General features: G+C 50.9%; 1 protein-coding gene across 1 annotated transcript; it reads left to right on the top strand.

Moving 5' to 3' along the window:
* The first annotated feature begins 10,861 nt into the window (after positions 1-10,861).
* Positions 10,862-64,706, top strand: LOC135330245 (heparan sulfate glucosamine 3-O-sulfotransferase 3A1-like). The gene is made up of 2 exons (XM_064522464.1): positions 10,862-11,465; positions 59,380-64,706. The coding sequence occupies exons 1-2, from the start codon at positions 10,879-10,881 to the stop codon at positions 59,996-59,998; spliced, it is 1,206 nt and encodes a 401-aa protein (XP_064378534.1). The 5' UTR covers positions 10,862-10,878; the 3' UTR covers positions 59,999-64,706.
* The last annotated feature ends 5,713 nt before the right edge of the window (positions 64,707-70,419 follow it).

Raw genomic sequence — 70,419 nt, 5'->3', positions numbered from 1 at the left:
TATAAATACAGGGAAGTGTAGAAGCTGTGTCATGTCCAGTGCAGAGCTATCAATCATCTCCTCCCCATCTTGAGTTTATAAAGTGGTTTCTGACAGTACTTAGACAGTTTACTCCGGCCGTGCGGACTGGCTGGAAAAGCTGACTGCATGCTCCAAGTATGTCGTGTTCGCTCTCGAGGAGCCCCGGTGATGAGGTGCCCTGGCAGGTTTTGTTGATACTAGCAGACGGAGAGAAAAAAAATCCACAGGCGCAAAGAAACAGGCAAGCCGAAAAAACAGCATACGCTCCACATGACCCCAGCCAGGCCGAAAGGAGCCCGGCGCGGCTGTCCCTTCACACCGTGTGCCCGCACGGCTTGTTCAGCTCACGGGATGTGTGAACAGGGCCAGTGAAAGATGAAATCTGGTAACGGCACAGACGCATGCAGATGCCTGCAGGTTCCTCTGCCACTTTTTTTCCTGGCTCCTGCAGTTACCAAGTGCTATTACTGTCTGTCAGCCTGGGACACCCATCCGGACGCAGACGCATGTTTGAAGATGCGTACAAGGCCATTTTTCTGTGAACATCCATGTGGAGGAGTCTATTATCCCCAAGCAATGCCCTGAATGAAAAATATGCCTGACACACGCATATGCATAGCGCTTGCACATCCCAAACACACAGATACCCCCCTACACACAACATATAAAGTCCAGCATGCACACCCATACCTGCTGTCTGCACTTGGGTGTATGAATGCAACGCAATGCTCATACGCAGACAGAAGTGTCCTTTGGTGCATCCACACGCACTGAATCCTGAGCTTGGCTTTTCCCCTCCTAGCCTATGTGGAGACCTCGGAGCTAGGACACAAGCTCACAAGAAGAAGGGGAGCCTCAAGGCTGAACTTCTCCCAGCTTTAGCAGTGAGTGAAGCTTCTCAATGTATTGCAGCGATGCCTCCCATGCTCTGCACCCTACTAGGAAAGATGAGCTGCAGGAAGCACTCACAGATGAGCACGGAGGCTGGGAAGGGATAATCAACATGTTCAAGCTAACCTGCCTTCATCTCAGCCCTTTGCCGCACATAGAGGAGGTGACCACATTTCCGTGGACTTGGCTGGCTGTGGTGGGTACAGCAGACCTAACCCCACCGCTTCTCTTAGCCTCGGCTCACACAGCTGTGTTGATGGAAAGGCATCTGCCTATTTTTTGTGAAACAATAAGGATCAGGTTTTGCAACAGTGGAACTGATGACTGCCTGCACAGCTCCGTGATTACACACTCTGGAGTCGTGGTGTACATGCAGATTAGACCTAAAATGACACTGGATGTTGTGCTCCCAAGTTGTTAAAATCTCAGCGCTGGGACTGCTTCCAAAACGCTCCAGCATCTGGGAGGCTCTTCCAGGCTGGGCGTTCCTGTGCGAGTCCCGTGAGTCACAGCCCGCTCCGCGTGTCTCCAAGCCTTGCTCTGGGGGGAAACGGGGTTGTCCATTAGCCAGCCAGGAGATGCTGGCCTACATCGCTGTCCGTAGCCACGTGCGCACACACAGGCAAGTGCGGGCACTCTGCTGCATGCACAGCAGGGCCGGTGTCCCCCGACTTCTCTGGCGGGTTTGCTGTGCTGCTCGCCTACAGCCCGCACTCTCCCGAAGCCCCGGAGAGTTCTCCAGGCATGACTTGACCCGCAGCTGAAGCGCAGCCCTCTCAGAGCTGGCAGTGCTTTTTAACAACGCCTAGCAGAAGCGCACGCTGCTTTAGGATGGGATGCTAAGAATACAGTATTCAGCCCAAACTCCCAGGGTGATGTAAGCAGGCCAAATTTCCCATACAAGGCTGGAATGTGCGTCTCTTGTTCCCCCTTCCAGTAGGAACTAATGCTATGTTGCTGCTCTGCTTCCTTTTAAAGTGCTCTCTTCAGCCCAGCAAAGCCAGTAAGTGGAGCTGTCACCAGCTCTCCTCAGGCAGAACCGCGCAGCAGCGCCGGCATAATATCTTCCAAGGAGAAAGGCAAAACCTCGTTGCACAGTGAACCTGTGCCCTTCCCCTTAGAACAAGTGAACCCAGCAGACCCGGGTGACTCTCCGGCTCCGACACTGATTTGCTGGGGGTGAATCATTTCCCCCTCTCAGCCTGGCTTTTCTGTTTAGGCCATAGGACGCCCTGTTTTCCGGGTACTGCAAGTGCCCCGGCAGCACCGTGGGGCCCCAGGCTCAGCTGGTGTCTCTGGATCAGCCATTTCCTGCTGTGGTTTTGCAGCTCCCGAGGCAAAGTGGGATATTTCTAAGGGATCTCATGGAGAGAGCAAGCCATGAGGTTCAAATCTGCATCACCCGTTTCAACTCCCATGTGTACCATCCTTGTACAAATGCCAAATTATTCCTTAAAACACTACTGTGAAGGGAGTTCATGGCCCAAGTATTCACCAGTGGGTCTCTAGCTCTTCTGTGCAGTGCAGCTGCCCTGTCCCAGCTCTTCAGGAGTCCCATTCAGCCCGTGGTGCTCTCCAAGACTGCCCTTAACTTCAGTGCCCGTTGGTTGGGCTGTTTGAGAGAACCAAGTATTTCTGTGTTCTTTGCACTTTTTTTGTGAAGCTTCACCAGTCCAGCAAGGGCGGTTGGGGGCCAGCTTGCCCGCTTGGAGACACTCTGCTGAACGAAGCCAACAAGGATGTGAGCATGGGCAGCTGCCACCTCCACTTTGGGTGAGCCCATGCTCTATTCCAGTTCTTGGGGCCATTTTCTCTGGCCAGCAAGTCTGTCCTGGACCAGGGAAACCTTACCCATTATATCTTCTTCAAAACCAATCATTTTCCACAAAATATTTCACTTTCACCAAAAGTACTTTTTTAACAGGAAAAAAAAGTTTTGACAATGGTTTGAAACCAGCCTTGCCTGCATGTTTAATATGGAACCATAAATGCAGATTTAGGGTTTAATTTTCCCTGTACTGTTTTCATTGTCTGGTTTGGCATTTTTTTTTAAGCAGAGAATAATATTAAAAAGTACAAGAGGCCTAGATGGTATTTATTGCTGTTTCAAACTGTAGCCAGTCACAACTGTATCAAACCCAGCACAATGAAGCATGCAGCGCACAAATAAAACCAGACGCAAACAAAGGTAATAAAAGAGACAAGTATCTGTTTCCAAAGCACTGGAAGAGCAGCAGGAGTGTAACTACTTCATGTTCCAGTTAATATAGCTGTCTGGAGTGATGCTCAGAAAGCTATACCAGGGAGCAGTTTATGGGTTTCCCTTGGAGAGCTCTTGTAAATATTTGCCTGCAATAGCGGAGGACTGTTGGTAATGTTAGTGATGTGTTGCTCATTTTGCTTTGCCAGCCAAGCTAAGAAGCCCACTGTTCAGGGGCTCCAGCGTAGCACGCCCTGCACCAGGGCTGTATGCACGGGGGGCTTTATGCGCTTATTCTCAAGACATATACAACGCTGACTTAGTTGCAGAATGACTTTCCTGTGAACTATAGCTGCTAAAATGCAAACGCTTAGGTGTAACAGTCAGCTTCAGAGGTGCAGAGTTTCACTGTGTCTGTAACTGCGTTCAGTGCTGCACATCCACGTCTCTGCCTCCTACCAGCATCTCCTGGTGGGAATGCTGCAGGTCCCGCAGCCCCCAGCTACCTCGGGGTGGGTCGTTATCTCAAACGTGCTTGAGCTGACCAAGAATAACATAGTGCCTTTCCTCATCTAACAGAAGCCAAGATTAGAGCTGGGCTCCAGACCACTAGATGCACTTGCTGGTCTTGCTAACAGCCCTGTGCAGATAAGCAGCACCCCCATGGTGCAGAAAAGGAGGGTCTTGCCTGCTCATTCAGCTATTAAAGGGGTGCAGCTGGGGGCCTGCAGCCATTAATAGGGTGCAGATGAGTACATGCCTGCTACAGCACCCCTTCACGTGGGGAGGATGGGAGTTTCCTGGTCCTTGCCTCTCTCACTGGGGTGCAGGTGGGGACCTGGTGAGTCTGCAGCCCGCAACAGGGCAGAGATGGGGGCAAGCCTGGCACCGAGCCCCTTAATGAGGTGCAGATGAGGGGCACCTGCACCCATCAGTGGGAGCCCTGCTGGGCTGCAGAGAGGATGAGGCTGGGGGAATCCTTGTGTTTTTCCTACAGCGGCCCATCTATGCATGGCTGTGACTGCATCCTGTGTGTGGGGTGCTGTGGGGAGAGGTCCTTGGCCTGAAGAGGAGTCTGCTGCTTCCTGCAGGAGCAAGTGCTCCCGTCTGAATGGCCGGTAGTGTACATGTAGTTGCATGCATGGGAGAGGGAGGGATTGCCTTGATAACTGTTTTGATTCATCAGCGTTCTGAGTTTGGAGGACCCTGCACTTGGGAGCATTGAGTCAGGAGAGAAGAGTAAATGGGAGAGGAGGACATGGCTGGGGGATATACTGGCATCCCTTCTTGTGCTGCAGAAGGTGCTGGGATGAACGTGTACTGAATCTGGCATCTCGGTGAAATGTCTGAGGTTGTCTATGTTTAATCTGCCTGGCTCTGCTCTCTCTCAGCCTGTTTCACTGCCACAGCAAAGGCTAGAGTCGAAGTGTCAGTAGGCCTAGTTAAGGTTTCTGTGATTAATCCCTAATGGCCCAGATTTGACTTGATGAGGAGGGAAGCTATAGTTCAATTCAGGCCATGTCCCTGAGCCAAAGAGCCTCTGCCCGTCCCACCCTCTGCCCCACGCCGCGTCTCGCAGCTGCAGTCCTGGCTGCGATCGGGAAGCAGCAGCAATGCTCCTGCTGAGCGGCACCAGTGCCGGGAACCCCCTCGCTCTGCGCCTTTCCCTTCGTTGGCAGCACGTCCTGTCCCACCCCACCGTGCGCCCTGCCAACAGCGAGAGAGGCTCCGGGAGCCGCTCCTGCAGCTGCGAGAGCCCAGAAGCCATCCGGGCTCGGGGGTGCTGTCCTTTCTCGTAGCAAAGACCAGCCTGAGCACGCGAGGCTGCTGCCAGCAAGGAGCACGGCTGAGGAAGGGGACACTTATCTGGGTCTCTGTGTAGTTCCAGCCAGGGCCAGGCGTTCAGAGCCTGTTTTAGTGGCATTGTGAAAATAATAAAGGAAGCTGCAGCTTCTTTAAACAAGGCAGAGACGTGGTCAGTCCTGCTGGCCCTGGGGGGGTCCGTTGCATGCTCAAGTCTTTGGAAAATACTGATGCAGCCACTTTCACAGGAGGCTGAGCCAATAATGAGCTGTGGAGACACGCTTCCTTCCCCCCGCCCCGATAAATCATCAGCCCACATATCTCAGGGAAGGACAAATGGGTCACTTAAATGTCAACCTTTTTGCCCCCTTGCTTATATTGGGCACAACAAAACGCCCCACTCGAGGCCACGCTCTTGCCTGTGGTGCTGCCACGTTGCGGAGGGCAGGCTCCTGCCACCGGTGGTGGAGAAATCGGGACGCTGCCTGGAACAAGCAGGTTAACCAGGGCTCAGAGCCTGGAGCTTCGTGTCGGGGAGCTGTGGAGAGGCTTTGAATCCCATTCAGTCTCCTCCTCTTACCAGTTCTAATTAATTCATGCTCCCGATCGGAGGCCTCCCAGATGTCCTCACATCTTGTGCCAGCTCTCTAATCAAGTTGGCCTGTTCTCCATCCCCGCTGGGGAAAAGGTATCAGGTACAAGGTGGACGGAGCTGCTTGCCAGCTCCAAGGCCAGGCAGCAGGTATAAAGATATGTTGCCTCCTGCCTCAGCCAAAGCAGGACCGGGTAAGATTTCATCTGTTTTCCGCTTGCTGATCCGTTTGCTTTTTTGGGTGCAGGCACTGCATATTTTGCAATAATCTGGGTTGTTTTATCATGCTAAGTGAGTGCAGGCTGAAAATAATCCCTCAAACTTTTCTCGGTATTAAAAAAAAAAAATCCTGTCCCTAGATTTTTAGTCTCTGTGCTGCATATTTTAGCATACGTTTTCAACAGAAACAGCCCAGCGCTGAAGATGCTGCTTAGATCTCCCAGCGTGGCTCCAGTGCCTGCCCCTGGGTGCTGCCCCTGGGGCTGCAGCTCCCTGTGCCTTCTCCGTTCCCCTCGAGGCTTAGCTGCTCCCCTGACTTTACACCTTCTCTACAGAGCAAGACCACAATTCCTCTTTTTGATATCATGGGAGTGTTTGGCTAGGACCTTGTTGTGCCAGGCTCTGCGCATTCACAGCTCCTCTGCCCCAAAAAGCTTGTTCTAACAACACCTCGTAGCAGGCATCGGCACACAGTGCAGCTGCACTGATCGGGCTTGTAGCTGTGCTCTCCCCCTTGCATGGTGCTCAGCCCCAGATCTCTGGAGAAATAATGTCTTTCTCCAGCGGTGACTAATCCTGGCCTGCCGCCTCGGTTTCTTCATTTCCCTCTGGCGAGGGAACTTCCAGTGGGAAGTTATGCTGGTAAAACAGTGGCTTGTCTTGGATCACAGCTTCCTCCCAAGGCAAAAGGTGAAGGAGGCTTGGGCATCCCCTTCAAGGCACGGAGGAGAGTCGGAGCAGGGATGCTCTCCTGGCCAACAGCACTGCGGAGCCGGGAGCCAGAGGGTGCCAGGCAGCCTGGGGACAGGCCAGCCAGCCACAGCTGGCCTGGGGCTGGGGACAGCCTCCAGCTCCCTGGCTGACAGCAGCCATTCATCCGTGGGCTCCACGGCCCCGGTCTGGGGTGCTTCCCACCACCATCCCCACACTACGCACTGACGGCAGCACGAACTCAAAGCCGACACCAGTATGAAGCAGCGGGATGGAAGAGCGAGCCATGCCCATGGGGCTTCAGCCCCCTCTCCCACCTGGGTTTAAACCTCCCTGGGGTTGGATCCGGCTGCCTGCACGTCCAATGGCCCCGGGGACTCTTGGGGACAATACACATGTCCCTACAATTGAAGGCAAAAAGTCCTTGAACTTTCTGTGTGATTTTGAGAGGGGAAAGCCCAGGAGATTACTGAGATCAATAGAGGATTTGGGTAAAACAGGACCTTCCATTGACTCCTCCCTCTCCTCCGGGCTCTCAAATCCTCAGGCTGCTGCTGGCCTGTCCCTATTAGCTATTGTCCCTATTCAGTTGAGATGAAGGGGCTTTTGTAGTAGGAGCCCATGTGGGTCACGTTGCCCCTTGGTTATCAATCTGTTTCTCTCTCCTCTGTCCCGTCCGCCAGCACCCCGGTACAATGGGATGTTTTCTTCTGGAGCAGCTTCCTGACAGGCAGCAGTTTCCTTTGGCTTCCAACCTTATAATCACTTGTTAAGCTATGCTAGCCTCGGGCTTCCCTGTCCCCTTTCCACCATACTCCCAGTTTAACCCCTGATCCCGTCTACGCTACGGGTCACCAGTAAAAGGGGAAAAATACAGCCGTTCCCGTGGGGCCTGGAGCAGGCTATGCCTTCACCAGGCATCCAAGCTTGAAACACTTTGCTCTTCGCTCCCCAGCTGCATGGAAGCATCTGGAAATATCATATGATAGAAGTCCTCAGCCCTTTTCTTTGCAGAAGTGACAGCATTTTGGCTGCTGAATTTAATCCTTTGCAGACTTACTTGCCCAAGTGCTCTCCCAGCAGCCAGGGCAGTGTCCCATGAGGGACTCCCAGAAGCAAATCATCTCAAACTGGCTGAGGTGGAAATGGAAACCTTGCTAGTGGCCTGGACCCTGCTGCCGTGGGAGGCGAGGGCAGGTTTTGCCTGGGCTGCGCTGGGGGAAGAGCCCCTCCCAGCAGCACCAGGAAAAATTTGTGCAGCAGCAAAGTCCTCGGTGGGGGAGACAAGGCGGGGGGCTTGAGCAATAAAAACATAAATAGATGAAAGGAGAAAGGAACAAGCGAGGGAAGTACCGAACGAGTGCAAACAGGACGGTGCAGCAGGGCCTGCCAGGACCTTCATGCCAGCATGCCGCGCAGCCGCGTGCGAGCCCGTAGCAGGGCCGGTGCCAGGGAAGGGTGAGTCACGGCGCTGTTGCAGCCCTGCCGCCAGCTGAGCAAGCTCGGACGGCCGCGCTCGCATCCCGCTGCTCCGGTCCCACCTGCGAGGGTGGTGATACAACACCCACGCGCCTCGGCAGAGCCCGCGGTGCTTTCCCTCGCCCCGAGGGGCTGCCTGGCATCCCGTGGCACCCTGCTATTGCCCGGGCAGGTTTTAGGGTAGTGGGGTCTAGGCGAGGACTTTAAAATAGATGGATGGAGTGATCACCGTGGAAGAGATTTAAGGGGAAGGGAAAGAGGCTTCAGTAAAAATCTTAAGTCGGTTGTGTAAGAGTGCTGTTCAGCCTGATGGAAAGCACCTTTTGCTCCAAGCCTCTAAATCCCAGGGAAAAAAACAGCCATTATCCTTGAGAACGGCTATTTTTGTATTAAGGCTAAAACAGAGAAGAGGCATAAATTCTCAGAAGTGGCTATAATGACGTCATCCACCCAATTTTGCTAACTTTAGAAGCACAGCATTCAGCAAACGGGCTTTGTACCTAGAGCTGTTGATCTAAACATAAGGACAAAACCAGTCTGCTGATAAACCTCTAATTAGTCTCTATACAGCTGTACTAGCCTACGTGATGTCTGGGATGAGCACGCAGCGGTGGGCAGAGTCCTCGGCGCTATGGGGTGTAGCCGGATGAGACCGTAGCACTTCTTGATTTCCGCATATTGCCCTTTTTAGCAGGTAAAACAGCCTCCTGCTCGGAGACTTGTTGCGGACTGCGAGAGCTCCCGGTATCTTCAGCCCAAGTGTTCAGAAATGATGAGTCAGGTTCTAAAGAAAAAAAAAATCACAAGATTGCCTTAAATATCATAGACAGTTTTAAATGCAAACATATTTGGCTTATTGCTTTCGAGACACTGCAATTTTTAAACAGACTCAGGTCATATTTTCACTAGATAACTAGCAACTTTTTAAAATGAAAACTGAGATTCTCGCCAGTAATTCCAGGAACGTTCAGGGCAAAAAAAAGCACCAAGCATCTCGAGCCTCGGGATACAATCGTAAGCTCGGGGCAGGCGCGCACTCACTCCGTGCTCTCTCGTACCGATTTCCCTTCTTTTCTTGTTCTCTCTGCTTGAAACGAATATTTATTCAAACAGAAAACGTGCCATTGTTCCAAGTGTCTCGGAGAAAAGTATCGTAATAACCGGCATAAAGAAGTCAAGCCACTTCCCATTGATCGCGCTGTGTCTGTGGGGCCTACTCCAAAGCCCATTGATGTCAGCAAAGGCTTTTCATTGCCTTCAATGCGCTTGGGATCACAGCGTAGATTCATAAAGGCGTTTAGGTTCCTAATGATGTAAGTAGCTGCCTAGAGGTGTTGGGGCCTAACCTGCTCCTACCCTTTTGTAAATCACACCAGGCATTCACTTGCATGTTCAAGCACTGAAATACCTGAAACAGTGAAGTATTTTGAAGTCACCAAACACACCGCGTCGAAACTATGTTCGCTAATCTTAGATAAAGTGATCTGGCTGCAGTGCAGCTGGGGTGGGTATAGATTTTGAAATCCATATATTAAAGATAAGTTGCTTCGCTTAGAGAGGAAAAATGTCATAAAGTTGGGAGGAGATCTAATAGAATAATTCATTGCAAATAACATTTGTTATTAATTTGAGCCTGTTTACTATTTGGAAACATATTTTTATTAGTCAGCCAGCTCTGCAGATGGCTGATTATTATTCATTGAATTTTTTTTCCTTTTCATTGAATAATTTGCAGATACACCAGCTTTATTTCCAAGTAGTTGAAGTTTAATTCCTTAGCTAGGTCCACACCAAACAGAAGGGAAAAAAAAGCTCTAAGTCAAGTGTTTCATGTGCAAGTTTGTTTAAAAATTCTGTAATCTATGACAAACATTTCAAATTAAAAGGGCATTCCCACAGGCAACAAAATAATGAAGCCCTTAGAATCAGGCAGCCGAGGCATGAAGCTGATAGCTATTTCCCTGTTTTATGTACTCTCAAAGGAGAAGAGCAGATTCTGAGAGCAACATCATGTTGTGTTTGTGTATTTTTCTTACCGACTGCGGGCCTGATTCTGCAGCTCGCCTGCGGGTGGTTTGTCCAAGTGAGCGGGGAAAAGCTCTGGCTTCGGGTCTTTATTCAGTGCGCTGCTTAGTGTGACTGTTGGCTGCAGTCCTGCACATATATTTCTTACTTTATACACGTCAGTGCTTTCACTGGTTTCGAGGGGGACCGTTGCTCTGCGTAAGGAGGTTCCTGGATGAGCCCCGATCTGGCCGTGCGCTAAACGCGGAGTTTGTGCTCCGGGACCGGCGTGACGGGGACGGTCCAGCACCCCCCGCGGGCGAGAGAGGCAGGGAGAGCGCGGAGGGGTGGGCGCCGCGCCCCCCGCCCCTGCGCACGCCCTGGGGAAAGCGCCGAGCTGGCAGCCGGGCCTTGCGGGGCAGCGCGGATGCCGCAGCGGGCGGCTCGCCGTCGGGCCGCGCGGAAAGCACCGCGGGGGCGCGGAGAGCCGGCGCTTGGCCGGGCAGCGGGTCGCTCCTCCGCGCCGCCCGGGGCAGCGCCCCGAGCGCCCCCGCGGCCCCGGGGCGTCGCGGCCGGGGGCGGCGGGGCCGGGGGCGGCGCGGGGGCCCCGCCCGCCCCCGCCGCGCCATTGGCCCGGCCCGGCCGCCGCCCCGCCCCGCGCCCGGCGATGGCTCCGCCGAAGTTTGCTCCGGCGGCGCCGCACGTGGGAGCGGCGCGGAGTCCGCGGCGCCGGCGGCGGGGAGCGGCGGGCTCCGGGGCGGCTCCGGCTCCCCCCGCCGGCGGGCGATGCCCCCCTGAAGCCGGGCCGGGGGGGCGGCGGGAGGCGGCGGCGGCGGCGGCGCGCAGCCCCCCGCGGGCCGGGCGCTGCGCTGCGCTGCGGTGCGGTGCGCGGAGGGGCCGCGCTGCGCGGGGGGATGCTGAGCATGGCCAGGGCGCCCGGCCGACGCCTCGGGGCAGCATGGCCGTGAGCGGGGCGGCCCCCCCCGCCGCCGAGCCCCTGCCCCGCAGCATCTTCAAGAAGTTCCTGGTGATGCTCTGCTCCCTCCTCATGTCCCTCTATGTCTTCTACTGCCTGGCCGACCGCTGCCAGACCCTGCCCGGGCCCATCATCGCCGCGGGCGCCGCCTCGGAGGAGGAGGAGGGCGGCGGCGGCGGGTACCTGGGCGGCTCGGCCGAGCTGCCCCCGTGGCAGGCGGCGGCCGCCCGGCGCAAGCGGCTGCTGCAGCGGCTGAAGCAGCGGCGGCGGCGGCAGGAGGCGGCGCCGGGCGAGGAGGCGCCGGCCGGGGGCGGCGGCGGGAGCCGGGCCGGCGGCTCGGGCGGCGGCGGCGGCGGCGGCGGGGGCAGCGCGGCGGGGGCTCCCGGCACCCTCCCGCCGCTGCTGGGCGACGGCACCAAGCGGCTGCCGCAGGCCATCATCATCGGCGTGAAGAAGGGGGGCACGCGGGCGCTGCTGGAGTTCCTGCGGGTGCACCCCGACGTGCGCGCCGTGGGCGCCGAGCCCCACTTCTTCGACCGCAACTACGAGCGGGGCCTCGCCTGGTACAGGTACGGGACAGGTACGGGAGGCGCCGGGACCGCGACGGGCACGGGCACGGGGACGGGGACGGGGACGCGGCCGTGCCCGAGCCGGCACTGCCCCCCGCCGGCCGCCCGAGCCCCCTCCGCCGCCCACCCGCGTCTCCCAGCGCCCCCGGCCCCGCTCCCCGCAGCCCCATCCCTCCCCGGAGCCCTATCTCTGCTCCCCAAACCCCATCGCTGCTCCCCAACCCCTCTCCCCCCCTCACATCCCATCCCCGCTCCCCCGGGAGGGCGCAGGTGCCGGGGGAGCCGTCGGGGGGGGGGGGGGCGCGGAGCCCGGCCGGGCTGCGGCTCGTCGGGGCGCTGCCTGCGGGGGCCCCGGGGTGGGAGCCGGGGGCGGCCGAGCTCCCCCGAGGAGGGTGGGGGGTCCCCGCCGTGCCGCTGCCGGGGGGGGCTCCTGCAAGCCCGGCTGCCTCCCCGTGCAAAGGGGTCTCGGCTGGCTCGGTGCAGCGCCGACCGCCTCGTCGCCCCTTGCAAATCCCAGCCCGCAGACGGAGCTGTTAAAAGCGGCTTTCCTATATTCGGTGTGGAGAAAACATATTTTGCATGCAAATGTTTGACTACCAAAAAACGTCAGCTCCAGGAGCACAGCCCATGCCCTCACCTTGCCTAAAAAAAAGAAGAAAGAAAAAGAAAAAAAGGTGGATGTGATTCTTCTTTCAATTAGCTGGTGTTCCCTTAAACCAAATGAAAGGGATCCCCTTTAAAACAAGAAAGCAAATGTTAAAGCCGAGGGGCAGAATTTTCATTTGTTTTGTTTAGATGTTTTTCTCCTATGTTTCAAAGTTAATAAAGGAGTGTTTTCTGGCGGATTCCTATGGAAAGGACTGGTTAGGGTGAGGTAGAAACTGCTCTTTTGCAAAGTGCCTCTGTGTCCGTGGTTTTCTTGAATGAAAGAGCAAAAAGGAAAGGATTTCGAGTACCCCCAGAGCTTGTTTTACGTTTATGTTAAGCCCAGCTATTAGCCAAGGGGAGGAGGATTTTAGCTCAGGCTGCAGTGACAGTGTTGAAATGTGGAGTAGGATAGTACTGACAGTCCAAGTGTTTATGTAAAGTCTTAACACGTGGAAGCGATGAGCTTCCTTGGGTATCACCTGGTGTTAGAAATATGCTGGGTTTTTGCAGGCTGCTGAGTGTGGGTTTGCTGAGAAGAAAGATTTCCTTTCGTGTGGGCTGAAGCTGTCTGCAGAGCGGTATTTTTAGCGTGCGCTTATCCAATTTCCACATGCCGACCCTGTATCGGAAAGGAAACGTTACAAACAAACCTGAAAACCTCCAGAACTTGAATCGAGCCTTGACCGTGAAAAATAAAGGGGGCTTTGGGAGGGCAGGTACCCAAGTTTGCGGGGTATATTCAGGAAAGCTGGTTTTTGCAGGGTGTCCTTGAATCCCCAGGGAGCAGATGGCATCGGGATGGCTCTGCTCTGGGAAACTGTGCCCGAGGAGGGAACGCAGCCCTTGACAGAGGAGGAGCCACAGGCACTTAGAGCCTGGCACAGCCCTTAGCGTAGGGGATTTAATTTTCCAGAGGTTTCATCTTGGTCTTGCTAAGGGGATTTAATTTTCCAGAGGTTTCATCTTGGTCTTGCAGCTCGTACCCGTTTGAGGTGCTGCCCTGCAGGCTGTTTGTGCAATAATTATGTGTTACCATTTGGTACGTGAGCGCTCCTATTAATTGGTGCCGTTTGTTTGTTCTGGTATTTGATGTACTGAATTTCACCTTTTTCTTTTTTTTTATTAGCCCTGTGGAGGCTGAAGTACAGTGAATTCTTTGTATGGGGTTATTCCTTTGAGACCTAATCTTGCAGGCCTTGCTTGTATGAGTAATCTTTACTAACACGCGCAGTCCCATAGTGATGTTAGAGCTGCGGTGTCAGCCCCCGGGTAACCAGTTACCAGCCTGTCGTAAATCATCTTTTAAAAAATATCTGTGTCTTGCCATGGGTTGGTTGTGATCGTTGATTGGGGTTCAGCACCAGGGAAATCGCCAGATGTTTGCCAGTGGTTCTGATTTCTTATCTTTGGAATCAGAGTCTTGGGTTTCACGTGCATTTCGTGTGTTTTTTCTTTTTCTTTTTTTTCCCCCTCTCCAAGTAGTCAGACTAAACAGCATCATTACAAGGTATAAACACTTCGGGCTGCTTTCAGTGCCTGCAGGAAATCAGCCCGGTTAGCAAGCGCCCTGTCTAGGGCAACAAAAAGCTCGTGGCTGTTTGCAGCGACACGGATTTGCAAATGGAGAAGAGCAAGCGCAGGCTCCTCGGTGGGTCGGGGCTGCTGTGAGCAAACAGCACAGCTGGGGAAGGGTCCCTGAGGGGGCTGTGGGTGCCTGGGCTGGGCAGCGGGGTCCCCAGGGAGCGTGGAGCCGGGCTGTCACAAGGATGCCACCCGCATCCGCGGGGGGCTTGAGCGAGATGGAACCGCGGTTCGTCCTGGAAACAAAAGAACAGTTTCGGCAGCAGCTGCTATTGCCTGAACCTTCAGAAATAGGAGGATAAACGGTGGGTATGGCAGCAGTGATGCTCCTGAAGCGGCCAGTTGGATGGTGGTACCTGTAGGGCCACAGCCCCTAAGGCCAGGCTGGGCATGGGAAAGTCATGTCATCTCCTGGGGTGCCCAGCGATGCACAAACCCACTGGAAGATGCTGTCTGCTAAATCAGATGGAATAACTGCCCTCATCTTAGCCCGCGCTGTGTTTGCGTAAAAGGCAGCTGTCCTACGGGGAGGCTTATTTTGAAAAAAACAATCCGAGTGATTTAATTTGGGAGGTGCGACACCTCTGTGCGTGCTCATGTGTGGGTTGAATATCGAGGGAAGTGGTGTGCCTGAAGCAGCTTTCTCCGTTTCAGTTTTTGCAAGTCCCCTATTTGTAGGGGGACAAAAGGAGGGAGGGGACGAACCCACAATGGTCTCATTGACTTTCCAGCACAGAAATCTCTGCTCGAGCCCTGAACAAGGCTATTGAGCTAGCAGAGTTCAATAGCAGGTGAGCATGTGTTTTAATAGAGTTGAACTGCCATCCCCCACCCAGAATACATCTGTATACGGCCTGGGGAAAACGTCAGGAGCGAGGGCTAATCCAGTCAAGTGAAAAATGCCTGGGATAAAATAAATAAATAAATAAAATCAGTATTTGCGGGTGATGTTGCGAGTCTTGCTGGCTTCCTCTGATCCTTTGTTAGTCTCGCGCTGATTGAGCTGCCTGTTGGAATGTCATTATACTGTCAGTCACCCCAGCAACATTTATTTCATATGTTTTAATCTCCCTGCCTCTGTAGCGCTGATGCCAATTCCGCTAGAGCAAAGCCAAGCTAATGTCATTAGATTACACCCTATACAGGGGAAGATGAAAGATGATTCAAAGTTACTCCGTCAGGTTGGGAGTTTAAGTACCGCTCTTCCCTGATGCTTCCAGATCTGGGGAGTTCTTCCTTCTAATTAGTGTCCTCCTGGGACTTTCCTCTAAGACTTTTTTTTTTTTTTTTTTAATCTAAGCAACCAGTGATGTTTCTGAGTCAAAGGGAACGGACAACGTTTCAGTGGCTGAAGAGGGCTGGGCTGGAGGAGGAGGTGGGGGGACATGCCCTAGCAGCTGGGCACAGCTGCCGCCCACCTTCTCATGCCGTTTCCCAGCGCCTGTGCCTCAAGTCGTAGCGAAATCTGAGCCCCGGGGATGGAGGAGTTGGGCCATTCCTGTCAAGGCGGATGGCCTGGAGGTCCATGAGGTCTTGTGGCCCCTGTAATTCAGCAGCACTGTCCGGGAGTGTTTTTTACTGTAGAAGCAAGCAGAGGAGCGGTGACATGGGGGACAGGAGTGTGCGGATGATGCCGGGGATGCTTTGGAGGAATGAGTGCACTTTGTGAAAGGTGGAGCAGGACTGGATGGCTGCAGCTATCAGGAGGAAAGGACGTGGGGCAGAGCCCTCTGGAAGAGGGAGACGCCATAGCAGGAGCCAGCAGTGCCCCTCTTGGATGGCTGTGTCCACAAGAGGATACCTTAACATTTCCTCAGGGTAAAGTGATGTTTTTCCCTGCCTTGCCTCACCCCAACCTTGCAGTCTCTGCAGCTTAGCTGACTAAGTCAGTGAGCATTCAGAACGTGCCCAGCCATCAACGTGACTTGGGCTACTGGAGAATTGCGTTAGAGCATTGAGTTTGAGCTGGTTTGGGGTTTTCCGCTTGCTGCTCTGTGCACGCCTGCTCGTAGGAAGCTCTGGTTAGCAAAGCCCGCTCCTACTTCTGGGAACTCCCACGCACATCTGCATTACTAATAGCATCAAGTACAGCCTGCAGCAGTTTCTGCAAATTGTGACTTTGGACAGCCAGAAGTTGAAGTGGATGATGGTCCTTGTTTGTTTATTAGCTGTGTAATCGGATACCTTCTTGTACCAAGCTCACTGTGCCAGGTGCTGTGTAAAAAAGGAGCAAAAGATGGTCTTGGCCCCAAAGCACAGATAATTCACTGTAAACAACAGGTGGAGATGGGCTGAGGCAAGTGCAAAGAAAGATGAGAGTGTGTCTGTTGGCAGGGCAGTGTCTGGAGACCAGCTTTTTCCTGGCTCTTTGGCGTGCTGCGGGTCTCCCGGCTGTGGAGCTCTTGGAAGTGGAGGATGAGGTGGGTTTATGTGTGGGTGAAGGGAGTTGTCCTCACTAGTGAAGGTCAGGAGGGAGAAGGAGCTCACTGGAAAAGCTAATGAAATCAGGCCTGGGGCCACTCAGTAAGTTATAAAAAGAGAGTAACCGGTTTCAGTGCTAACCTGCTTCACCACTGCCTTTGCATGACATTGGGCAGGTCCCTGAACTCGGATACTCTGAGGCATTGGGGTAAAAAATTGAAATTGTTGGAAGGTAGGCACTGTACTGCTTGTGGAGTTTGGGCTGAAGTCTTGGTGCGCCTCCGCTTCCCACCTGTAAAATGGGAGGAATGGTCCTGCCCTGCGTTGCAGGGGTTGGACCACAGGGGCAGGGAGCCCAGGGTACTTCCCTCTAGTGCAGAAGTAACGTGGTCTTTGGCCTGGGCCATCTTTGCAGCAGAGCGAAGTGCACACGAGGCGGCGGGAGCAGCAGGCAGGCAGCCGCGGAGGGGCCGTTCCCGCCACGAGTCGCCTCGCCCGCGCTGCGCTCACGGCTGGGTGGCAGCGGGAGCCTCGGGGCAGCCTCGGCTTGCGGTCCCCTCGCCGCGCGAGGCGGAGTGCCATCTAGGTACACGCCTGCGGCACCGCGCGACTGGACGCTCACCCCGGCAAGGTCTGGGCCAGCTGTGCGAAGGGCTCGGGTCAGGGTGTTCCCCCGTCAATTTTTCCATAAATAACCCCCAAAGGGTTATTATTTTTGGCTGTGCTTTTAAGCATTTTGTATATAGATGTATCACCTTTGTTTTCTGCTGGGTGGAGAAGTCTGTATCTGAGGTTTGTGTCTGTTCCTGCCGATGGGGTGAAGCCCCAGTTTGGAGTATAAGGGGGGGCTATCGAGGAAGAGAAGTTCAGACAACCCTGTTCCCATTGTAAAGCATCAAAAATAAGCAACTGAGGTTTTATCGGACTCTTGGCAGTTCCTGCAGTCTTGCGGGGGGGGGGGGGGGGGGGGATATATGAGGAATCCTAAGAAGTCAGCAGGTCTCATCTTCATCCTTAGCCCTGCGTTCTGCCCTGGTCCCTGAGGTGCAGGCGGATGGCAGGGATTGGTGCCACCGCTCTGCCTGGGCTCTGGGATACTTGGGTGCCTTTGGAAAGCTGGGTTTCCTCTGGCCCTGCCTGTTGGTGCTGAGCAATCTTGAAAATATGGCCTCGACTGTCCAAGATTTTGTCAGTTAAATTCATAGAGCCGGGTCTCATGGAAAGCAGTATGAAGCTCCAGCTGGCTGGGGCGAGAGCCCATTTATGGCAAAAATTGTGATGCTCTTTGGAGAAGAAGCAGATTTACTCCACTTAAATCGCTAGTCCTCCTTTAAGGCCTGATCTTACAAAATTCCTACCTAGATAAGTAGCCTTTTGTCCTGTGATCAGTTCTGCTGCCATTGTGGGGTCCCCTGTGGGTAATTATGTTGGGTCTGGGGTCTCGGGATGAAGTTCTGGCTGCACCAGCGCCAATGTATCACCTCCGCTGAGCTAGGATTTCACCCCAAACTTTTGAAGTCCACAAGAAAAGTAGTTAGGTCTTAGTGGGGGGAAGGGAGCTGGTTCCTTTCCAAAGAGTTCAGAGCAACGAACAAGTGATCAGAAAACCCAAGAATAACCCCCCGTGTACTCTCTCTCTCCCTTACGTATGCATTAAAACTTCTTAGCTGCTAATTACACTTTTCCCCCTGGAGAATATTGAGGTAACCCAAACTGCTTTTGCAGTGAAACAGAAGAGGCTGGCTAGGGGGAGAAAGGGCAATTGTTGTGGCCATAAATCTTTGCAAATTCTCATTACGTACAGGTATTATGGAAGGGAAATGGATTAGGTTGCAGTTAAAGTTATTCCTGACATTGGACACTGTGGCTCTTACCCTGTTAGATATAGCCTCACCGACCAGAACAGGTCTTCGTACAAGGTTTGAAGGACTGGGGTCTCCAGGGCTGGGACAGTGGCCGGTGTCTCTACCTGCGCCAGTTCAGTCTCCTACCTAACCCACCTCCTGGGACATCCATTTCTTCGTGGTTTGGAGTTAAGCACGTTAACATCCAAGCTGCACTCTCCTAAGCTCTCGTAGTCGGGAGCAGCCTGTTGGCTCCAGGAAGACTCTTCGTGTGAGCATGTTGGCGGGATAAGGCCCGCTGTGGGAATATAAATAGAGTTGCTTGAGGAAGTGAATTATTCTTGGTGTTTCTTTCATCAAGTGATGCGATTCTGTAGGAAGAAATTTTTTCAGCAAAAGAAATCGCTGGTTCCCTTCGTGCATGGCAAGATCATCCTTCTCGCTTCCTAGAAGCGACGAGATTCGTAATATGCTCTTTCTGTTGCAACACCATCTGCTACAAAGATATAAAGATCCCTGCTCGAACTCCCGCAAACTCAAGGCTGCTGCTGAACGCGGTTCTGGTAGGAGATCGGAGCCCAGCAAGCTGTGAAGAGAAAGTTCCCCTCTCCGTCCCAGGACTGCTTTGGAAACCAGAGGCTGTGTCGGCCTGGTGCCCGCTGTGGTGGCAGGGCTGGAGCTTGCAGCTGGCTCCCAGCTCCTGCTCCCTCCTTGCCTTGGCTGCATCTCCACCCGGCTTCAGCTGGATCCCATCCAGCCCTGGCCGTGGCTGGTGCCGGAGTGATGTCCCCTGCGCTGGCCTCGCCGGACTGGGTGGCTCTGCTTTTCCGAGCCCAGCCAGCGGCTGTCAACAGGGAGCTGATTGCCCAGATCAGGTCTGACAAAAAAACTCGTCTTTCCATGTGTTTCTCTGTTGAGAGACGGTCAAATTCAAGCACAGCTTTGCTATGTGAAGCCAGCAAATTATTATTTTTTTTCCTCTCCAACAGGGCATTTTTCTGCTGAAAATTTCAAAAAGTCAGAATGATTTGTTCTGACATTTCCCACTGGAAAAGGAACCCCTCCTGGAGTACATGCTTTCTGGTGAAGCCTTTTGTGGGAAAATATCAAAACCAGTTGTTTTGACTTTTTTGTTTATCTGATAGTCTACATATGTGTGCGTACATGTACACACGCATTTTTGGTCTCTAAAACATTGCATTTTATCCTTAACATTTCCTTTCCACTTCTGTGATATTCTATGGTAATATTTAGTACCATATATCAGAATGCTTCAATGTTATTTAAATGCTTTTGCACTAACTGAGCTGAAATGGTTAGGAAATCCTCTTTTTAGGAGAAATCTGCAAACACTGGCATGTTCCAGCCCAGAATAAAACAGGTGAGGAAATGTCCGAGTTTCCCATCTCACAGAAATGTCCTGACCCCCCTGGTGTGGAGAAGTGGGGTAAGGGGAGCCTGCCTGGCTCCTCTGAGACTGCCCGCAGCGAGGGGGGTCTTGTACACCTTTACTTTTAATGACCCAAGGTCTCGTTTGCAGAGGGAACAAACTTTTCAGCTGGGCCATGAGCCTGTGACCACTGGCAGAGGCAGTTTGGGGCTGAGCGCTGGGGACAGGGCAGCACTGCAGATCCACTCATTCCAGCGTGCTCAGAGCCCTATGTGACACACCGGCTGGAGGTGCCGTTTTCTCTGGTTTTGCGTCTCGACTTTGTTGGCGCTGGATTTTTTCCTTCTGCCTGGAAATTTTCACTTCAAATCCCTTCAATCTTGGAAGCTCAAGCATTGACTGACTCTGACGCCAGCTTGCAGCTTGCCAAGTTCTGCTTTAAGCCTCAGGAAAGAGGCATTTGGGAGGATGCCTGGGCCAAGGGCTGGTGGCTGAATGACCTGTCCTTCTCCTAAGTGTTAGCAGAGTGACCTGGGTCAGGGCAAGTACAATTCCCGGGCACGGCTGCCTCTGGTCTCACCAAGTTTGGGCTCTGAAGATCTCAGTGCCTGAAACAGTGAAGAGGAGGCTTGCTGGCCCCCCATGCCTACCAAGCAGGGCAGTGCCTTGAGCATCCTCCTGCAGCTTTTGGGGGATCTGCTTCAAAGTGCACTCTGGTGCTGTGTGTGCTCTCAAGAGAGCAGACTCTGTGCGGAGGCATGGGCATGTCGGGGAGCCACAATTATTCTCCTAAATCCCATTAATTCTGCACTGAGGAGGCGCCTCAGCTGCTCCTGGTTCTGCTCATGCTTGCTGCAGACTTCTCTGCCTCCTGCTTTGCAGGGCCAGGTGGTTTTTGGAGACTGTCTGCCCCTTGCTGGGGCTGAAGGGGCTTCAGACACTGCTCTTTCCCTGGCATTTCTAAGGCAACTTGTGCACCTGGAGATATCTTTTCCCCTCCTCTTGCTGGACCTGTCCCCAGTGGGATAGGGAATGCCCAGGCCTGTCCACAGGGTGGGGGGGAGCAGCAGGTTACCTGAGCATAATTAGTAACACATAGTGAATGGGCCTTGATTTCTGTAGACAAAACCAGTGATTGCAGTGAGAATGCTGCTGAGATTTGTTGGTGGAGCCTGCAGCAGGGTTGTCCATCTTGAGTCTTGCAGCTTCCAAACCATGGTCCATATAGCAGGGCTTGTCTGAAAGGCCTTGTCATAGGATGAGCTTCTCCAAACACCCCAGCTCTTCTAGGAGAAGTTTGGTAGAAAGGGCACACAAGGAGTCATGAGAAACTTTGGCTTTGACAGGATCTGGCCTGGGATCTGCTGTCACCATCCTGGACTGAGATTCCACCTCCTACCCTCTGAGCTGAGTAGAGGAGTCAATCTCCTGATACCCGACCAGCAGCTCAGAATCTCTCAGCTCTGCAAAACTGAACCAGGAAGCCCCCAGAGGTCAACCTGCCTTGGGAAGCTCCTTGTTGGAAACCACTCTGAGCAAATTGTTCTGCTCTGTTGCCAGTGTTTGCGGTAAGGTGGGAGTTGTAGGGGCCCCGGCTGGCTGTGAGTTCAGCTGGGATTTCCAAGGCTTGTGGCTGTCTTCCTCCAGGAGCTGACTGCATGGGTGCAACTGATGTACAACAGTAATAGTGTCTTTGTGAGGGAGAGCAGTTGCTTGCCTCTGCCCAGCTTGGCAGCCAGTTTAGTGGTCAGGTTGAACGCTGCCATAAGTACTTGGTGATGCAAGTCCACTGTTTAAGGAAACACCACGGACATCGTCAGCCTTGGTGGCATGGAGGAATCTCCACTCTACTAGTGGGGAAACTGAGGCAGAAAGCTTATTTGCTCAGAGGCATGCAGTGGCTCTTGCAGATCTAGGCTTAGCACATGGGACCTCTTGACATCTAGCTTCATGTTGCTGTTAATCTTCTGTAACTGTGGTAGGATGGGAGACTGTCTGATACAAGTATCTGCGATGGGGATTCAGCAGGTGTTGAACTCGTGCTTGCGTCAACCCCTTTTCCACCCCAGTGCTGCTCATGGATGGCCAGCCCTATGCTACACCTGAAACTGGTCCTCATGCTGAAGGTCATGGAAAGTTCTCCTGACTCCTTTTACAAGAGCTGGGGGTGTTAATCCCCTTGTCCGGGCTAAATTCCAGCTCAGGTAATTCTATTCTTGGTCCCTAAAAACTAACTCCACAGTTTCAATTGGCCTCAGGTGTCTTTGTTCCCCATTTACAGATGTCCTGGGCAGCATGCTCCTGGCAGAGACCCACTACTGGGCTCTTGCGCAGGAGCCGTTGTGACTTTCAGTGGCAGGGAAATGATCTTTCCTATCATCTGCAAAATGATTTGGGATTTTTCAGTGTGAAAGCTGTGTGTCAGGGCAAGGGATAAAGCTAATGTTATAGAATATTCCTGGCTTCTTGTACTGCAGAAGTATGCGTGAATATTAACATTTGCCTAGAAGTATTTGCCTGGTACTTACCAGTCTTTTATCTGTATGACAGTAGTTGTTAGCTCTTCCATCATATTTAAAGAAGGGCAAAAAACCAGAAGTCAAATCTCCTTGCATGCAGTGAGCAGAGCACAGGTATTGAGACGCAGCTGTGGGAGAGGAGCGCACTTTTGGGTCAATGGCTTGTTGAAAAATGGGGTAAAAATCATAGTTTTGATCAATCAAAATGTGTGAATTAAAGCTCACCCTAGCTGTACTTCCTTATACATGTCAACTGGAAAACAAAATCATTGTTTTGGAAGGAAAGGCTAGGTGTTTTCATTTAAAAGAATGTTGAGAGAAGTGGCTTGAACTTGGTACTTTTGGAAAAACTTTCAGGCCAGACTCAGCTAACCGTGGCTTGTGGAGTCAGGGATTTGTAAGGGAGTCATGCACGCCCTCTCACATGAACTAGACCCTGCCCAAACTGCTTTCAACAGCTGTCTGTCTAATATCTTCTCTTGGAAGCAAACTGCTTGCTTTGGCACCGGGCTACACCCAGGTGGCTGAGCCAGGTGTAGAGGCAGGACTGAACAGCCTCGGCAGAGGGAAACTGGGGGATTTGCTGGAGTGCCTGGTTCAGCCTCCTCCTCTGCAGGACCTGGCTTGTGCACATTGTTCCCACCAATGTGCAGCCTCAGACCACACCTCCACACAGGTTCGGTGCCCTGGGAAGGGAGCAGCTCTGTGCTGGGGGGGAAAGCCCAAGCACTCCTGGTTTGCAGCCTGGAAAATCTCTCCTGAGCTCCACGGTTGAGCTGGCATTAGGAAGCAGAGCGTTCCCGTGGCAGCTGGCCTGAAACCTTCCCTTGCTTCCTGTGAACCTTTTGGAAAGTGTCTCAGCCTCCCAACGCTGAAGGAAAGCGAAGCTGGCTGCTTGTGATGGGCACTTTCCAGGCGTTTTGTGGCTTGGCTCTGCCCACAGTCATCCCTCCAGTTTTGCTTCCTGTACCTCCTGCCCATGGCCTGCAGGGCGTCCAGGGCCTCCCAGCCCCATCTGGGTTTCTTCAGCTGGATGCAGCCCCAGCTTAGTGGCCGGGTCCCAACCTGCTTCTCCTGCAGGGCAGAGCCAAGAAGAGGAGAAGGAGGCTGCAGGGACGCTGAGCACGCACACGTGGTTGTACTGGCAGATCGAAGCAACCCGGCGCTCGCTCTCGTCCAGCAGCTTGCTTCCCTTATGGGTGAGACGACAGACTGCAATTTTCAGAGGTGCTTTTTGCAACGTGGAAAACAGTGCAAAGCACAGTTTCTAGGGGAATCAATGCTAGCCAAGGCACGGGGAGCACCAGAAGGCCAAGCACAACACGCAGGGCTCAATTGACTGCAGTTGCTCTCCTCCAGGGTAGGACTGGGAGCTGTATTGCCAGGTAGCCCAACAACAAATGGCTTTTGTTCATCTCCCCCAAAAAAGGCTCTGGGTGAGGGCCCATCCTAAAGGGCTGTGACTAGAGCCAGCCAGGAGAAAAATAAATCCATCTCACAGAGGATTTTGAAGGTTAGACCTTTGCAAGGCACAAGGTACAACTGTGGTCAGTGAATTTTTAACATAAAAGAGGGGATTTTCTTTAACCTGTGGTTTGCTGCATGACCTCACACTTTGTGTGGAAGCCCCAGAGCACAAGTCCTGCATAAAACACTTGCTGCGTGAAGCGATCAAGCCCTGAGGCTGCTCTAGCGGGTGCTGCCTGCCTCTTGCAGCCATAGAGCCCGCGCAGTCATTTACAGAACATGCAGTAGCGTGCACATACCTGTTTATGTGATACACTCCTCTGTGTCCGCAGCTGAAGGTCTGGTTGTAGCTTTTCCTCTGGCTGCAGCTGGCCAACCGTGGCTTGGGCCAGAGCTGTGGATCTACCACATCATGGGCTTTCCAGGCCGAGAAAGACCGCTTATTCAGAGTGGGCATTGATGGAAAAAGCGCTTTCCATCCCTTTTTTGATACCAAAGCCCAGTAACTAGTGAGATCATTAAAGGCATATTGCCGCAGTCCAGAGTTTAACTTATGCTGCTATAGGTATAAGTAATTTACCTTCCTCCTTTCAGCCAGTTTATTGGCACTGCTTTCATGGATGTTGTAGCACAGGAGAAGTCCTCAGCCTCTGTATGTCCCTGTGCTCACTGCTGGGTCCCTCTGCTCGAGGCCGTTCGAGCCCAGGGAGACGAGCACAGCGCTGCGGGCTCTCACCACAGGTGGACCTGGGAGCAGAGGGGGACAAAAGTGTGTCTCCTCGTTGCACCAGCTCAAAGGGTTTTTTTGTTTTTTGTTTTTTGGGTTTTTTTTAACTAGGATTCTCAGTTTGCCAAAGCATTTGGGGTGGTGGAGGTTTACCAGACCTGGCATGCTCCTCTCTACCTGATGCTGGGCTGGAGGGCATCATTCTCCCAGCTTGCCAGCTGTAGTGAGGTCGGCTGTGTCTATGCGGGTGCTTAGCTGGATCTTTATCTCCTGAGGTTGTTTACTGTGCATCTTTTCCTCCTTCCCCTGCACTTACGTGCTGTGTTGCTGAGTGTTGGCGAGCTGTGTGATCACTCCAGGAAGGGAGCTCTTGGGCTCCAGTAGACGTTGGCGCTGTGGCTGGTGGCCAGGAGCTGCTGAGAGAGATCTCACAGCCACCGCACAGAGGAAGCGCTGGCACAGTGTGCAGCAGCCTTGCGCAGGTTTTGCTTTCCTGCTGCACTGCAGAGAGGAAGGATCCCCCCAAAGTCCGAGTGCCCTGTCCATAGGGCGTTGGTGGGAGACAGGAGCGAGCGCTGGGGCAAAGCCGTGCTGCTGGTGGGATGCGGCAGGGCCTTTGGCCCTGCGCGATGGGGAGGCGATGGCCGTCCTATGCGGGTGTCCAGCTCCACACGGCTTCCTGGCACCGCTCAGCCAGGGCTCTTTGCCTGGGACCCAGAGCACCGAGGAGGGTGTGGGAACAGCACATGGCGAGGAGAGGGGACCCAGACAGCGCCCGGTTGTGCTGCCAGTCATTGAGGTTAGATGAACCTTTGCCATGACCCAGTCGGGCTATTCTTACAGTTTAGACAGAACCGTTTTCTGTGGAAAAATATGACCTCTGTTATCTAGTTAGAAATCTTTTTTCTGTGAGAGAATGAATTTTCCAGTTGGCACTCCAGTGATTGGTGATTGTTAGGAGAGAAGGGAGAGTTGCGCTTTGCACCCGCCATCTAGGTCATCTCAAAAGTAATGAACATCGAATCCCTGTAACATCTCTCTGCTCCTGCCTTGGGGCAGTGTCCTGCAGTTCCCAATAAGAAGTCTGGATAAACCCTGCTGGAATTGCGCTTCTTGTAACAAAGAGCCTGGATGTGTGTGTTGCTATGTTGGTTTAGTTGTTCAAGTCTGGATTGCAGTGGGCTGTATTGGTTTCCATCCACTTCACGCAAGTGCAGCACATTGGTATTAGAGGTTTGTTTTTGGGAGTAAATCCACTCAGCTACACCGAAGCATGCTTTCTGTGTTGGGAAAACAGCCGCTTCCTTGCTCTAGCTATGGAATAACAACGAGGTTTTAGGAGTCTGTGATCTGGCCAGGATTAGGAAGGCAGGTGAAGTAACACAGGTGATAAATGACTGCCTGGGAATTAGCCAGGCGGTTCATGTTATCCGACCAGCCCCACCAAGCTGAGCAAATAAATGGCCTGTAGCTCTCATCCGAGCTCGAATAGGTGAAAGATAGTAACAGATGCAAAAAGAAATATGTATATATATCCCTTATCACCTGTGGCAAGTGAGAGCTGCATAAACATGGCTGAACCTTCTGAAACAGCCGTTTAGATTTATGTAGTGTTAAGGCTCAGTTTCTCCTCCTGCCTCTCTGCTGGGAGTTTCTGCCTCTGCTTGGGCTGCCTGAGTGGCATGCGCCAGCCCTGCTCTTCCACCTCGTGTTGCTGGAGCCACCCATGATGTGGGCTTTGATTTCTGGGAATCGGTGAGCATCGGGATCCCTCCCTTTGGGATCTCCATCTCCAGATGGCATTTGCTTGAACTGCGGGGAGCTGCAGAGGAAGTGCCGAGGGTCGGATGAAGAATTGCGTTAGGTTTAAATAGCCACTCGAGCTGCCAAGCCAGAAGTGTCCCGATGGTATCACGTGCGCGTGTTAACCTGCTGCTCAGCCCGGCGCAGGAGTGGGGCTCCGCAGAAGTGAGACTTGGCCCTCGCGCTGCGCTCGAGCTGGCGGGAGCTGCGTTAGCACGCAGCAGCGATTGCCGCTTCATGCTCCTGCGGTGCCTGGCTCTGTGTCCCTGGCTTTCAGGAACAGTAAATCCACTGGAAGGCTTTCAGGAAGGAAGAATTTAGTAGGACACGCAAGCAGCTAGCCGAGGAGCCGCCGAAGGGGCTGACCAGGGGGGAGCACTCCACAGCCTGACCCAAATGCAGTGCCAAGCATTTAATTGAGTTTGATGGGCTCGAGCGCCGTGGGTTGGGGTCAGCCTTAGGTGCTGGAGCTGCTTTGCTCAGCACTTTGCATAGGCTCAGCTCTGCCCTGCCGGCGCCGAGGTCAGGGATGTTTGTCACAGCGTGGGGACCCTGGTGCCTCCGGGGCCAGCACGGCAGGCAGCAGCCACAGAGGCTTGTGGGGCTCTGAGTGAGCCCCAAGCATGCTCTGAAAAAAAAAAACCTACAGTTTTCTAGGGGGCTGTGCGTGCGAGTTTTATGGGATTCATCTGCTGGTTGTTTCCTAATGAGTAGTTTTGCTGTTTGGCCAAGTGACAGCTGACTTTCAGATCACAGCCAATGCCTGGATGGGTCCCTGTTCCTGGTTCTCCTGGCTGCGTCATCCTGCTATTCGAGGGTCCTTGGCTTCAGCAGTGCCAGTAAAACCCAAAGGCTCTTGCCCTCCCCTCCTGCCTGTCCCCAAAACAGAGGTGTGAAAAAGAAACCAGTGCTTCCCAAAAGCAAGTGTTCCTCAGTCGGGGAGGTGCAGTCCGTGGAGTGGGGCAGCAGTTTGAACGCCTGGGCCAGGCCGTGTGATCGCTAGAAGATGGTTTCCCGCTGCAGCGAAGAGGAAAAGCCATTTGCTTGATTAAGCAGTTGGGACCTACCAGCCTTCCCAAGCCAAACAGAAAACCACCAGTTTCCTAGTTTCCCTCTGGGTTCTTTGGTATGTGAGAATAATGTTCTTACAACACTGGGAGGATTTTGTTTTGGGGGGGGTGGGGGGGGATAGAACTGTCTCCCCAGCACGTGTGCCCGCGGCCATGCCCCAGCTCCCACCCACGCTGCTCTCCCAGGTCCGACCTCGGAGCGGCTCCTCCAGCCCAAATCTCATCTGGAAACCGCCAGGGCTCTGCACTACATCTTGTTATAGCCCTGGGAACACAAATGGGAAAGGAATGAGTGGTGGCAAGCTCGGAGGCAAGGAAGACATCTGAGGATGTTTACCATGAGGTAAATCTGGCTTAAAATTAGGAATGCCTCTGGAATTTAGTAAGGACCCTGAAAGCAGGACTTGGCTTGGTTGGCCAAACACAGAGGAAGTATGAAGACTGGCGTAAAACCACACCTAAGCAAAGAAGCTCCATTTTGTGCCATGATAGTCAGGGCTTTGGGTGAGGCTTGGCCCACTGGAAGTCGTAGACTCAGACTCTGGGCTGCAGAGGACCGGAGGGGATGGCAGAGGGCTGGAGAAGACAAAGCTGCCCGAGTGTCCCAAGGCCTCGCATTAGGGTTGTTTCCACGGATTTTGAATGTGTCTTTCACACAGGGCAGTTCTCGAGGGCCATTAAATCCTGGGATGCCAGGGAGATCTGAGGAGGCAGGAGGTGCCACGGCTCAGGTTTCTTTCACTCCTTTGCCTGGATTCACCTCAGCAGTCGTGCTAGTGACTGGATGTGCTGCGTCTAACCAAAGGCACTTAGCCGGCCCTCTGGACAAAGCTGCCGGAGCCTTGCTGAGCTTTTCAGCACAGATGAAGACACTGATGCTTTTCTTCCCCTCCGTCCCTCAGAACTTCTGCTGAATTTCCTTTGGTCAGGCCCAGACGGGTGTTGTGCGGGTCTGACATGCTCAGGGCTATCCAGAGCCAGCCCTTCTTGGAGTGTCCCCTTTTCCCTCAATGCCACCAGTGTAAATCCAGATTTATCACCTCTCTTCCAACTCCCACCAGATAGAGCAAGCAGCGAGTTTTGCCCTGGCAGCTGAGCCTGTGTTCTCACTGCAGTCGCTCTGTCTCTCTGCATATCTATCTGCTCCCATCATCTCCATGCCGCAGCGTCTAAGCTTTCCCTGGAACGAATCCTTGCACCTTTGAGTCCTGCGCCTGCCATGAGCCGTGGCATGAACTTCTGAAAGGGAAGACAGTGTTTTTCCTGCCATCTGATACGTAGCCCTTTCTGCGCTGCTCATCTCCCCTCCTTGTAATTGTGACTCTTATGAGTGGAATCGGATACAGATTTGTGTTTTTTTTCCTCCTGTTGCAGCTAGCTCTCATGAATGGGCCGCAGTCTCGGCTGTCCGTTGGCTGCTAGGATTACCTCCCTGCCCTGGATCCGCAGAAGGCTCTGCACAATGTGGGGAACGCATTTAGGAATTGTCAGAGCCCGTTGCCTTCCTCGGGTAAATGTTTCCCCAAAAGCTGTTAGCAAAAGGGTTGAGAGGAAGCTCTGCCCTATCTGATCTCCTAAGCCAGGGGTCGAATGCATGACGTACCCTATGAAAGGACTTGGAAGAAAAGGGCATAGTGCAATGCAAGCTAGCCATTCCCTGGTTTATTCTCCTGGGAGGGAGGCACTTCCCGTAGCCCCTACATTCAAGTGGAAAATCTCAGATAAAGATGATCCTGCTCCTGCCTTGACCAGCCATTTCCAGCCTGCTCCAAACCTGCAGAAAGCCCTGAGATCCCTAAAAATTATTTCCACCATCTGCTTGGGATGAAGGGATGGGAAAGGTCCAGACACTCACATCTCCTCTTCTGTCCGGAGACATCTCGGTCGCGGCCAGCTGGGGGGACTGGGCTCCCAGTCCAGCTCCGAGGGCACAGCCCTAGCAAAGAGCCACGTCTCTTTCCGGAGGACAAGAGCTACAGAAGTGAGGATTACAGCTGGGAAAGGAGGCAGCTTTAAGGAGCGATTAACAAGCTCAGCAGAGGCAGGGCTGGGGGTCAGAGAGGACCAATTATTTCCTGGGAACGTTCCCGCTGGAGTGGCGATAAGCAGACAAGGCTGATGGGGACTCGCACGAAGGGCTCTCTGTGAGTGCTGGGGAGCCCTCCTCGCACCGCGGCCCGTTCCCAGCACCCAGGAGGAGGCTTTTCAGGTGCCCAGGCTCCTGCAGGGCCGGGACAGTCGGTCACGCCGGTGTTGCTGGCTCAGTCAGGCTCCCACCCTCCACATTGGTTTCCAGGAATGCTGTGCTTAACCTCTCCCACTAGGCAAATCATAACCATCGTATGTTTAGGGGAAAAATTGGATTTGCCTTGTAATCTAATCAATGTTAAATAACAATAATTCTAACTCTGAGGCTCTATGTTTAAAGTGCAGCTAGTCTCTGGGGACCCTCGGAGTTATTTAATCTAATGAAATCACCATTACTGTCTAACGAGGGTGCACCACAGGGATGTCTTTGCAGCGAAAGAAAGCAATGGTTAAATAATTGGCAGCCAGGGCTGAATATTCAGCTGGGGTAAATGGGCAAAGCAGCAGCAAAGTTGAGGGTTTTACCCTCTAGGAACCGGGAGCTCTTTCGCTGCATCCCTCTGACGTCTTTTTAGTCAATAGTTACTGTCATTTGTCAACGCGTATTAGTGGCAAGCGTGTGCCCTCGGCAGGGCTGGTCCATCCCGGGGGAGCCCAGCAGGCTGGGGGCACACGGGCTGCAGCCCCACACGTGGGCTTCCCTCCATCTCAGAAAGGTTGTTAGGAGTCAACTGTTAATATTCGTAAAACCTCTGACCAGCGGTACGTGCTCCGTCTTGCTCCCCTTGGGCAGTCACCTCCCTGGGATTGCTCTTGGCGTGTTTGCGATCAAAGCCATGCCCGTCTCCTCCCCGGTCACCGCGGTCCTCTCCTTCTGCTCTCTGTGCTGCCCAGCACCATCCGCCTTGGCCTTGGTCTCCAGATCCCCGCATCCTTTTGTGCAAAGATGGAAATAATTACTCCAAGCAGGAGTTGCATTTTTTAACCCGTCTTAATATTTCATTCTGTGTCACAATTTGCTATGCTGATTCCAACAGGTTGCTCTCTGCACTGGTTTCCCTGCAGTGGTTTGGGCTGTTTTGTCTGCTGGGTTTTAAATGTTTTTCCTCCAAACCTGCTGTACTTTTTTTTCTTTTTTCTTTTTTTTTTTTCATTAAGCAGTTTTTCCTTATCTCCTTTTCAGGGAGAGATAGGACCTGTTTCAGTTTGGATTTCCCATGCTGGCTTCACAGCAATTTCTGAGCCACAAGTCAATTCACTCATTACAGAGCAAGCTGATCCATATTGAGCTGGCTACTTTCCTACACTCTGAACTTTTTGTATTTAAATATATTGGAGTTATATCAGCAGCAGGCAGGGATTCTGCTGCTGTCAAATGCCAGCGTGGCTATAGCTCATGTAATGGGGGGAGTGCTCCTTCCCTGTAGCGTGTGCTCTAATTTTCCATTATTATTTCTTTAATAAGACTGATACTTACTGTACATTGTTCATTTGCTGCTAAAATTGGAACCATTAGAGCAATAAGTGGCAATTACCTTCTGAGCAGTGTGGCGTGTGAACTCCGAGCATTGCCCCCCAGAAGGAGAGGGCTGAAACCTATCTTTTAAGAGTAAATGTGTGCAAGCTGCAGAGTAACTCTGGAGCAAGTTTTAGGGACAGCTACGCTACATTTCAGAGTCTATTCAGCATCTTCCAGAGAGAAACATGGACCGTACAGTGCATGTGCTGGGAGCTTTACTGGGCTTGAACCAGGCAGCTGATGCGGGGCAGAGACATGCATGGCCAGACCCGATGTGGACAGGCTGCAGCACTGCCCGTGTGGCTGAACTGTCTCGGGACGTATCCCCTGTCCAGGAAGCAGCTGGATACCTGCCATCCCAGTGGACTGGCCTCTCCCCAGGAAAACAGTTTCTAGGCTGGAAAAAAAGGACATATCTGATAATCTAATGATATTAAGTGCTCTTAAAAGCATGTCTGTGCCGCACAAGTTAGCGTGCCAGAGGTCTCTGTGGGAGCTGATGCAGCAGGATCCGATGATACCTCTTAGGCAGAGGTACTAGCTCAGGACCCTGCGTGAAACAACTGCTTTCGGGGAATCTCCACTGGAGCCTCTCTTTCTAGCTTTTCCCCCTCCCGGCCACGTGACCTGTTCGCTGCACCGTGCTCCTCGGGGCCCCCTGCACCCCAGCTAGTTATTGAGCAGCAAGGCTGGTGCTGCCGAGGTCGTCTCCTCCGGCTTTCCCACCATAAAATTTGCCGTAATGTTAAATCTCTTTGATAGAGAGCGGGAAAAGCAAAGCCAAGGGACCTGGCTCTGCTCGTCCATGCCCTCCCCTGCCTCGGCTGGCCAGGGCGCTGCGTGGGCAGTGGAGGCTCATCACCCAGCACATACCTCTCAAGGAGGAGGCAATCCTGATCTTCGTTGGAACTCAGCACCCTGGATAAGTTCTAATGAGGCTTAGTGAAGTGGACACCAGGATGACAAGTCAGCCTCTAATCTGAGAGCCCGGCATGCAAGCGGGGAGGCAAATTCCCGCTGAAGGCGCTGGGGAATGCTTTTTGCCTCCGGCCCTGCCGCAGGGAGGAGAAGGAACGTTTCTGACCCCAGCGGGAGGCCAGACCGAGTTGGACTGTGCCCTTTACATTAAGCCATTACTGGCTCATTTTTGCTGTGAATACAAAGCTTTAATCATTTTAAGGCTTTCAAATACAGATGTGTAGATGGCCGTGGGCACAAGGAATATCCCCCGCAAACAGGCACAGAGCAGCCAGGGCAGCATGACTCTGTCTGTGATGTTTACTACAGACGCTGATTTTGTTATATGTGATTCAGATTTGTGATTTCAAGCCCTCGCAAGTGTGGGTTTTTGTCTTCAGTGTGAGGCTGCAATGGTGCCTTCTGAGCAGCTGTAGCTGGTCCACAGAGGGACCACCAACCTTGGAAGGAAACTGCAGGGCTCGCTGTGTGGTCGGAGGTAATCTTTGTGCCACGAGGATTCAGTCCAGCTAGCTGAGACCAAGGATGGATTTAAGGAGGAAGGAGGACAGGACCCGACAGCGGGCACACGCGAGAGCCCTGTGCCCCAGGACTTGGGCTTGCCCACCAGGAGACCTGCGCTGGCCCCAGAGGTGGGAAGCCGCATGCTGGGAGCTGCCTTCGCTCAGTGCGGCTTGGATGAGCCCTTGGCCATGGGCCCCCTCGGTGGCAGGCGGATGCAGCCTGCGGCGTAGGAGTGCAGGGGGGGTGAAGGCAGGGCCTGGTGCGATAACGAGCCACTCTTCATGCTGCCATTCCCGAAGGGTGACTCCACAGTGCCAGCCCTGATGTCTGTGTTCATTATGCACGTCCTTTTCATAGGGCCTTCGTTACTCGCATGCTATCTGGTGTCATTAAGATATCAAGTTCATTGAGGTACATCCACATTGGCAGTTTAATTATGTCTGGGTACTGCTCTGTATTTTATTCATGGACTATCTCGGGGCGGTTGTCAGACGCGAGCCCAGGAGATAAAGGTTCGGTGGCTGTCGAATGCTAATGTCCTGCTGGTTCCCTTTTGACAAATACACATGCCAGTTATTACCAAACTGATTATTTCATTCATTAACACCACATACATCAGCGCCCTTCACCCAGTATTATTGTATACATTCATCTTTTCATAAACAATTACCTGACAAGGTTGGGAAAGGCAAGTACTGGGGAATTAATGCTCTAATGGGAATTTCCTGGCTTGGGTTTGTAACAAGGTGCTCTGTGTGTGTGGTATGCCCTGTTAGCATGAGCGCTTCATTAATCAAATTAGGGACAATAGCACGTCACATGTGTGCCATGTTTCTAAACAATACCAAACCAGTTTCCATTGTGCTGGGGGCTTAGCGGATGGGGCTCTGTTTCCAGTTTGTGGTGACCAGGGACATGAAATGAAAGCCAGGAGACCCCAGTGGGAAGGCTCAGAAAACATTCTCTTTAGAGACCTTGCGGCCGGACTGTGTCCTGCATTTCTCATCTGCCTTTCTCTTTTTATTATTATTGTCATGAAGAATATTTGCATGAGAACAGGTTCTTTGTTTATTGTTTGCGCCTTTTTTCTGGCTTCCTCCTATTGCTTTTCCAGATCTGTAACCCTCCATGACAGCATTAGCAGGGGTGGTGGGAATGATTAAGACAACATGAACATCCAACCATCTGGGGAACAAAAACCCACAGGTCTTCTTTTTTTTTCTTCTTTTTTTTCTGTAAAACCTGGGTCATGGAGAAAAAAAATACAGGGAAATACACCCAGTAAAAAATAACCGAACCCAGGAACTAAGTGTTTCCTGCATCTTTCTTAGAGGTTGTGGTGACACGCCACAGGGAGGACTAGTGATGTTGCTTGCCCAGCTGGAGATAACAGATCTTGCAGTCCAGATCTGCAGCACATACCATCCCATAGCACAACATTGGTCCCCCGTTACGTGCCAGTTAGGGCGTCTGCTCCATGCTGCTTCAGCTGGGAAAGGGCTTGGGCTGGAGGAGAGCACAGCAGTCCTGGACCCAGCACCTCTTGGGTGGGTCCTGCTCTTCACCAACTGCTTCCACGACATCTCTGAGCACCGTGGAAGGAGTCAGAACTGGAGCCACTCTCAGATGAATTTTCCTTGAATGCAGTATGTTGCTCCATTTTGTTCTTGATCCCGCATTTGTTTCTTTAAATTCATTGTACCCTCAAACATTTCCACCAGAAGGCTCATTCTCTTGGATACTTAGAAGGAGCAGCTGCAGGAGGCCACCAGCACAGCCAAAATCAATTCAGATTTTCACTCAAGCAGACCTGCTTGGCAAGTAATGCTTCAGGGGTCACACTTCTGTACTACTCCAGCGCAGGATTTGCAAACTAAATAAAGGGTCTGAGTGAGATTTAAGTGCCTAACTCCCTTAGGCCCCTTTGAAAAAGCCCCATTGGAATAACTAAGGAGCTTTTGCTGTGTTTTTGCCAGGAGCATTAATCCTGCTTGCTATCTTTAGGAGTCTCTTTGATCACACTTCAAAATCTTCATCTCTAGGGACTCTGACCAGGATTTCTGAAGTGTCTAAAGAGCAGAAGTCTTGCTGCTTTTCAGGGATACTTCGGATCCCAAGGCAGATTCTCATCTGAAAATCCCACGCATGCCTCTCCGTATTGGGACAAAGAGGTCTCACCCTGCTGAGGGTCCCATGGTCCTGCTGGCACCCACCGCGAGGTGGGACTCCACGTGCCAATCACTGAATGGTGCCTGCCTGTTGTGAGGCCTTGGTGACTGGTGTAGCTGTCAGCATGGCTTTGAAATCCCCACACTGTCAAATGTGTCAGCTTGGGCAGTTACTGTTAGCCCATTTTTCCTACATTTTCCCTTGGGAGCACCACGAAAGAACATAGCTCCTTCGGGAGCTGCTACCTGCCTCTGGCGTACGACAGCTGCCTCTGCATGTGCACCGCAGGCTGGGTTTTCTCCTCTTTTTGGATGCTGAGAAGTGAGGGGAGGTAGAGGGTTATCTTACTCAGCAGCAGCCACCTTGTAAAGCTCTTAGCAGGGCAGCCCTTTAAAATGAGAGACAACAGGTCACACTGCAGGAGCCCATCTGAATTCTCTAGCCCATTGCAGTACCGTGCTGGGCAAGGAAGATGAGAGTTTATTGGCCTGGATCCAAATGACTCACGTTGACTCATAAAACCAAGGTCATTACTTGGTTTTATTTTCATCCATTCATATTTCAGAGCTCATTTTCCTTTTTTTATATATATATGTATTAATGAGCTGGATTCACACTTAGACACTATCACCCAAGCAACAGCTTCTGAGTCTAGTCTGCCCGCCCCCGCCCCCCAAGCAATAATGTGAAGGTGGGTGTTATACAAGCTGGCTTTGAAGTGGACACTGGGCACTCCTCTTCCTCTGGTTGCTGTACCAGTTACTCTTGAAATTTAGATCTGCTATCAACTAAAAATTCCTGAAATATGTAAGATGACCCTATCAGATACAGGGTTAGACAGTGATGCATTTCCTGGAAGGAGGGTGCAATAGCTGAGCAAAGAAAAGAGCTCTTAATGCATGAACTTTTGAGCTGTGGCTAAAGTCCTTTAATAGACTACGGGGCTGGAGGAGGCCACGGCACAGCCGCTCTGCACAGTTTCTTCTGCACTAGGTCCTACCTTGGCCAGAATTTGCAAATTAGGCTATGAAGAATCTTTTTAAGCTTTCTATTTTATGGAGACTTTTGCCCTCTTTGCACTTGACTGCTTTGCTCCGGGAGTGGAAGTAGGCAGCCCTTTAGTAGCCATTAAAGTTTCATTTAGCAAAAGGACAAAGAATTGGCACTGGAAGTATGAAGAATGACTGCAAGGGTAAACTTATGTGACTCCATATATTTTAGATCATAGCCTGTGGTCAGTCTCTCTTTTTATAATACAGATAAAGGATTTTTTGGCCTTGCAGCAATAGAAAATATATAGTGATATATAAAGAAGTCACTTCTCAGCATAATTTAAGAAACAACTTCTATTCTCTGAAGGGGGATCCCTTGAGGTGTCTGGCTCTGTCATAAAGCTGTCCATTGATGAGTAAAGGCACACACGCGTGCACGCACACACACACGCACACACATGAAGCATCTCCAGCAGTAAAGGGCATGTCACAGTATTTTCTGAAGATTGCAAATTGGGATGGAGTTGTTTAGGGCACCGGAATAATATCTTGGCGGACAGATCCTTTTGTCTCAATGAGATCATGGCTCGTCAGAAGTTATATTGCTCTGTCAGTGAGCCAAGCGGACAAGAAAGTTGGCATTTTCCCCTACAAAGTCCCCCTGCAGAAGAGGGAGAAAGCCCTTTTCCCCAGCCCACAAGACACCCCAGTACTTGTGCCCGCTAACCAGGAGAGACCAGGAGCAGCCAAAACTCCTGAGAGCAGGCATATGGCCCTTGAGGGTCTCAGCCCGGTCCATCCTCTGCGCATCTCAGACGTCGTCTCCATACCTCAGGCTTCAGCTCATAGCTGTTCCTCCATGCTCATTTTTGGTCTCTGAGGTCTGGACGGATTTTTCCTCCTCCAGAGAAGGAGGAGGAGGAGGATGGAGGAACACCTTTCTCCCTGAATCACCTTCATTCAGTGGTCTTCTGTCTCCTTCCAGTCTGGAGACAATGTTTCTTTCCCCCTCAGGTTGCCTGCATCTTCTCAAACAAAGCTTCTTTCTCCCTTTCTGCTTCCTGACCTATTTCCTCTCCCATCCCCTCCTGAGCGACTCCCCCCCCCCCCCCCCCAGTAAGCAATAAGCTCTCACTTTTCTCCCTCAAACAGCAAAATCCCCCTTTTCAAGCCTGCAGTCAGGTGTTCACCATCAGCAGTGCCAGGGTAGCTGCATGAGGCTCTTAATTCACATTTTCATGAGTTAACTGTAACGTGCTGTGAAGTTTCCTGGGCTCTTTCCTGCATATGAAGAATGTGTGTGCTTATGCAAGTGTGCACGTTTGAGCGCGTGCGTGTGTGTGTGTGTTTGTGCCGAAGAAAAATGAGACAGACATGGAAAACAAGCAAATCACATTATACATTGCAGGCAATAATGTAGCTCCCAGGGGACAGAGCTAATATAGTGAAAGACAAAGGCACAGTAGACTTTGCTGGCCTGACTGTTGATTGTGGCTTTTCAGGAATTATTCTTGACTTCCACCAGTGCTAGCGGCAAATCAGGCCTCAAAGCTCATAAGAGATCAGGATGTGATCTGGGGGCTGTGACAGAGATGGGCATCATTTCGGTCTGGAGCAGTTATAACACTTATTGCTATTAGCAACGAGAGATTCCTGATCTGCCCGGGAGTCCAGCAGCATAAGGGATGCAGATTATTTTAAATCTGGCTGTGATTTTTGTGGTTTGGAAGAGCCCACTGCTGTCTGAAAGACTTTGTCCAGAGAACTAGATTAATTTGCATTTCCATTTAGGGGTCAGTGCTTCTGTACAGTGCTTCAGTACATGGGTCATAAGCGTTGTTATCATTGGCAGGGAAAGCAGAAGAGATTCCTTGACTTTTATATGCAGAAAGAGACATGAGGATTAAACAATTTGTGTTAGACATGCATGGTGTTTCCACACGCTGAGTAAGTGGGGTTTGGGATGCTTGCAGATGCATGACCTGGCTCTTAGTCCTGCGTGCTCAGGGTGGACCAGCTTGCCGGGGAGTTTTGCAGTAGGGCTGAGCAGGGGACCGCCGCCCAGGCGCAGTCGGAGGCTGCCCGGCTGCGTGAGCTGGACTGCACACACTGCAGGAGTGTGGCTTCTCCCCAGCCGGCATCGGCCGAGAGCCTTGGAAACCAAATCCCTGCTCGTTTTCTTAAAAATGTCAGCCTAGGTGCTCTCCCGGGAGCTCCCCAAAACTCCCTCCAAAGAGGCAGCTGATGCCTTGAGATCTGCTTCAGACTTTCCTGTCCTATCCTGTCCTGTCCTGTCCTGTCCCCTTGCCTTACCTCTTGCCTCCTTCCTTTCCTTCCTTTCTCTCTTCCTTCTTTCCCTCCTTTCTTTCTTTTTTCTTTCCTTTTCTTTTCTTTTCTTTTCTTTTTCTTTCCTTTTCTTTCCTTTCTTTTCTTTCCTTTTCTTTATTTTTCTTTCTCCTTCCTTCCTTTCTTCTTTTCCTCTCTTTTCTCTTTTCTTTTCTTTCTTTCTTTCTCTTTCTTTCTTTTTTCTTTCTTTCTTTCTTATTTCTTTCTTTCATTTTCTTTCTTTCCCTCTCTCACTGTCCCTCTTTCTCTCTCTCACTCTCATTCTTTCTCTTTCTTATTGCTTTGTGTTTCTGGTTTTGTTTTTGTTTTTCTTCTTTCTTTCTTCTTTCATTCTACAACTCTTCTTTTTTTCTCTTCCTTTCTTCTTTCTTTCTTTCTTTTTTCTTTCATTCTTTCTCTCTTCTTTCTTTCTCTCTTTCTTTCCTTCTCTCCCTCTTTTTCTTCCTTTCTGTGTGTCTTTCTGTCTTTCTTTCTGTCCTTCTTAGACCTCAGTAAATTCCAGGAAGGCATCAGTTGTCTTTAACACCCAAAGGGAAAATCGAAGGGAAGGGTTCAATTACTCGCATGAAAAATGAGTCTCCTAACCGAGGTCTATCCATTTGCTAGTTGTGCTTGTTTTAAAACTGAATTATAGAGACTGCACATTTTTCTGGAGACAAATGCATTAATTTTTCTCAAAACAGACAAGAGGGAAGCAGAGGGAAAATAAGATAATAAGAGTTCCCACAGTGATTTATATGCCTTTGTGAAAGTAATGGGGGCAGACGGTAGAGCACACTGGCAGCCCATGGGGGAAGGGGCAGGGGGGTGGTGGCAGGGATGATTGCACGGAAAACTGCCAGAAGTCCAAGTAAGATTGTTGTTTTTAGATGATATGAGATCCCTTTATGTCTCGAGTGGGTTTGAAAAATCTCTCTCTGTATATACATGTATACACACATAAAATACATGCCATATGATGCACTTAAAATCAGCCCCGACTATACTGTTTGTACAGGAAAGGATTGTGTTTCTAGCCAACTTCTCCCCAGTCCTCCTTCTTTTGACGAAGGATAAACTGGGACCTTCAGCAAACAAAGCGGTGGCTACAATTTTTAACAGATTTGCTCTTGCATATATTTATAGAGGGCAGGGGAGGCCCATCCCCAGGGCTGGCTGTGCGTGGGGCTGGGTGATCCGGCACATCTGGGCAGCTGCTGCGTGCTCGGCACCAAGGCAGCTGCAACATCCCTTGCCCAGTTTTCCAGTGGCCGAACTGGCCTGGCATCAGAGGTTGGGTTCGCTGAAACATTTCGTTCCCTAAGGGCATATTTTAGAGTTTTGCTGAGGTATTTCACTGGGGTAAAACCTGAGGTTGATTTTTTTTTTTTTTTTTTTTTTTTGCCTGTCCACTTTGTTTTGATTTATCTCCTAAAAGTGATATTTTTATTACAGGGAGTGTTACACTGGGATTCTTTGTTGCCCATGAGAACTATTTTACAAACTGGACTATTTACGCACTATACTGATTACAATGTATTTATTGTTTTCATGTCATACTGTAGGGAATAAAAAAACTAATGCTGATTTTTTATCATGAATTTATGAATCATATTTTTTTAAACCTACAACCTATTTTGAAATAAGATGAAATGAGTAACAACTTCTTGAAAATTCTTGGTGGCAATCAGCAAACTCCCACAACATCTTACAGTTTTGCAAAGTAGGTATTTTCAGTGAGAATGGAAAAACTCTGAAAGATTTTGAAACAGTCTTAGTCAGCATTTTCTGATGGGCATAAGCCCCATGAAACATGTTCGGGAGGCCAAGGGGTACCAGGGTGGTAGTACCTAAGCTGATGTTTCTCTCTTATTATTTATAGGAATAATTCAAAGAATTCCTAGTCCCCGTTGGTTTCTGAACAGAAAACACTGTTGTGTTCAGTCTGCTACAAGAACAGAGACTGAAGGTGATTCTTTAAAGTCAAGTCTCAGTCTCTTCCAGGGCAGATGGTTAATTGTATGGTTCGATTTATTTGCCTAATGCAAATCACATCCCATTTGCCCATAACTACAGGGGAACCAGATTCCTGTTTGTTTTGCTAAGAGCAGGGCTGAGATTTCCCTGCCTGCTGCGGCGCCCGCCCGACGTTTCCCCTGCAGCAAGGAGGCTTTGCAGCCCCAAGCGAAGCACCGCGGCGCTTTGGGCCAGCAGAGAAAAGCAACATCTGTCACCCCGAGCCGACAACGTCATCGCTCTCTGCTTGTGGAAGTAGGATGCCAAAATCCTTAGCACGCGCTCTGTCTCAAGGAGGTCTCGAAAGCTGACACAGGGTGGTGTGAGCAGGGAGCCGGCAGAGCTGCCCTCTCTCCCTCCCTCTGGCCGTGTCCCGCATGGGGCCAGAGCCCTGTGGCAACGGCAGCCGCTTGCCCAGGGTCCCCCAGCCCAAGGGAAAACCCTTTTTTTTGTTTGTTTTTGGGGGGGTCGTTTCATTAAGGCGGCGTTATAATTACGGCAGCATGGTGAGCTGCTGCGCGGGTGCAGTGCGACGAGGCCGGGAGCCCCGTTCCCGCGAGCTGGAGTGTGCTGGGCACCGCTGGCATAGCGGGGCGGGAGAGCAGGGTGAATGAACGGCACGGATAAAGCAAGAGCCATCGCCTCAGCTGTTACGCTGGCTCAGGGGAGCTCTTTGACCTGCTCAAAGATGCATCCGATCAGGCAGGATTGAAAACAATTCACAAGTTGGATGGTCTTTGTGGAGTTTTTAAATGTAGGGAAAAGCTGTTGCATCTACCTGGAGGTTTTGACCCATTTCAATCGTGTCTTCATGGGTCCAGGGGACCCATGTTTGGGGGTTGATTTCCTCTGGGTCCGATTTTGGGATCTGGTCGCCTCCGACCTCTCCCGGCCCCCAGTGCTGCTGGGGCCAAGCCCCGCCGGTAGCGCCTGGCGTCAGCCCTGGGTGTCCACTTGTGCTTCCCGGCTTCCTGAGTGGGCCTAATTGAAGCCGAAAGAGATTTTTTCCACAGATTCATGGGTTTTCAAAGGAGAAATTTGCATATTAATAAGAAGCTGTTCAGACTGATTGGCTTAATGTGTTTGGGGTAAGTATAATTAAATGTCAAGGGAAATATATCATAAAGTAATGAAGCTGAGGCTAATTTATCAAAAAATGAGGCCTAGAGAGTGCGAGAGAGACATTTCAAATAATAAACTGTTCTTTAACCTTCCTCTTTAAGGTGATTTGCTTAGTCAGGGCTGAAATGTACGGTCTTTACCGATCCTTCAATCAGAGAGAAGTGGGTTTGGGGATGGGGGGGTTTCTTTTTTCATTCTTTCTCCTGTACAAACCCTTCTGCCACAGTATGCAGCCAGGATGATCTCATCGATAAGTTGGGCAGAGAGAGGGGAAGGTGCAGGTGCTGGTCCCCATAAACTGATTTGGGCTCAGCCAGTAGCACTTGGAGGACATCTGGGAGGATCTGCACATGCGACACTTCACGGGTGCCCTTAGGATGAAGGATGGCCTTGAGGTTTAATTGTAGCAGATTCAGTTCTGCTACCGGGTCATTTGCACCCTTTTTTTTCTCGTTCCTCTGAATTTTCTCTTTGCACCGTAAGTGTTTCAGAGCACATGCTGTATCTTGCTCTGGCCAGGTATTAGGCGAGCATAAAGATCAGTGTGCACAGGCACCACTTTAATATGGACAGACGATGCAGTGGCTGTTTGGAATCGCAGTGCAGATCCCCAAACCAGCTAATCCAGCATTGTAGTCGAGGAGGGCTCAGGTCTGGCTTACTGGCCATGCTGGTCCCTACAGATGCTTCTCCATCACTCTATACAATGGGAAGAGTTTGTAAAATCCCTTTCCACATTATCAGCAGGCAGTGACCAAACAGGCACGCAGAGTGCCTTTTCCTTTAGGCAGATGATGAATTCACTGGATTCATTTTCAAACCTGTCCTGGGTAAAGAAATCCCATGCCCAACCATCCTCTGCCAGCTGCCCTGCGCTGCGCTCTCCCCCAGCGTGCGGTGCAGGGGGCATCATGATCTCTTGATTTGCACTTTGTACCAGAGCAAAGGAAAAAGGCAGGCTACGACACAGCGAAAGACTCGTGCCTGTTGTGTCAGCTGGAAAATCCTCCTTTCACATAATAAAGTGCAGTGGGAATCAGCAGGCTGCAGAATAATAGAGGCGTCTGTAGAAGAGAGCCGAATGAGTGTCAATTTTCATTAAGAGGCACCACAGTAAAAATAAAAACCAGCACCAAAAAACCAACAGAACCAGCCACCAGGAGCATGAATTTATCCAAGCAAATCCATCAGGGAAATGAGAAATAATTTTGCATTTGAGAGTTACATTAGAAATACTACGAAATCACAGCGAATCTGATTTGCGTCCTTGTAAGAATTAGCTGTTGCTCTACTGATTTAGCAAATAGCTCATGCCCCAGCCTGGCCTGCTCATGGGATGGTGTTGGACATGGGCAGAAATGCTCCTTCTGCCATCACCTATTACAGGTGCGTTGTAGTATGTGCTCAGCTGGGAGGTGATGTGCCAACCCTGTGGCTGAGCTGATGGTAGATAGAAACTGTCTAAGTTCCAAATGATCATTTTAGGCTGCCAAAGGCGGGGTTTGCCTCCATCTTGCTGATGGGGTTAAGTTCACTCCAGAGAGAAGGTCTCTGGTGCTGGGACCCACTGCTGAAGAGCTCCCTGCAGTGTAAATCACAGCTGATCAAAAAGTGCACTTGGTCGCTGCCAGAAGAGATGAGCACTGGATTAAGGTCTAATGAAAGGAGCAGGGTTTGTCCTCCCTGGAGCAAGGCATACCCCAAAAACTGCTACCCTTACAAAGTCTGTTGGGAATGTGCCTTCAGAAGTGCTCATAAAGCTGGGTTAAACAACAGGCATGAGGCTGGGGCCTTCAGAGACCATCCCGGGCCTCCTCTGCTGCAGAGGTGGTGCTGATGAAGGCAAAGAACATGGTGGTGATCCCTGACCCCAGCACAGAAATCTCCTTTAGAAGGTCTTTGGTGTTGGCTCCATTCCCTTATGAAAGATGGAGATGTGGCGCAAGGGCTGGGGGTCTGTGGCCATCTAGGGTCTAGGGTCATCTGCTTCTTGTCTGTGGATGGCTCCCAAATGGGATTTATCAGCAAAGTCACTGGGCAGGACTCGGCAGTCCTTTTGGAAGGATGCAGAAATATACCACGATGACTTTTGGGGGCGGGGGGAGGAGGAGTTGTCATTGGAAAAACACCTGCAAAACGCCCCTTTTCCAACCCGTAGCTGCTCAGCCAGGAGGAAGTGGTTGTGCCATCCTGTGATTGCCTAAACTCAAATGAGTTTCTTGTTCTGGAAAAGAAAATCAATGGCTCACACAGCTTAATGGCATCAGAGAGTTTCTCCTTGTCGATAGCACTTAGGCACTGACGGTCTCTGGGAGGTGCACAGATGTGCTTCCCAGCATCGCTGCTTTGCAGGATCCTCTCAGTGCAGTCCCTTTTCCCAGGGCAGATGCTGACATCGCCTCTTGGCTACCAGCACTACCTTCATTAGGAAACAGGAGGCAACCGGGAGTCTGCCTGATCGCAGGGCTCTCTGGTTACCTGCCATCCTCAGAGGAGCAGTCCTGACCATCAATAATTAATCAGAGCAATTAGGCAGAGGGCTCACGCTCTGTAATTAGCTCTCCTGCATGCAATCTCCTTTCCCGTCCATCATGTGTCCTGGAGGGTTTTATTTGCATCTCCCATTGATGGGAGGCAGCAGGAGCAAGAAAACACTGCCCAGGCCTTCTGCATCCCTGGCTGCTTGGGCACGCCTGAGCACCCAACCCAGCACCCAACCCAGGCCAGCTGGTGACATGGGGTGGGAAATGGGGAGGGAAGCACCACAAGGACATCTCTGAAGGCTCAAGGAAGGCAGAGGACATCCTGTCGAGGCATCTAGCATTTCTAATGGGCCTGCAGATGGTTTTGAAGGCACTAACTGGGTCCTTTAAGGTGACAAAGCTCTTCCCACCTGTATCTCTTGGGAGGCAGCAAAAATTTCCCATTGTTGCGCTAAATTAAGGAAGCACCATCCAGGCCTAATCTGCTTCCGCTTAAAACTCCAGCTGAGGACCATACTGAAAGCACAGTGCTGTTGAGCAAAGGCTACAATGCAGCCCCACTTCTCATGCACATGCTTCCCTGCCCCTTCCTGCAGCACCCACAGCTCCATGCAGCGTGCCGTGGCATAGAGTTTCCTAGCTCCATGGGCAGGGAAGCCAGTCCGAAGTAACGCACACGCTTGCTTGCCAGCTCGATGCCAAGCTTTCAGGCAGCAGAAGGGGGAAAAAAAAGGTCTTATCTGGATGACGCTGCACGCTTCCTGCCTGGGCCTCCTCTGCCGGGTGCAGCAAACCTCGGTGCAGCCACATATTGTTCCTGCTCTTCCTGAGTGAGGTCACGCACCCGTGGTCCTGAAAGAGAGTATCCACCTGCGGAGTTATCAGCAGCAGCCCAGGCTAACAAGCCACTTTCACTGCGGTGCTTCTTTGATGGATTTCCCAGCTCCTTGGAAGGAAAAAGGCTTCCTGGCGCTGACCTCGGGGCCTGGGGTGAAGTGGGTTACTGCCTCCCGGGATGCTGCGGCGAGAGGTCGGCATTCAAGGACCCCGTCTGGCTGTGGGGAAAAACTTTCTGGAGTTGTTTTCTTAAATGCTGAAGTGGTTAAAACCCTGGGATCGCAGAGGAGCAGAGCCTGAGGCCCCGGCACATGGGGTGGGGGGATGCTGGTGGCACACTGCAGGGATTTGATAAAAAAGTTAGTTATCCCATGTAAGAGAATCAGGAAAGTTTTTGAGAGGCAGAAACAGGATAGCAGCACTGGGGGTTTCGTCTCTTGAGGTCTTTTCTTTTTTTTTTCTTGACTCTATCACTGACTTTTCTGTAAGCTGCTCACCCCCCCTTCATGCCTCAGTTTCCCTACTTGCAGCACCTTCCTATGATGGGAGGGTGCACATTGTGGGGGGGGTCTGTTGACATCAAGTGCTGCCAGACTTACCTGGGGCTCTGGGGACCACAGCACCTCAATTTCTTCTCCGTTTGAGCCAATTTGCAGGTAGCACTTTGGAAAGGAGACGATTTCCCCTGGTGAGCCCTGCACACCATGGCACACCGGTGAATGGGTGCCGGCAGCTCGAGGGGGACCCAGGCCCATTTTAAGCCTCAAGGCGCTAGCCGCAAGCCCTTGAAATTTGGAGAAGGGCTTGTCTGCATAACCAGCGCTGGTCTGGACTAATAAATCCTGGCTGCCAGCGAAGAGCTCCCTGTGCTTGGCTAGCACAGCCTCGACGCCCTGTGCCCGCGCGAGGGTCCCCACAGTGTGGTGGGCTGCGGCATGCAACACAGTCAGCCTCCCGGGTGGACACCTCAAGGTGACCACCACCAGCTCAGGGAGATACCCCTGGTGGCTGCAGTCACAGGCACTTTTTTGGGGGGACCCCTGCTCCTGTGCCCCACGTGCCCCCGGCCCCAGGCTGCCTCATCCCTCTGCCACTGGGAGCCTCCCCTTGGCCCCAGGACAGGGCAGGATCTGGGATCGGAGTGTCAAAGTTCTCCTGAACTTCAGCGGTTGTTCCTGAAAGGAGCTCTGTAAATGAGAGCGGGCAATGTGATTTTTAACATAACGCACCTCCCTCTTGGGGCTGTCTGCACACTGAGGGCTGTGGAGCCTCGTCCCTCCCCGGTGCAGCAATCCCGCGGTCTGCTTAGTCCTGGCTCCCTTCTGTTATTTAAAAAGAGGCTCAAGTGAGCATCGGGTTACTGAGCCGGGTGGTAAAAGGAGAGGAAGGAGTGAATGGAAAGGGAGCTCTGCTGATAAGATGTTGCTTGACAGATACAGCGTGGAAACAGATGCTACTGACTGCAGATGTAATGAGATACATAAATACCGAGGCTTGCTCAAATAAAGGCAGGCAGCCTCTCTGTGCTGACCTCGGGAGCTCCTGGCGCTGGGGGCCGTGGGCACCGGCACCAAGCCACAGATCAGCTTAATTTGGGGGCAGGATGGAGAGAGGGGCCGTCCCTGGAGAGTGCGCTTTATTCCGGAAGAAGGCAAATTAACCCAGCATATAATGCTGCTTCCTGCTTCGGAAAGGGCAGCTCCAGCAGTTGAATAACGTCTTATATTTATTCCCTGGCAGTGATTCGCAAGGCCACCGCTGTAGCCTGCGGTGACTGCCCGGATGCCGGCACATTGCAGCATGGGCTGCAGCCACGACGGCGGCCAGGTAAAGTGCAGCCCTGGCTCGGCGCCGGGTGCTCTGCTGTGACTGCCGCCGGCCCAACAGGTCTCTTTATTTGGTTTTTTCTAAGTGGTTAAAAAGTGAAGATGCCACATGCAGGGGAGACATTTGTGCTTTGACAAAAGTCTGCCTTTGCGTCTCTCCGTGCCTCGCTTGGACCCCCCTAAGGGTTTTGATAGCACTGCCAGCGGAGGAGAGGTGCGGGTGGATAACGCGAGGAGCCTGGCGCATCGTGCTGGGGCCGTCCACACTTTGCAGCAAGTGTGAAGCCCAGCACTGCCTGGGCTCCACTTCTGGAGCCGGGCTGGACTTGCTGGTTATCCCCTGACCAAGCTGTGTCTGCCGGTCAAGGGCCCAGAAACACTCATCTCCACGTCAAAGAGCTCCGACTTGGGACAGGCAGAGAAGAAACCAGCATAATAAGCCACTGTATTTATGCATGCTTTGTGTTTAAATCCGTCTTGAATATTAGTGATAGTAAAAAAAAAAAAAATATGCATCTTGAGAATGATATCTTTGATCTGGGCGCAGTGAGCATGCCAAGGTGACAGGGAGCTCACAGTTCATCCCTGGAAAGAAATAACGCGGAGCCCATTTACTATTCATTGAAATGAAACAATCCTGTTGGCAAATAAGGATGTCTTTCCGTCCTCAGCCAAGGGAACAGAAATGTGGGCTATCCTAGCCAAGGTGAACACACATGTTGCACATTTTGCAATGATAGCTGTGCGCTCAGCGGGTACATAAGAGCAGAGGCAGAAGAAGACCCAAGACCTCTGACTTCTCCTCCATTGCACTTTCTTCTCGAGTGTGTAGGTGGCCTCTGTGAGATGCCAGTTGTGCTGTGTACACCTTCTGATAACACTCAGATTTCCCTGAATACTGCCACTACCCAGAGAAAATGCCTCAAAAGCAGGATTGTCAGGGATGGGAGAGTCCCCTTACTGACACAGACATCATTGCCCAGGTTCTTTCGTGTCCCCTCGTAGGGCCATTTCCATCTCTTATTTTGCATGAGATTTGAATTCCCATTTGAGTGTTTTCCCTGCACCGTTACTCCTTCAGTCAGTGCCTGGCAAAGGGCTGTTGAGTTTGGAAGTGTCAGTGCCAAATTTCCAAGCCAAATTCCATACATAAACATAAGCCCTGTTTGCAAGTTGAAACACAGATCCAAATCCTGCCTGAGATGCATCCAAAAACTGAGAATGATGCCGGCCGAGATCTCCTACTGGAGAACTGCAAAGAACAGACGTCAATAAAAAGGGCAGATCTGTTGCCCTAGAGAGCCCAGTCTGGGAGATGGACAAACACCTCGAAGCCTGAACTTGGCCCTAGCTTAGTGACCTGCTTGAGTGCACACCTCAATTTGCCCTGAAATGGGGTCCCTCACAGACTCACTGATGGCTGGGACTGGGATTTGAGCCTCTGATTTCCAGCCCCTGAAGCAGAAGCCACCTGAGGCCAGTGCTTTAAGAGTATTCAGTTGTCTGAAGGGCACTTCAGGGCTCTCAAAAGCACGAGGGCACCAACATGGTAGAAGAGTCCTCTTCAGAGAGTGAGGATGGGCAGGAGGATCATGCCTGGATCACAATGCGACAAACCCCCATGAGCATGTGCCCCATGTTGAACAGCTCTCCAGTGGATCCTTTATGAAACGGCTTGATATCCCAGATTATGCGAGAAGCCAGGGGAGAGGATCGGTGACTTAGGGCTTAGGAGTGCTGAGACATCCACGCATTGCTCATAGGCTTTCAAAACTTCAGATCCTTTCAGCCCTCCCTTCCACACCTGCTTCTCAGGTGGTTGGTGCAGGGATGAAATTTAGTCAAATGTCAAATTTCCAGGTGCAACATTAAATAAAAGCCATTTCCATCTCCACCCAGCTTTTTCCAAGCCCTTTGTACAAAGCTCCCTGCCTTCCAGGAGTCTTGAGAGGATTAATTAACCTTTGCAGGGTGCTTTCAATCGATTGGGCGCACTGTAAGAACTAAGCTTCAGAGGGGCAAAAGCAGGTAGCTCAGTCCCACGAAAATGGTTCCATTCACTTAGTTCGGTCTAATCACAAACCTCAGGAGATGGGCAGAGCTTTCTATCCACTTTTGTCTGGGAGAATCGATTAAAAAGCAGGCTGATGTCAGTGTCCTGATTTCCAGTTTGTGGCACCAAAAAGCTGGTTCTCCCTCTCCATTTGCTGGGAAGTCAGGAGGGGTATTGGTGCATTGTGTCACCACAAGGTATAAAACCCTCTGAGATATGCAATGAGGTGTTTCACTATTGCAACGAAGCCTGCAGCTGGAACTGGCTGTTCGTTAGCCCTAATGAGCCCACCTCGCACCTCCATCCCATGCTGCTGCTGGCAGGTACCAGCCACAGTGCTGGGGCCACCATCTCCTTCCAGGCATGCCTTCAGCTGTGGCCTCCAACCACCATTAAAATCAACAGGATTGATATTAATGTCAACTGGCCCTCATTTTGCATCCAGCAATGTAATGCTTGGGTTTTTTTTCCTTCTTCTAGATGTCTGTGATCATTTTCCACACTCCTTTCAGCTCTCTCATTCTCACGCTTCTCTTTTTTTTTTTTTTTTTTTTTTTTTTTTAATGCCAGGAATGTATTTCTCCGTTTATTGATTTCATCTGACATCTAAAGGAAGGCAAAGCGTAGGCTCAAGTAACTCAGACATGCCCTCATAGTTCATCAAAGAGCCTTTAGAGCCTTGCTAGCTCTTTCAGGACAGCACAGAGTCACTGATAGGAGACACAACAGCCTAATAGGAGGCAAAGGTTCAGATCTTAAAGGCAGCATTTTTTTTACTTATATAAAAGCCACTGGTTACAATAAGCTGTCACTTGTGCCAGAGCATCTTTCTTTTCAATATCATGTCTGGTGCTGTACGTGCTGTAATGGCACTTCTGGGAGCGTGGGCCTGAGGGAATCGCTTGTCCTAGCAGGCTGGAATTTTAAGGAAATTTTGCTGCTTCAACAATTTGGAAGAAAAAGAGAAATGGGGAGGGGAGAGGAGCCCAAGAGGGAAGAAGACAACTTGCTAGTGGATGCAGTAACTAGCACAGGTAGCAACACATGCTATGGGGCATGAGGCCTCATGAAGCCCCGGTGCTTGCTGTGCCTCAGTTTCCCCATCCTACTTCTTCTCCTGCTGGGGAAAGCTCTGGTTTCTGCTGGCTGTCCCCCAGGACTGCCAGCTGTGGGATGAATTAAGTGAGGGGAGGCCTTCTGCCCAAACCAGGGATCAGTCAGTCACGTAGGGGCAACAAGAGAGGCAACAGCGGGTGCGCGCGTGACTCTGCATGCATGCTGATCACACCACCCTGGAGTCAGAAATCCTGCTCAAAGGCCTCCAAGTCTGGCTGGGAAATGCCGGGGCCCCTAAGTGTCATGTGGGGGTGTCCTTGAGCATGACGGCTCCATTTGCACAGCTCCAGTACGCTGAGAAAACCATCTTGTTTGCCTGAGCTGGCAGCATTTCTGTGCTTGGAGAGGTGAAATAAGCCCCCGTCAGGCAGTTAATTTTCCCTCTCTGATCTGTTCCACTAGCGCAGTAATAGCATCTTTATCAGTCACGTAATACTCGAGATAAAAAAGGCAGCACAGAAGCAAAAGAGGCAGGAACCCCCCTAAAATGCGAATCAAGGGCAGGAGAGCGCCAGCGCCCATCACGATCAGTGCTGGGTTCATCAGCGGCTGATGCAGTGGGGTCTCTGAAGCCAGCACCTTGCTGGCACCCAGAGGCAAAGGGAAAGTGTTTTGTTTTATCTCCTTCTCCTTACATATACCAGATAATTCAGTGCTAACAAGCAGGTTTCATTTTTAACCATGCTGGCTATGCAAAACCTTACCGCGAATGGAGAGGCAGTAGCCGTAATGGCAGCATCGATGCAGCACAGGTGCACAGTGGCCAGTGCTCAGCCCCATGGCTCCCTGCCGGGGCAACCTGGGTTGGGGTGTTTGCTGGTGGAAGAGTCTCCAATCCTCCCCATGGTACATTTGTGGGAGCAGATTTGGCTGTTGTTTGCAGGAAGGGCTCTTCTGTGGGATTCAAGATGATGCAGAGCTGGTGGGCTTTTCTGGAAAGAGCTGCGTTTCTGTGATACAGCTTTTCTGCAATGACCTCTTTGGTGGCACTTCCTTAAAAATGCAACTTGCCACCTCAAGAAACTTCCTTTCCCACTCCGCTGCCTGTGTGTCCATATGTGATACAGTTGTGCCTGCTAAAACCGAGAAAGGCTGCACCCGCTGAACTGGGATTAGAATGAAAGTCCAGTTTTTTAAGTTGGCCACGGCATTAAGCAGCACGAAGAGTGAGGAAGGGCTGAGGATGTGGCCCCAGAGGCAGCGCCATAAGCAGGATGCTGGGCTGGGGCTGGCTTGCTGGGGTTGCATCGAGGTGGTGCGTCGAGGTGATGCTGGTGGGGCAGCAAGGGCTGCAACGGGATGGCTCTGAGGCCCCGATGCACTCAGGCTCCTGCACCCGCCCAGGCAAGCACGTGCCCTGGGTGAAGGTGGGAGACGAGGCGAGTTGCCATCCTGCCCCACTGCCGAATGGCTCTGTTTCTGCTCCACTTCAGCGGGAAAGGGCTTTTGCAGCAGAGATGGAGGCTCTGCAAGGACCCCCCAGGGCATAGCTGCACGCTTGCGCCACTCCTCTGCAAACTGGCCGAAATTCAAGACAGGCATGAGCCCGGGCATGCATACAGGAGCATGCAGGTATCTCTGGGGCAGTGCTTGTCAGTCCAATGTGATCGTGCAGGGGGGGCATTTCAGCTCCTCTTGACCTTGTGTTTTGGGCCAGGCAGCAGCTGAGCAGCTTCCCTGCGTGGGTCTTCCTTGCTGACCTTCTGCATTGATTCAAGGTCACTTCATATTTCCCTGCATGCTCCTTTCCGACTTGGCCACTTCAAATTCAAAGCGGGGGGCACCGGTGCATTGCGTACTTTCTGCCTCTGCCGTTGTGCAGCCTGGCTGTGTGGCTGCCACGGCCTGATGCCACCCTGGGGCTGGCGGTGCTGCGGGAGCGTGGGGCTGGGACCCTCCTTCGCAGGAGCAGGTGCTGCAGAAATGTCAGGTTCATATTATAATTTTGCAGGAGTGGTGGAAGAAATAAAGAAGGGAATGCCAGTTTCCACTGCTGCGCTAGAAATGCTGTTCATTTTGGAAAAAACAGCCCTGGCTCTTCTTTGACAATTGAGCTATGACATTTATTATTGCTTTCAGTGACAGCTGACCTAAAGCAAGGGAACTATGTCCCCCTGCAGTGTAATGCTGGACAGACTGAGCCAGAGGCGATACCCACACCTAGCAGCAGAGAGCTCAGCTTTGCTTCCCCGCTGTGCCACTGCAGGTTTGTCGAGTGTGGCCGGGCCCCACGGCTCCTTCGCTCTGCCACCCCTTGCACAAAAAGCCAGAAATTTCAGGTCTGGGGCACTATCCCAGGGAGACTCCTTAGCTGCTCTAACACCTGCCTGAGGGCTTTCCTGCCCCCCAGTTTCTTTAAATGTATCCCAGTGCCTGGAGCAGCAGCTTAGGCTTGTTGCTAAGCTGGAAAAGGCTGGAGGTGAGTGGAGCGGTCCCTTGTTTAGGCAGCAAGGTGCCCTCAGCCCAGGGCTGCTGATGTGTCTTGGGGTGAGCAGTGCCCTTATGTTTTCCGCTTTCTCATAGTTGCAGTGAGACTTGCAGCCTGTGTGACCCAGAGATCCTGATATTTAAGTCACCAGAGTCTGTATGGCTTTGCACCGTCGAGACAGCCCAGCTCTGCGTGAACAGGCTGTGTGAAAGTCAGGCTTCATGGTTTTGCTTCATTCCCATCGTGTGTCTGGCTGATAGCTCACGGCCTGCGTGCCCTTTCGGGGCTGTGGCCAGCTCAGTGGGAACCAGGCCAAAGAGGAGCATAAACAGCAGCTTCGGCCTGTGAGGCTGCCAAAAAGCCCTGCAGCACGTGCTCCCGAGCATGCTGGCCCGTCCTTCCCCTGCCCAGGTCATCTGCAGAGGAAAAGGGGGCTTTGCTGCAGGGGACAACCGGATGGAGCCAGCACCATGCCAGCCCCGCTGCAGCCGAGCGGGATGCTGCAGAGCAGCTGAGATCCCCGGGAGAGAGGTGCAGGGACTCTTGAGTGTTTCGTGCAGCTGTGGCCGTAGTTGCCCTCCCCGAGGGGCTCCCAGCCCCCTCTGGGTTGCCATCCCTCCCACAGCCTCGTGGTTTGGCTGCAGCATGGAGCTACGCGATGTGGAAGGCTTTACCACCATTTCCTACAGTGGCCTTAGATAAGGCACATTGTTTCTCACGTGCGGCTGTTGCACCAACCCAGCTTAGCGCACGGGGCGGGGGGGGGGGGGGGTTAGGTGCACTGGCAGTGCCCCCGTGCCACCACGCCGCAGCGCAGAGGTCCGGCCGTGCCTTTTGTTATAGCTCAAGGCTTGGAGGAAATGTGCAGCTGGACTCACCCAGGCATGGGTCTGTGTCCAGCGACTGCCAGCAGCAGGGCCAGGTAGCTTCACGTTGAGTGTTTCCATGCTCTGTCGTAGACATTGTGGAGCTTCACTGCTGCTAGCTCGACACCCCTGCTGCGGTCCCAGCCAGGTCTCATTATGCCCCTCCGCCTCGCTTATATTGCAATTGCAGTGCCCCAGCTTACCTTCATGCTGCAGATGACTCAGGGGAGACCTGGCAGCGTCCTCAGATGAAGCAGGGTGCGAGTCCCTGGCGACTGGTGCCTTGCGCTAGGCAGCTTGCATCGACCAGGGCACCGGCAGGGCCTGCTGGTGCCAGCAGCAGCGTGGGGAGGAGGAGGTGACAGACAGCGTCACTACTGCCTGTGTCATTGGCCTGGCACATCTTGTGCTAGATGATCACTTCAACAAATTCAGCCTAGACAGTCAGATGATAAAAGAGCCGTGCTTGGAGTGCCAGGGAGAGACTGAGCTTTGTTTTCCAGCACTGGAGGTAAGAGGAAGCTCATCGTGCTTAACTTCAAGACATCTTTAAGTCAGGGGTTTAGTCTAAACTGGTCGTCTAGGCTCTTTGAACAGACAGCTGAGGGAGACAGGCACCTTCAGATGGCAATCCATTACATCTGAAAGCCAGGAGGATGAACAGCCCTCCCAAGGGATCTGTACAACCAGACACTTACCTTCCAGGGGTTAAAACTAGACGAGATGAGTCCTGCCTTCAGATGCATGATGGGGGCAGGTTTTACTAGAGGACAGAGACTGGCGTGGAGCTGATAGCTGTAATCACAGCAGCTTTATTTATTGCTCTGGGCTGAAAAGGCATGAGGCATGGTGGCCTGGGGAAGAGCTGCCTTTATCTTCTGACTTCAGCTTCCCTCCGGGAGAGATCTGCACTAGATTTATGTGGGAAACACTTGCTACAAGTCCATCCATGGCTGTTCCTCACACCTTGCATGCTGTAGGGGAGCCCAGGAGGTCCTGAGGCAGGAGACAGGTTGTTCCAACAGCTTGATTTGAAAAAGCAATCCCACCTTGAGTTTTCTGCATCGAGCACCAATACCAGCTATGACCTCTGCAAGAAAGAGACAGTGGCCGTGGGGCTGCCTCTTCCGTGTGAAACAGGCTGTCACCCCACAAGATCTCATTTGTGGCACAACTAATGTTTTTGCCTGTTTTATTGCTAAGCTTGCAGTTGTGGGGCAAAAACAAAGAAGCAGCAGCACAAATCACCTGACGCAAATCAGCTGTTTTAACAAGTTTTCCAGCCCCTGGCAGTGCCAAGGAAGGACCCACAGGGGCTGGTGGCCAACGCCAGCAGCATGTGTCATTGCAGGACTTCTCGCAAGCTGAACATTCAGAAATACTCGACTCTTGGGTGCTCAGGCTTGTGAGAATTGAGCCCAACACGTAACTTTAGTTTGTTGACATAAAGGGATGCTCTCCACAGAATTATACTCTTGCTAAGAATGGGGACTTGAGGGAAGGTGGAGTCTCTGGGGACTTGGATGCCCTGGTCTGGGGTTGAACCAACATCCTGCTTGGCCTGGGAAACTTAGGAACTTCTGCAAGATTTTTATAGGTATCATTGTACAGTTAATAAGGAGAGATAAAAGCAATAATAGCCATGACACCAAAGATCAATTCCTATACTGGGAGTGTCTGAGGATAGCCCCACTTTCCCACATTGCCTGTCCAGGGAGCCAGGATAAGGCTAGGCTGTTCCTGGAACACTTGTATGTGACCCCAGGTACTTCAGGGCAGCTTTCAAGTACTCACACACCAAGGCACCCCAGAAAAAACCTCAGCAGCACCCTGTGTATTGCTGGGACCTGCAAACAGCTGTGGTTTAACACAAAATTATCATACCCAGTGAGGCACTCGGGGCAGCAGCTGGTGTTACTGGGCCTCTCCCTCCTTACCCAGAGGCTGGGGGTTTGCTTGCAGCAGCTCAGAGGGAAGATGCTGCATAAATCCAAACTGTTGCATTACCAACATGAACACCTTCTCCACTCTCTGGTGGTCCTGGCTGGGGCTGTTGGCCCCAGAGATCCCAGGAAGCCCCTATAAATGAAAGGAGAGAGTGAGCTCATGCCCACACTACACCACTGAAAGTAACTTGTGCAAGCAGGGCAATGACGTTCCAAGGGGGATGAGTGGTGGCAGGGAGGCAGGACACCTTCATGGGCCCCCGAGCATCCCATGGGCAGCGTGCATAGCCAGTGGCGTGCACGCTTGCCTGCAGTAGCAGCCCTCTGCGCTACACTCCAGTGGCCTCGTCTGCATGTGGCAGTCCCAGGGCCACGCTGAGAATGGACCCTCTCACGTGCCACAGGAGGAGAAAGCGCAGACTTGAAAAAGGCCAGATGTGAATATGCATGCATAGCCCAAATGCTCCCTTTGAGGAAAGTCTTCCTCTCCTATTAAGTAATTAAATAAAGCCCCAAGCTCTACTAAAATTAAAATAACAGCATCCATTTATTCTGGCAGGGCCTACTGGTGACTGCTCTTGCCAAAAACATTTTTGTGGTTCTCATCTTTTCAAGTGGCTCTTTTGCAATAAAACCCAGATGCCATTAGTCCAGGGAGGCCTCCAGGCAACTGTTTACATCCGTGAAAGATGCCCTTTGTAATTAATTAATCTCCCGAAAGTCGTGGCAGCACATTCCCAGTGGCTCCTGGTGCATTTTTTCCCACCGACGCTGGCAGGAGAGGTGCGCATTGATTCCTCACCGCTGAAGAAAGCCTTTGTGTTGCAGGCTCTGGCCATGAAAAGGGTTAATTTCCTCATTAGGAAGACACAGCGGATATCAAAACCCGAACAGGAGGCAGCGCTGTGCCAGGCTGCCGTTTCAAAGGCTCCTTCTCTTGCCCAATAGTGATAAGCACAGTGGCAGGAGGCTGCGTTATGCAGTCCTGTGGGGCTCAGCTGGGGCATCCCTGCCTGACCACTGCTTGGTCCTCTTTTTTGGAGAAGGTGCCTTGTTTTGGAGCCATCAGCCCGAAGCTGCAGAAAGAGCCAATAGGCATTTGGTGCCTGCCTCATGTACGCCTGCTCTGGGTTCCTGTTGGGCAACTGGCTGCTCATCAATGGGGCAGTAAATGTGCGTTATCGTACAGCCCCCTGGGACAGTGTACCACTACTGGGCTCATTAAAGGACTGCTGTATTAACAAATGGTGGCAATTAGCCCTCCTATCCTGGCATCAGTGCAGCACACTCCCTTATGCCTGGGCTCTGCTCCCACAGTGAAGGACTCAGTATTTCCATGAATCACTGCCCATCTCTCCTATTTCCACCTTCATGGCTTTAGCACTTCTCCTCACCCTGTCCCCATCCTCAGGTTTCTAGATCTGTGACAAAGTCTCCTTGTCATCATGCTGCCTGGTCTCCCCACTTGCAGCAATGGTGGAGCTCAGGGCCAATGGCAAGACTGAAAAAATGTCACTACTTCTGGCTGCGTGCATCCCAAAAAGGGGCAGGCCTGCTACCTGGTAGCGTGCTGGATGCGAGGGCATGCACATCCCTGAGAACACCGGAACAGGTTGCCCAGAGAGGTTGTGGAGTCTCCATCCTTGGAGATATACAAAAGCCGTCTGGACAAGGTCCTGGGCAACCTCCTCTAGGTGACCCTGCTGGAGCAAGGGAGTTGGACTAGATGATCTCCAGAGGTGTGTTCCAACTTCAACCATTCTGTGATTCTAAGAGCACTCCTGTGGGCTAGGCAGGTCTTGTCCTCGGCACACCTGAACGGGGCTTGGACCAGGGCTGGTCCATCTGGCCCTTGGTTGGATGGAGGTCTCCAAAGTACATTTTAGGAAAAGAGAAAGCAGCATTAGACATCCTCTGCGAGCTTTTGAGGAGCAGCAGGCAGCAAGCCTGGCCTCAGGCCACCAGGCTGGCTCCAGAAAGGACTGCCAGCATGTTGAGGCTGCCTCCATCCAAGCTCCAAGTACAGCCATGAGAGATGAGGCCATCTGCACTCTGGATGTGCCTGATGCAAAAATCTTAACCTGGTCAAATGACTCATTCCTGGGCCTGTGGTTTCTCACCACTGAGGAAGACAGCCACAGCTGTAGGTAACTCCCAACCATGGAAGGGCAGTAATTGCACTTCACTACTTCCCAGGAGCGGCAAAGACTCACATTTTCAAAGCTGGGTGATGATACAGTCACACATCCTCATGGTACAGCGGACATACTCTGAATGGAGGGCTAGACCCAGTTGTCTCTCTCTCTGTCACTAATTTCATACCCTGTTAAAATGTGACTTAAAACAGACACTTTCCCTTTTGCCTTTAAGTAGCTACAGTTCCTCTGTTGTCAGCTGCTCTTGACACTTCAGCTCTTCCTTCTCCCTCACTTTCGGCATCATAACTACATCACAAGGAGCTGCTAAAATCCGGTCACTGTGGTTGGAGTGCATGGGGGGTTCTCACTTGCAGTGGCTGTGGTTTCCCTCCCTCACAATCCCTTATTATTCTCTGTTCATTGCATAAATTCCCATATGCAGAAGACAGCTACAGCCCAAGTGCAGGACTGTGCCACACGACTGCTGTTGTCTGTGCAGGGGGCTGCACATGCTGAGCTGGCAGGCAACAGGGGAATGGGGCTACAGCCTGGTTCGTTCATGCTTTCAGGTGTTCAGGTGCTTCCAGAAGATGCAGTCCTGCCAGGGCTTCTGAACCAGCAGGGACCAACGCAGTACCTGAGAGATGTGGGCTTAGGGCATGTGGGGGGAAAAGTCATTCATGAGACCACTCTGGGCATAAAAATGTACAAACAGCTGTAAGGGGCCAGACCAAAGAGACATCTAGCCCAGACTCTTCTTCCAGACAGTGGCCAGTATCGGATGTCTAGAGAAAAGTGTAAGAAAGCAGATGATTTGTAGAGGGTCCTTCTCCTCTTATCTCTCCCAGCTTATAGGGGTTACGGACTCTCCAAGTCTGAAGAGTCTCTGGGACTATCATGTTTCATTGCCACTGATTGATTTCATCCACCATGAATTTGTCCGGGCTGGTCCTGAACTGTTTACACTTTGGCCTTTGTAACGTCAGATGACAGCAAATTCCACCACCAAATTATGTATCTGCTCAGCAAAGGCCTTCCTTATGCTGCTTTTCAACCTGCTTCCATCCTTCTTCTCTTGTCAAAAGTGATTCCCTTTATGTCTTTATGTCACTCAGGATGTTAGAGAGCTCTCTCACACCGCTCATGTCGCTTCTCCAACCTGAATGTTCCTAGTTTGTCGAGTTTCCCCTGTACAGATAGTCTCATCAGAGACCAGGGAAGATTTGGCTTCTGTAGGACCATGTCTTTGCTCAGCCTATGTGTAGCATGGTTTCAAACAGAATTGCTTCAGGAAGGGTCAGTCCTCACTACCTCATTTGTAACATAACAACTCAGCCTGGGGTTGGGTTGTTATTGGTGTTTTTAGCCGTTGTTGGATTTTCATTGTTGCTTTTTTGATAGATGAGTTTAATTTTGCTGGCATATTGCACAGGTTTGCAAACCAGATGTTGCTGCTGCGAGACAGTAACAATAATGTAGGCAGGGAGCAGTTCATCATGGCACACTGGTGCTAATGCTGCAGTGAGGTCAAAGATGAGGGGTCATGGAGTGGTCTGATGAGGGTCCCCGCTTCTCGGGAGCCGAGGGTGCAGTTGCCATGAGAACTGCTAGTCATGTGGAGGCAAAGCTTGCTAGCAGTGCAACCACCTCCCATTTATTTTCTATTTCCTCTGGGAAGGACCGGATCATTTGAAGGAGACCAAGCTGTAGCTAGGAAAACTCTATCATGAGCCCGGAAGCAGAGATGGATTTGTGTAACCAAATGATGTTGACTTGAATAACTGGTGTTTTGCAGATGCTGGCTCCTGTTCAGGGGCGATATATTGGAGGGCGGGGGAGCAGCAAGGCAGGCAGCACCTCCCTGGGGAAGCCTTTAAAGCCACCTCTTTACCTGCAGTGCAGGAGCCTGAGGGCCGCCCAAGCAACTCAGGTCGCATGTCCCTTTCCCCAGCAGCAGACGCTGCGCAGGAGCATTGCTTTCGTCCTTTCTTTACAAGCTGTGAAACTACGGGTTGGGTGATGACTGTTTTGTTTTTTCTTTCTTTTCCCCTTACACAACGCCTGATTCAGAGCTGCCCCTTCCCCGGGGGTAGGAAACTAGCAGGAGGTGTTTTGGTTGGAGTGTTTCCCGGACAAGTGTCCATAGGTTGGCATCACTTCACGAGCCACAAGGTCCCCACTGGGCGACAATGCTGCTTCACTGGCACGTCGCGCCAGGACCTGGTTTTGGAGCACTGCCTGGAATTTGCCCTGCAGTAGCAGGAACAAGCTGAAAATATTTCTACCAGCAGCAAAAGAAGAAATGGCTAGTTTGATGGCTCCTGTATCTTTCTGCCTTATCTTGTTGAACACAGAAGAGCTCAGGTGAGCTAAGCAGAGCAGCCAAATCCATCAGTCCTTTAGAAAATCACACCCAACGCATGGGCCCAAGAGCACTTGAATCCTCAAGTCATCGGTGGGGCAGGACGAATTCCCACACCTGCCTTCATCTGGGAGAACTTCCCAGAGCTGCCAGGAGTGTAGGATTTCTTTGAATGGAAGAAGGAAATCACTGAGGGCAGGGGGCTGATATAGCACATTTTTATGTGACATCAGCTTGCTGCCACCTTGAAAATACCAAAAGATAGTGTCTTACATCCCGGTGCTTGAAAATCCCTCGTGCTCTACAGGAAGGGAGTGTTGTTGCTCAAGAAATTCACTGTTATTCCAGGGAATTTAAGCCAGTGTGCAGGAAATCCCAGTGTGGGCAGGGAGGAATTTAAAGGAATAGGCCACTGGCATTGTCTAGATTTGTTCTATTCTTATCATGCCACTGCCAGAAAGGAGGTCAGGTCCCCCTCAAAAAACCCCTCAGAGGCCTTGAATATGTTTAGAGTCTACCAGGTTCAGAGTCTAATTCTCCATGAACAGGCACAGTAATTGAATATGCTGGAAATTGGGAGTGAGTTCAGATGCTTTGCTGGATCAGGGATTATGAGCCTCCATGCAAAGAGAAGAGAAAACTGGCAACACGCTCACTCTCTCTTTCTCTCTCTCAGGGACCTCATGCCCAGGACCCTCGAGGGGCAGATCACCATGGAGAAGACCCCCAGCTACTTTGTCACCAAGGAGGCTCCAGCCCGCATCTCCTCCATGTCTAAGGGCACAAAGCTCATCGTGGTCGTGCGGGACCCCGTGACCAGAGCCATATCGGACTACACCCAGACGCTCTCCAAGAAGCCCGATATCCCCACCTTTGAGAGCCTGACCTTCAAAAACAGGACTACGGGCCTGATCGACACTTCATGGAGCGCTATCCAGATTGGCATCTACGCCAAGCACCTGGAGAACTGGCTCCTGTACTTCCCCATCGGGCAGATCCTCTTTGTCAGCGGGGAGAGGCTGATCAGCGACCCCGCGGGGGAGCTGGGCAGGGTCCAGGACTTTCTGGGCCTCAAGAGGATCATCACGGACAAACACTTCTACTTCAACAAAACCAAGGGCTTCCCGTGCCTGAAGAAGGCGGAAGGCAGCAGCAAACCCCACTGCCTGGGGAAGACGAAAGGCAGGACCCACCCTGACATAGACCAAGAGGTGGTGCAAAGACTGCGGGACTTCTACCGGCCTTTCAACATGAAGTTCTACCAGATGACGGGGCAGGACTTCGGCTGGGACTGAGGCTCAAAAAAATAATTTAAGAAAAGGAAAATATAATATAATATATATTTTTTTTACATATCAGTAGAGATGGGGGAAATACAGAAAAATAATAGTTGTGCTGAAAATGTTACTTGTTTTGATTTTTTTGAGACTGCTTTGTTTTCTTTCTTCTCTTGGAGATGAGGTGATATGTCCTAGCAGAGGACAAAGGAGGCTGTGAACTGCAACTTGGTCCTACTGACATCACCTGCAGCTTGGTTGTTTCCTTTGATGGGGCCAAGGTTTAACACGGTCTCTGTAAAAAAGGGCAGATGCAAAAATGTTTAGATGTTTCCAAGTTCCATTTTCAGAAGTGACATGGTTGCTTGGGGGAGCTCAGAGCCTTACCGGAAGGTCAACCACATTTTGGTTTGCAAATGCCATTTTAGACCAGACCTTGGTCACTTTTGGCAATTGAACCAAAGGAGTCCTAATACCTAATCTGGCTTTTAAAATCTTACCGTAGAGTCTTTTTTTTTATTGCGTGAAAACATCAGTGACATTTTTTTCATTTACCCAATTTTTCTTTGACTTTTGGTCCCCCCCAAATCAAACTTTTCTCATCAACCAAACTTAGCTATTTTTCATCTTATAGAATCCAAAACCAATATGCCTTTGTTTTGTTTTGAAACAAAACACTTTTGGTAGCCAAAAGAAAATAAATTATTCTGTTGACTTTATGATTAAAATTGCCAGGTAGTCAAAAGCCCTCATTCAAGGGATTTGGCTCTAAACCAGTGTCCCCATTCCCGGGAATGCTCCCCCCTTCTCTATTGCTGACAATGGAGCACTTCACCCAGCGGGCCCCATCACGAGGGATTTGTGTGATGGGCAGGAGCGGGTCCATGATAAGATACCACTTGTGATACGCCTGTCCTGGTGGGGATGGGCAGCCCACCATCCTGCTTCTCCTGTGCAGGAAACAAACTTGCAGGGAGGTGTCTGGCGGATCATACTTAAGCCATACTGAAGAATGTTTTGGATCAGGCCAATCTTAACAGAAAAACGGCGGAGCAAGCGTTGTTTGGAAAAAATGAACAAAAAGCATGTTCAGAAAGGGCAGAGAATGCACACGAGGAGAAACGATGAAAGTTCTCTTGGCCTTTCCTACTGGAGAACCAAGGGGAAATAGAAGGGAGATCACCAGTTTTCCAGGGCCTTAAAAATTGTCAGGGAAAACAAATTTTCTGTTTGTAATAACCAGGAGCTTTAAATTCTTTGCTTTGATCCTCATCACCTTTTTTGGCTGACAGAAATGTCCCAGTGACAGAAACCTATTACTTAAGCTCGTGTATTACAGTGGGCCCACTTATCTGCTGGTTATTTATCTTTAGTATTTTCTGGACTATAGTAGCACCTAATTACTGCTTGGTGCTGTATAAACAGATCACAATGATGTTCCGTCTCCTCAGTCTGACTTTAAAAAGTCCCTTACAGGGTATAACAAACTAAGGGGGGGATCATCAGGTAGCTCTGGTTAGGAAGAAGTCTGGGGTCCCAGCTCATTGGCTGCCCACACTCTGGCCAAGATAGGTGTAAAATTACAGCAGAGCAGACACTTCAAGCAGTCCAAAAAGGACTGTATCAAGACCTAGATGATGTATATGAGATTACCACTTAACCCAACAGAAATTAATCTTCATACTGGCCTTCTTTCCCAATGGAAAATCCCATGGCAATGTCATCACACCAGCTTACTTTGCAGGTGATGGGCTACATCCATCCTGGCTTCCCTGAACCTCCTTGCTTATCCCTATGTGCCTCTCTCCTTTCCTGAGGATGCAGTGTCCGGGGATGATTGCTTTCCTACCCCTTTTGAAGACACAAACCCAGGTGGTTTCATATGCAAGGCCCATTTCCCAAGGTAGTTAAAATAACGGCCTTAGTTTTGCGGGGCCCCAGGACTTTCTCCTACCCTGCAAAGCCTTACCTGAGCTCAACATTGACATGTTGGCAGTAGCAAACCTGGGCTGTGTTCAGCAATCTGCCCTGGTGTGGCAGGTCGAGGTGTTTGTTACCCTCGCTGCCTTCACTGGCATTTTCACCTCCTTCCCACTATCTGTGCTTCAGTGTGTCCCATCACTGGTATTAAGCTCTTTTTTGGCTGCAACCTGCACCACAAAAAAATATGGACAAACATATTACATAATCGCCTTTTCCAAACACAGCATGGGAAGCAGCTACAGACTACACAAACGTGAGTGTGTGCAGCCAGACCCCAAACAGCCCTTTCTCCTACCTGCCTCCCTTCAATCCTCCTCAGGGTCGTGCAAGAAATCGGGTGGGAGAGCTGGAAAGGTTGGTCACACAGCACTACCTTGGCTTCCTGGAGCTACAAGCCCTACCAGCACCTCTGGTGTTCACTGCTGGAGCTCAAAGGTCCTGAATCAGAGCAAGCTGGAAAAATAAAGGTGACGAGATCTTGGTGACAGTCTCCCCAAAGCATCAGCAGGGACAAGGGGAATGACCTGTTCTTTGCCTACGCCAGCCAGATAAAGGGGGAATGGGCTTAAGGTGCAGCAGAAAGTAGGGGGTGAATTATTAGGGAAACCTTTCTTTCAGCAACACTTGTCAGGACAGAAACGGGGGATGATAGCCACCCCTTCCAGTGCCGCATCCTTCCACATCTCCGACTGCCAAAGCGGAGCAGGCAGCCAGGGCAGTGGAGAGGAGGCAGTATCGCCCACTGATTTACTGGCACACCAAACAGCACCGGCACCACTTAAAAAAAGAGGAGCTGAGCATGTAATTTCTTTGGTCTTTCAAGGAGAGTTAAGGTTGGGCTAATCTGTATGTGTTTTTGACAAGTATAAGTATCATTTAAGTGTATGATTTAAAAAAAATCAATATAACAATATTGCTACTGTCTCTCATATGGTCACATTTAGATTAGTATAAAGTTGCTTTATAGTGCTACAGATTGTTCTTCCCATATTGAACTAACTATAGTGATATAAAGCACCTTCATACAAATGAGCTGCTACAACTGCCACCAAATCACTCTCATTCAATCAGCACAGCTTTGGTGCGTACACAGGCCTAACTATCTTACGTGCCTTTAAAAACAATCTTCCCGGCACATTGAATTCAACCACATAGGCACACTTTCCCAAAAATATGGATGCTTTATGTCCATTAATTTATAAGGTTTTGAATACCTAGATGAACACCTACTAAAAATATTTAGGGATCTGAGACTGTAATTTTTTTTTTTTTTTTTGATCTGGGCCATAAGTATTTTCCAAAATCCCTCCACGTATGAACAATGGCTTTTAATAAGAGGCCATGCGATCAAAATCACTTTGAACTCTAATAACATTTAAGCCTCTAAACCCTTTAGGCTCATTTTAAAATCCAGCCATGAAGTTTAGTTTATTTTAAGCTCTGAACAACTGGACATAAACTACTCCCTCTACTGAAAACTGGACCCTTCCTAGGCCTACAGTATTAAGCACGTGTATTAGGAGAAGAAAGCAAAAGTGGCTATAAATAAAAATGAAAGTGACCTATAGAGTTTGACTCTTCTTAAAAAGCAGAAAAATCAATACATTGACAACAAGCAACTAATTGGGTGTTTTAGTTTCAATAATGCAATGTGTCATTAGGCACTGATGAAGCTTGGGCTTATTATACACCATGCAACATTTAGATTTTAGAACACTTGTTTCAAAAAATATATATATATATATATATCCACCCTTTATAAAGCATCATGTCCATGTCAAGGACCAAATTCATCTTCTGGTTACATGGCCACAGCACCACATCAGCCACCCTGACCCTCAGACAGAGGGTGCTGAGCACAAGTATCGCGCTGACTGCTTTTGCCAGGACTTGCACATAGGCAGCATTTCCCCAAGGCAGGACCCAGCTCTGGATAAGATGGGCCAGAAATAACCCAACACCTTTCTCCTTGCACATTTGAGGGGCTGGAGGTGCTTCTCCCGCAAGCCTTCCTCAGATCCCTGTGGCAGCAGCGGTCAGCCAAACCCTGGCACGGGAAGCAGGGAGCTTTGCATCCTGCTTCAACTGGCCGCACCTGGAAAATCTCAGAGAAATGGGGTTTTCTTTACCAGGTTGGCAAGACAAAAACTGGCCTTTACACTGCTGTACTACAAGGAGGTGCATTGCTCTGATTTCTGGAGAGAGATGGCAGGGCCAGGAATGGACTGCTGCATCCACGTTAGCTAACGGGGCTGACTTCATGCCGGGGGGATTTAGTCATCTCCTAAAGAATTGCTGTTGCCCACTAATTTATACAGTTAAAAGAAACATAAACACCAATATGCCATGGAGATCAGTGAATGAGATTCCTCTATGTGCTGCTCAGGGTGGTCTTTGGGGTGCAGCACTATTATAAGTTAAATTTCAAGAAATGATACACTTGTTTGGTCATGCCTACACCACACTTAGTTGGTTATTTTGACTAATGCTAATCCTTAGCCTCTTCGGTTTTCTCTCTCACACACCCACACAACATTAGGTCTCCAGGTTGGGGGGAAAAAATGCCCATTTTCTTAATCATTAAAAAAATTCTTGTTCATATATAATGGTTTCTGGGTTTTCTCTCCTCTCTCCCCTTTGCTTTGTGATACTGTCATCTTTCTCCCTTTGGTGCTATTTCAGTACGAATTAATTTAATTTAGGAATGAAAAAGCACACATTTAATAAAGTTTACGGGTACTGAGAGGCTGTGCTCTCTTTTTGCTGGCGGCAGCAACCTGGAAAAAGTGGGAAACTTTATGAAATGGGGGAAAACACAATATTATCCACTTATGACTGATGGAGTCCCTTCAAACTAACACACTCCCCAGCAGCTATGGTGCCAGCGGTGCAGGAGGGCACTGGCGCCGGGCTGGGGAAGAGCCACACATAGGATTTTAAAGCTCTTCGGCATTTCACACCTTACCACTTTCTTTGGACAGGAAAATGCCTCTGAAGTCTGGCCTTCATGCAGCTACTTACCTCTGAGTCGTTGCCAGCCCAGCCATGTCCATGGTGCTTTGAGCATTTGGCCAAGCCATGCTTCCCCCCAACCTGTTAGAAGACGAACAAACCCAACGCATGTTGCATTAAGTGAAACCCAAGGTGGAAGCAATTCACCAAGAAATATATACAGTGGAGCAGCCGCTGTATATCAGGTTTTCTGTGTGGTCAAGTAAAGTGATATTCTATTTACTTTTTTCAATGTATAAACAGATTAAGTCCCAGGAAAAATATGCTCCCAAACTTCATAATATTTTATTAAACTGCTGAAGTTTAATATAATCTTTTGGCTTCAACAGAAAAATGTTCCATTTCTTTTCTGAGCACCTTTGATTTTATTTTCTTTTAATTATTGTTATCCGGAGTTAACAAAGTGGGTTTTGCACTCCACCCAGCGAGGACTATCCAGATTAGAAGTGGGAAATTTTGCTGAAATACAGAAATAACTACGTGGTGGTAAGAAGTCAGTAACGCCTCAGTGGAAAAAATCTGGAAAAGCCAATCTGGAGAATGAATTCCCCTTAGCCAGTCAACAACATGGCCCCATTCCTCAAATTTGTAGCCATTATTACCTGAAAGATCAGCCAGCAATGTTCCTGCAGACATGCTACCTCCTCCTTCTCAGCTCCTGTCCACACTGCTGCACGCAGGGCTGGAGAAGTGCTCCAGCTTGCTCGGTCCTGGGAGCCACGTAGCTTACTCCAAGGCGCAACTCGTAAAGCCAGGTCTGATGCTGTGCTCTGGCTCAGCATTGGGCCGTGCAAACGGTCCTCTGGGCACATCGTCTAGGAGGGTGCAACATTGCCAGCGAGGGCCAACGCAGTGCTGCAGTTAGAGCCGGGGAGCCCACGCTCCCCGCTCAGCCCAGGATCTTGGACAAACGACCGATGTGGCAAATGGCAAATGCCCCACTGACAACCTGGCTCACCTTGAAAGCTGTTGGAAGACCAGCAGAGCTTTTCCAAAAAGACTCAGCACCTGCCTTTCAGTGTCATTAGATAGTAATAATAACGGTATTAAGCATCTCATGTTTTTGTAGACAACTGTGTGATTTCTGGAGGCCAAATCCGTTGGTCTGAGCATCACAGGATGTCGTTCAACTCAGCAACAGAGGAATTTCTAAGCAGCTTATCAGATACAAGTAAGCAGTCCCTTGCCAAACCTCGTAGCTATTTCCTCTCCACATCAGTCATGGCCCCTAATTTGTGGGCCTCGTTAGAAGAACGAAGCAAGTTATGCAAGAAAGGCATTTCACGTCACAGAAGAGCTGCCTAATAGCCATGTACGGAGCCCTCCTCCCCATCTCTCCCCCAGGGGAACGGTAACCTCGAAAGGATAAAAAAAAGTAAGTGAGGTGGGTGCCTTTCCTTCAACGAGCTTCTTGGCCGTGCAGAGAAACCCTGATCATGGCGATAGCAGCTTCTTTTTCACTTAGCAGTTTAGAATCTGCAACTTAGACACAGCCCTGATAACTGAAGGTCCTTTGTCACAGATATAATAGTATCTGGCTCCTGTGATTTTTTCCATTAATTTCAAGGCAACGACGATGTTTCAGAAAGGATCGGGATTAGACTGGCTCAGCCACAGTCTCTCCAGCTCATTTCTTTTGTTCTGCCACCAGTAGCTGTGATTTAGGGCACGCGAGCAACATCTAAAGGAAATGACTGAAAGGTATTGGCTGGGGAGCACTTACCTTCCCGTGTCCTGGGTTTATGGGACAGAATCAATAGATTTTCTATAGTGCTCCCTGCTAGAAACCCCCTATGGATAGGCACATAAGAGACAGAAACAGAGTAAAAATAATTCTCCCAAGAAGGACAAATCCAAGAGCAAAAAGGACCGCAGCTGAATGCATCCCATCGACAGGGCAAATGGAGTCACTAATCTAATTAGTCGGCTCTCTGCACACCTAGAGCTGCCCCGGGCCTCATCCCCAGCCCACCGCAGCCTTCCTGGCTGCACAGCCCAGCAAAACGGCCCCCGTGGCTTCACTGGACCCCATGCTTCCAGGACGTGTGGAGGCATTTGCACTTTTACCGTGAGATGTTTCACCTACTGAGCAAAATGAGGTTTCTTCAGTGCTCAGAGGGGAGACCGTGAAAGCAGCCACAGGTTTATATCACCCTTTCTGCCTCTTGGAGTCTGTGGTAAAAGCCTCAGTGCTGCTGGCGGGACCCCCATGGCTGGCAGCATCCATCTCGCTTGCAGTCTCAGGAGATTTGCAGTACTCTCACGCAAAGAACCTCTGCAGATCTCTGTCTCCAAGCCAGATTTCAGCTGAGCTAACTGTATCTAGCCGCTGGGATAATTTCCAGTGGATATGTCCTTCTGCCTGGCACTGCTGTGGAGACCATTGCTCTACATCTGCCTCCCCAGAGGTGGCTGCGTTTTGGTGCTCGGCAAAGGGCATTTTTCCAAAACCAGCCCTACGGTCCCTGTGGCAGGGTCATTTCCAAGTGGCAGCAGCACATTGGCTTCCCAGGGTGGATCCACCTTCCCAGCACTTCCTCCTCCACCACTTCCAGAGACAGCAGATGACACCTCACGGAGGAGGATGGCTGGTTTTTAAGCTCTGTTTGCACCATGCAGGAGGCCCAGACAGTGCTGCGAAGCTCGGGGCGCTCTGCCAGCCCCATCCCTCCCCACGTGCCGGAGGGGCACCGAGTGCTGTTTGCTGTCTTGGGGATGTGTCCCCATTGCTTTGCTCTGCCCAGTTCGGCAGCATCGCCTGCCCTGGCGAGGCCAGCTCCCAGACGTGCCAGAGACATCCCGACGGCAGCCAGAGCCACCCAGGATCCAGACAACTCTAGGAGCATCGCTCCATGCCCAAGCGTGGTCATGAGGATACCCAGCCCATTAGGCTGGTACTTGTATGACTACTGATGGGACTCACTGGCTTGGCACAGAAATGGCCAGAAAAGGCTAAGTCTGCCGAATAAATGGGTTATTAACCCTGAACCCCTCTGCTAGCAAGAGGTGGCATACGAGCTTTCCCTGGTCCGTAGTACACCAAGGTTAGCACCAGCCATGCTCAGCTGGTGTAAGGAGAGACTGGAGGATGTTGCTGGTGTAGAAATGGACAGCACACACACGGCATCGTAGTATTTGACTTTTTTCAATTTGAATATCCTAGTCCGTCCTCTCCAGACTTTCCCTGCTTGACGAAGACTCCTTAAAAGCTCGGCCCCGGCACCCGACAGTGCGGCGGCACCGCGCAGCGCCCACGCCAGCACCCTCCGCCAGCGAGGAGGCGTGATGCCAGCGCCCTAATCCGGCCTCTGCCAAACAGGAGCTGCGGCTCGTTTGCACAGCAGCGCGGGAAGCCCTGGCCAAAGCCGGAGTCTCACGTTTCAACGTCCCAAGCCCTTCTTAGACACACCGCTCGCCGGAGCCGGTGACGCGGGGCGTGCGCGGGGATCACGGCTGCATCCGGACTCTGGAGGGAAACGCTGCGGAGCAGCAACCGCTGCCCAAGCAGCCACGCTGAGCGGAGGAATTTCTCCTGCTTGGACACCCCATTTTTACTAGCTTTACAAAAGAGAAAATTGTCATATGCTTCTACTTTTCTAGGGGGCTGAGCTGTCCTTTAGATACCAGCTGCCAGTATAAATAGACATGAGAAACAGGTTTTTAGTGCCTAAAAACTGTCGAATATTGTAAACAATTTTCATGTCAAACAGGCATAGAGAGTCAGAATCTCGATATTGTTTATGGTTTAAAAGAACAACAGTCTTTTGATTTCACTGAAGCCAAACATTTTGGAGAGATAATTTTTTAACATTTGGTTTCAATTCTCCCAAACCTTCAGTAAAATAAAACCCGTTCATGTTACTTAGCTCACAATTTAAAAAGAAAATTGTTCTGAACCAGAAAAATGGATGTTTTTTATTTCAGAAAAAGAAAGCTTTTCAAATACTGGACAATCTTGGCATATTCTTTCAAAAACAACATTGGGTCAAGAAATTTGTCAAGGCTGATTTGCTCCTGTTCAAGGTTTCAGTTTTGTTGAATTGCCTTTTTTTTTTTTTTAAGCAAAAAGGAATACTTTGTCAAAAAAAATTCCTGACAAGTAACATTTGTCAGCCTGAGAGCTGAAACTTTCTTCCTTGGCCTCCTCCTCTGATTGTCAGCCTGCATTAAAATGTTCATCTCTGACATCAGCCCCCACTGCAGCTCCCAAAACAGATGCCTAGTAACTGGACAGAGTGGAAAACAGAGTTCTTTAATTTCCTCTTTGCATTAGAGTTCATTAGGAAAAATCCAGAGGCCCCTTATTGAGAAAACATCTGCATTTGCATTTCTTCAGTGAATGTTCAAATTATATTTTGCTTTAGGTTCCCCCCGCCCCCCGCCCCTTTTCTTGCTCCTTTCCTAGGGGAGGGAGACCCTGCCTGCACCAGTGACACTGGACAACATCTCTGTTTACAATTAATTCCTGAAACAATTTTTTCACTTTTGCAAATACAGGCACTGCCTCTAAACTGGATGCCTTACAGGAACGTAATTTGCTAGCTCTGTTGTTAGGGAATTATCTATTTAAGCTATTTGTTAGTATTAGTGATTACTCAGTCAAGTCACATGGTAGTATACCCAATCCCAAGCTGGATAAGAAATCTCTCAGGAAGAAAGAATGAGAAAACGGTTACTAACATACTTAATAGTATATCTTTTGGATGATTAACTGTCACTTCCAAAATTCATCAGATTTGGGGCATATGCTCACTTCCTTAGCCAGTATTTATAGGTGACAGTTTGCAATCACCAAATTCTACTTTTCAATTGTACTCCTGAAAATATTTGCAGATCTAGACTTTTTTTAAATTATTCAATCATCTCTGTAAGCCAGCAGTCCCAAGTACAGCCACCCAAAACTGGGATAAATAATGGAAAGTAATACCAAGAAGAGGAAGAGCACCAGTAAGAAATGCAAATGCCAGACCATGCAGCATACAAATACAGGTTTGTAATTGTTTGCCTCAGATCCATTCTCAAAATTCACAGCTATATTTGTTTGGTGGCAGAGGCTCACTATTACTGATGGTTTTATGAGAGCAGAGTTTAGGAACCATAACCAGAGCTGAAGCTGAGTTTCATATGAACCCATCCTTGGCCTCAAAGCCTTGCACTCCAAATAGACAAAGAAGGGATTTTGCTCTGTTTTCCTGAATGCCTAAAGAGATGATGAAATTGGGAACCCATAGTTCTGCAGACGACACAGCAGGCGTCAAGAGAGCCCTGTGCCAAAGACAGCCCTGTCCCTGCCAGACTAGGGAGGGTTGAATCAATGCTTTTATCACCAGAACATCTCTCGGTCAAAAAAATGGGAGTTAAGGCCCTCCTCCAAGCCTGTGGCCTCTACTTCGGCTCTAGATTTCTGATACAAAGTCAGTGGAACTAAATAATCTTCCTTTTTT

The sequence above is a fragment of the Dromaius novaehollandiae genome, chromosome 18 (assembly GCF_036370855.1).
Source record: "Dromaius novaehollandiae isolate bDroNov1 chromosome 18, bDroNov1.hap1, whole genome shotgun sequence".
Lineage (NCBI taxonomy): Eukaryota > Metazoa > Chordata > Aves > Casuariiformes > Dromaiidae > Dromaius > Dromaius novaehollandiae.
The sequence above is the reverse complement of the archived record's forward strand: the minus strand, read 5'-3'. Positions and strand labels throughout refer to the sequence as shown.

What these genes read in the sequence shown, in the direction of transcription:
- LOC135330245 (XM_064522464.1), top strand. Translation starts at nt 10,879, where the DNA reads ATGGCCGTGAGCGGGGCGGCCCCCCCCGCCGCCGAGCCCCTGCCCCGC. An exon ending in CGGGGCCTCGCCTGGTACAG is followed by an intron (nt 11,466 to 59,379) that starts GTACGGGACAGG and finishes TCTCTCTCTCAG; the next exon opens with GGACCTCATGCCCAGGACCC.